At 44.0% G+C, this 61,735-nt stretch overlaps 7 protein-coding genes across 10 annotated transcripts in view; 2 read left to right on the top strand and 5 right to left on the bottom strand.

The window, feature by feature from the left end:
* Positions 1-6,615: 6,615 nt before the first annotated feature.
* stag2b (STAG2 cohesin complex component b) lies at positions 6,616-25,570 on the bottom strand. Of its 2 annotated transcripts, none has more exons than XM_060063544.1 (34): positions 25,305-25,570; positions 23,225-23,352; positions 23,036-23,129; positions 22,316-22,459; positions 22,110-22,206; positions 21,785-21,861; positions 21,380-21,584; positions 21,078-21,229; positions 20,113-20,186; positions 19,881-20,004; positions 19,673-19,771; positions 19,460-19,539; positions 19,038-19,145; positions 18,394-18,505; positions 18,165-18,282; positions 17,475-17,578; positions 17,209-17,301; positions 17,020-17,109; positions 16,590-16,793; positions 16,405-16,475; positions 15,825-15,912; positions 15,645-15,725; positions 15,432-15,524; positions 14,192-14,366; positions 13,597-13,736; positions 13,375-13,476; positions 13,106-13,254; positions 12,533-12,661; positions 11,935-12,194; positions 10,475-10,703; positions 9,797-9,904; positions 9,575-9,701; positions 9,212-9,289; positions 6,616-8,355 (listed from the first exon to the last, which is right to left on the bottom strand). In XM_060063544.1, exons 2-34 carry the CDS (start codon positions 23,266-23,268, stop codon positions 8,332-8,334), a joined length of 3,873 nt encoding a protein of 1,290 aa, XP_059919527.1. In that variant the 5' UTR covers positions 23,269-23,352; positions 25,305-25,570; the 3' UTR covers positions 6,616-8,331. The 2 variants fall into 2 exon arrangements, with proteins under 2 accessions (XP_059919527.1, XP_059919528.1); XM_060063545.1 differs by lacking the exon at positions 25,305-25,570 and adding an exon at positions 24,960-25,212.
* Positions 25,571-26,067: 497 nt separating this feature from the next.
* Positions 26,068-32,815, bottom strand: xiap (X-linked inhibitor of apoptosis). The gene is made up of 8 exons (XM_060063588.1): positions 32,661-32,815; positions 29,024-29,300; positions 28,144-28,738; positions 27,869-27,968; positions 27,635-27,713; positions 27,324-27,360; positions 26,987-27,157; positions 26,068-26,739 (listed from the first exon to the last, which is right to left on the bottom strand). The coding sequence occupies exons 2-8, from the start codon at positions 29,261-29,263 to the stop codon at positions 26,546-26,548; spliced, it is 1,416 nt and encodes a 471-aa protein (XP_059919571.1). The 5' UTR covers positions 29,264-29,300; positions 32,661-32,815; the 3' UTR covers positions 26,068-26,545.
* Positions 32,816-32,896: 81 nt separating this feature from the next.
* Positions 32,897-38,235, bottom strand: psmd10 (proteasome 26S subunit, non-ATPase 10). Its single transcript, XM_060063657.1, has 5 exons — positions 38,005-38,235; positions 37,802-37,900; positions 36,939-37,085; positions 33,859-34,025; positions 32,897-33,612 (listed from the first exon to the last, which is right to left on the bottom strand). Exons 1-5 carry the CDS (start codon positions 38,116-38,118, stop codon positions 33,459-33,461), a joined length of 681 nt encoding a protein of 226 aa, XP_059919640.1. The 5' UTR covers positions 38,119-38,235; the 3' UTR covers positions 32,897-33,458.
* Positions 38,236-38,301: 66 nt separating this feature from the next.
* nxt2 (nuclear transport factor 2-like export factor 2) lies at positions 38,302-40,390 on the top strand. The gene is made up of 4 exons (XM_060063665.1): positions 38,302-38,460; positions 38,591-38,677; positions 38,810-38,954; positions 39,387-40,390. The coding sequence occupies exons 1-4, from the start codon at positions 38,446-38,448 to the stop codon at positions 39,569-39,571; spliced, it is 432 nt and encodes a 143-aa protein (XP_059919648.1). The 5' UTR covers positions 38,302-38,445; the 3' UTR covers positions 39,572-40,390.
* acsl4a (acyl-CoA synthetase long chain family member 4a) lies at positions 39,694-49,211 on the bottom strand. 2 transcript variants are annotated; one of them, XR_009527849.1, is made up of 16 exons: positions 49,063-49,211; positions 47,411-48,023; positions 47,112-47,289; positions 46,692-46,801; positions 45,579-45,717; positions 44,865-45,015; positions 44,450-44,573; positions 44,184-44,255; positions 43,887-44,026; positions 43,412-43,584; positions 42,736-42,810; positions 42,384-42,572; positions 42,063-42,177; positions 41,397-41,554; positions 40,465-41,115; positions 39,694-40,367 (listed from the first exon to the last, which is right to left on the bottom strand). XR_009527849.1 is itself a non-coding variant. In XM_060063566.1 (15 exons), exons 2-15 carry the CDS (start codon positions 47,765-47,767, stop codon positions 40,958-40,960), a joined length of 2,139 nt encoding a protein of 712 aa, XP_059919549.1. In that variant the 5' UTR covers positions 47,768-48,023; positions 49,063-49,211; the 3' UTR covers positions 39,694-40,957. The 2 variants fall into 2 exon arrangements, 1 of the variants encoding a protein (XP_059919549.1); XM_060063566.1 differs by having other exon boundaries at positions 39,694-41,115.
* A 4,910-nt stretch (positions 49,212-54,121) lies between these two features.
* Positions 54,122-58,779, bottom strand: eif4ebp3l (eukaryotic translation initiation factor 4E binding protein 3, like). 2 transcript variants are annotated; one of them, XM_060063674.1, is made up of 4 exons: positions 58,655-58,779; positions 58,402-58,530; positions 56,506-56,682; positions 54,122-54,851 (listed from the first exon to the last, which is right to left on the bottom strand). In XM_060063674.1, exons 2-4 carry the CDS (start codon positions 58,526-58,528, stop codon positions 54,823-54,825), a joined length of 333 nt encoding a protein of 110 aa, XP_059919657.1. In that variant the 5' UTR covers positions 58,529-58,530; positions 58,655-58,779; the 3' UTR covers positions 54,122-54,822. The 2 variants fall into 2 exon arrangements, with proteins under 2 accessions (XP_059919657.1, XP_059919656.1); XM_060063673.1 differs by having other exon boundaries at positions 58,402-58,751.
* Positions 58,780-61,408: 2,629 nt separating this feature from the next.
* LOC132466417 (cysteine-rich and transmembrane domain-containing protein 1-like) overlaps positions 61,409-61,735 on the top strand; it is a 7,342-nt gene continuing 7,015 nt past the window's right edge. The window contains exon 1 of the mRNA XM_060063663.1: positions 61,409-61,581. The gene's annotated coding sequence lies outside the window, so the exon portion shown is untranslated. The remainder of the gene's footprint in view (positions 61,582-61,735) is intronic.

Genomic DNA, 61,735 nt, shown 5'->3' with positions numbered 1-61,735 from the left:
CATACATCAAGTTAAAAGAGGTCTGGGGGAGGGAAGGTGGGAGGGGGAGGGAGGCATGGAGAGAGAGGGAAGGGGGAGGGAGGGAGAGAGAGAGAGAGAGAGAGAGAGAGAGAGAGAGAGAGAGAGAGAGAGAGAGAGAGAGAGAGAGATTACGGGGGACCAATGGAGAGACAGACGTGCATACAAACAGACTGACGGTCACACATAGGGATAGACAGACGGACAGAAGGACAAATACACAGCAGACCAACACACATGTTAACAGTTTGACAGGCCAAACGACCAACAGACAGAAAGGCAAACCAACAGACAGGCAAACAGACATAGAGACCGACAGACGGACAGACAGAGGGGTCGGTTGGTTCCTGCTCTTCCTGTCTCGTTGGTTTTCAGCTTCAGGGCTATTTTCTTTCTAATACGCACACACACACACACACACACACACACACACACACACACACACACACACACACACACACACACACACACACACACACACACACACACACACACACACACACACAAACACACACCTGTCAATCTGTCCGTCAGAAGCTCAATGGACTCAAATAGACACCTTTCAGCACTCCACTGAACGCGAGGGCCCTGCTCAGGGGCTGACAGCAGCCGGGCAGGCAGAGCGGAGACCTAACCCTTCAGGAACTGCTTCCACATATGGCCAGGCAGGTAGAGTCAACAAACCCCGGTGGTTGGACCAGTGGGGTTTAGGATTTAGGATTAAGATAGGTTAGCACAGGTTAGGATTTAAAGGTCAGCGGTATAGGTACGAGCACAAACATCTCCATATCAGTGGTGGTTGGTGAATGGAGTTCGTCGGGGAACACTCGGCCCCACAAACCCTGGAGCTGAAGTTTATAGGGGAGGCGTGGTGGACCACTGGCCCCCGGTCTTACGCTGCTGAAACACTTCAGCCGGCCAGCGGGCAGAAGACGACTCCTCCAGGTCACGGGGATCTTGGATCCAGAGCAGGGTGGATCACACCTGGTCCGAGGCTGACGTCGGGCAGTGGGGGGGGGGGAGGGGATGACAGATGATGGCGGCAGCAAACTATTCCTGGGGAGGATGTTTCGTTTCTTCACGGTCAGAATGAACCAACATCTCTCAAAGTGACCTCCTTATCACAGCTGTGACCTCCCTATACTCCTGTAAAAAAAAAACTGCAGCCCCCCCCCCCCCCACACACACCCTCCCCCTCTACAGACCCCCCCCCACACACACACACACACACACTCCCTGCCTCACCCCCCTTATCATCGCTGTTCTCCTCCTCCACCTTTGCAGCCTCTACCCACATCCTTCCTGCCCCCCCTTCCCGTCTGAATTCGTCCACTCCCACCCATCGGCCAAAGTCAGCCCCATCCGCCCCCTCCAGATTCACCAAACATACTGCATGTTTACCTCTTGAGTGTGTGTGCGTGCGTGTGTTCTGTGTGCGTGTGCGTGTGTGTGTGTGTGTGTGTGTGTGTGTGCGCGCGCGCATGCGCGCGCGTGCGTGTGTGCGTGTGTGTGTGTGTGATGTTTGAGTTTATGTGGGAGAGTGAAAGAGAAAGAAAAGGGAGATAAAGAGGGAGCGGTGACACACTCAAGGATAGGGCATGTGATCCAGGTTGTGATATGGGTTTGTTTATTGCCATCAGGCGCTATTTACTGGAGTGTGGTGTAATTTATGGCGTGACCTTATCCCAAGCCGCTCAGCTTGCTGGTGATGAATTAACCATGGAGATGAAATGTAACACACGATCATCACCTCAGCTCCAGGTGCCGTTGGTGGGTGGGTGGGGTGGGGTGGGGGGGGGGGGTTCAGGGGTGAAGGGTGAGGGGTCGCGCGGCAAGCCCTTCAGGCCCCTCGAACCCTGACCCTGACGGGGCTGATGAATAGTGTGCTAACAAGGACCAGCGCTCACAGGCTGCGTCTGTATTCTCTCTCACTTTCTTCTTTGACGAGTACAAATCGTGCCTCCTCTCTCTTTCTCTCTCTGGCGCTGCTTTGCCCCATACCTCTCTCTGTTTCTTCTCCCCCCCCCCCCCCCCCGCCCCCGCCCCCGCCCTCTCCATCTCTGTCGCTTTTGGAGGACAACAGGCTCAGGGCAAACTAGTTCCCCCGCTATCCTTCTGAACCCTAAAAATACCTTGGCCTCCCTCTGGGTTTATAATCATCACCATATTACATTGTAACGAGGCGCTGTCACAGCCTTACATAATCTAGCTCATGCTTAGCAACGCGGATACCACTTAAGAATAGATTGAATAAATTATTATTGGGTGAGCTTTAAAAATGTTGGCACACCGACGGAGGTGATTGTGTGTTCCCTTAGTCCCTTGGGTGCGGACGGGATGTTTAAAAAATAAAAATAAAGTTAACAACCCACACCCACTGATAAGGAGTATTAAAGAACATGCACGCGGACACACAATGAACACCCACACACATGTGCGCGCGCACACACAGTCACACACTCAGGGCTAACCGCACACGCCCACTTATAAGAAAGAAAAAGAAAATGCCCTCTCACACACACACACACACACACATATATATATATATATGAACACCCAGATACATGCGCGCGCACACACCCACTTATTGCTAGTGAGTAAAAGCTCATATAAAAACCCACATACATGCACACTCACATGAACACACACCTACTGACGCATCCTGACACACTAAACGAACAAACACACACACCCAGGGCCACTGATACACATGCTAAGACACACACACACACACACAAAGGAGCACGGATACACGTGACGTGCGGAGACACACAAACACACACACACACACACACACACACACACACACACACACAGGAGCACTGATACACATGCTGAGACACACACACAGACACACACTCATGAAAACACATACTAATGCTGACACAGAGACACATAAGAACACACAGACACATGAAATCCACACACACAGAGGGGCATTTGCGCACTCGGATTGTGGAGCCAATTAAAGAGATGAGTCTTATTAGCGGAGGTGGCCTGGCCCCCCGTTAATCTCCCGGGCTTCCTGGCACGGACGGGTGACACCAGCAACTTTCCCTCATCTTAATGGCCCCTGTCTCATCATCCCCTTATGAGACGCTCATCCAAACTCCAGCCAGACTCCCATGATTTAGCCGTAGCACCCGGCCCCCCAAATCCATCAGAGCATCCATGGGGCTGGGCCCGGGAGGAGTCACCTCTGAACGAGCCTAGGAGAATTGAAGGAGAGGAGGGGAGACCGGGTGCATTACGTGGTACGTGCATTACCTCACTGACTCCCCTTTTCTCTCCCCCCCCCCCCCCCCACTCTCTCTCTCTCTCTGTCTGTCTCTCTCCCTTTCCCTCTCTCTCTCCGGCCCCTCTCCCCTTATTGGATACCATAATAATTCTTCAGATTCCTGCTGACAAAACCATTACTGTGTTTCCCGGGCCACCCGGGAGGGCTCAGGGCCTGATCCCGTCCCAGGGCCGCCGTGCAAGGCAAGGACGAGACGGGAAGGAGAGAAGAGAAGGCGTGGAGACCCTGATTGCCAATCCCATGGGTAGGAGTTATGCTGAAAAGCTTGTCTTGTCTTCTCCCTCACCCCCAGACCTCCCCCCCCCCCCCCCCGCCCGCCCCCCCATCAAGGTCAACTGCCCTCACTCGACCCCCCTCCCCCCCCCCCCCCCCCCCCCACACACACACTCCCTCCCTCCCTCCCTCCCCCCTGGACCACCTGCAGTTCAGCCGACGACAGATTCCCTCTTCACCCCAAACCTCCCCCCCCCCCCCAACAACCTCCCCCCCCCTCCCCACCGAGGTGGAGATGACAGCCTAATCCTCCTGTTCCTCCTCTCCGCCAGCGGCTGCGACAACAGGCCCCCGTCACTCGCTCTCTTGTTCCGCACACCTTTCAGTTTTTCTTCTCTCTCTCTCTCTCTCTCGCGCGCGCGCTCTCTCTCTACCTCACCTCCGTCGGTACAGCGTGAAAACAACAGTAGCCCAGACATGGTGGGTTCCCACGGCGACCTATTCGTGGTTACCATGCAGGAATCTCTGACCTGTTCTGGCCTGTTCCGAGTCCCACTCATAAAGCACCCCTCTGTGTAACGCGAAGGCATGCTGTGTTATTTAAGCTTGATTTGAATAAGGCCAGATACAGAAACATAGACCAGGGTGAGACCGTCATCTGATGATTGCGTCATAGTTATTCTAGCCAAAGATAATTTACGACACTTGTCCAGAGTATTTGTTTTTTGAGCATTCCGGATTCAGCTCCACCGTATCTGGCATCACAAGGCCTCATCCAGGAAGAGATCCCTTCCTCTTTTTGTTTGGACCGCTGATGTTTTATTTGGACGAAGCACAATTTCGAGGAGGGTTATAAATGCTGAATGTCAAGTATCTTTTGTGTACTTTATTGAAGGGGTGTGCGCAGTCCGGAAAGAGGTTGTGGTTTCTGCATTCAAATGTAGGCTTAGAGTCCACAGAGCAATATGGCTTGTTTGCTTGTTCATCTTTGTGCGCATGTGTGTTTGCCTGTGTGTGTTTAATCTGAGGAAGAGAAGCTTGGTAAATGATTTTCAAGGGTCAGCTGCTTTTCCTTGCCCTATGAGATTACAGCTGATGTGTTCATCAATGATTCAACCGAAGCGCTTCATCCCACAGACTGACGTCTATTGGGAAAACCAAACATGAAGTGCAGGGGATGGGCCAGTCCAGTGGCTGTGTGTCTACAACAACAGTCCTCATTGATTCCCAGAAATTATTTATATGAAGAAGCGACTGATTTAATTGCAACCCCCAAAACAAATCGATCATTTTCAATGTCTTCAGAAATTGTTCTGCAAACAAACCGAAAGCCTGAGTTTGGATTTGGCCTACGTTGCACTATCCCTTTCTTTTGAATAAATCTGTGTTCCTGTGACCCTCTCTTTGGATCCCAGGGGACTTGACGGGGCCCCTATAGGTTATCAGGAGGAGATATGAACCTAGTCGTGTGTTCACATCAAAAGCCAAGATGCGGTGCAAATGAATACAAAGTCAATGCAAAAATTGGGAATAGACGCACATGTTCCAACGCACGGGTGGCCACTTACGACCTGGTTCGTGCGGATTTTGTGTGAAAATGGTCGCCCCAAGGACGAAATTTGTGTGTTTGCTCAAGTTAAAATATTTGAATTTCGCTTAATGATGAAACGCTTGCGTCAAGGTCATTCGCCTCTATTCACGTTTTTGCATTGACTTTGTATGCATACAGAGTCAATGCAAAGACTCGAATAGAGGCGAATGATCTTTGCAATGCTTTGCTTTTGATGTGAATGCACAGTAAGAGCCTGGAACCAAGGCTGTATGTTCTGAATGAGCAGCCCCTGACCCGACTTTAGCTCAACTTAACCTGCTCTGGACTGCTGCAATGGCGTTAGAGAAAAAAAAAAAACTCTAAATAAGAAATGCCTTGCCGTAGAGGCCCTAAGTCCTTGACGGCAGTTATAAAACGTGGCAGGATAATTGTGAAAGTGGAGCCTCATAAATTGTTTACGCTTTACTTCGATTAACACCACTGGGGTTCTGTGACTCCTACTTTCTAAGCAGTGCTGTTGAATGCAGAGAAGAAATCAGATAAGGAGCCACAGTATTTTTCTTCAAGCTACTCAGACCCAGCAGCCAGGTAGAAGGAATCACTACTCCGAGAGAAGAAATCTAATTAGAGCAATGCCGCGACAGAGGAGCCTCTCCGTGTATCGCTGAGCTCCTCCAAGTCCCGTTTAATAAGCCCGCGTTGATCTCACCACCTTCTTATTATTCTTGCACTTAACGCTAGTCGGGTTGAGCTTTGAGTCGTTCGTCACGTGTGCGATGCCATTTCCATTTGCGTTTCCATGACCCGGTTTCTCTCGACAACGCACAATGGGCCCTTTTGATCGCCAACACAAATGGGTGTCAAATAGAGCAGGGTATGAGCAATTAAGTTGACGATTACGAAGTTGCAGGCTTATTTTTTCTCTGTGGAATACAGAAAATATCACGTAGGTACCCTTTAATAAACGTTATAAAAGGAATGCATACACGACGCCAGTTTAAAATGAATGGCTTTGTTTGCCAGTCCTTTCCTAGACTCGAAATCATAAGGGTAATGCGCAGTTATGTATCTATTCCTGGATTGTACCGCCCTCTAGTGCCAATTCCTTGCACTGACGATTTCTAATGAGCCCTGAAACGTGTGGGAAAAGACCAGATCCTTCTCCTTATATTTTTCCAGTGAAAGCTCCATGAACTTCTTGCCCGGATATTGGGAAACCTGACCCAAGAGCTCCACCAGTGCTGGCCAGCAGCAACTTGATGAGGTCACACCATGAGCCGTCTCAAGTGGAATGCTAAGTAGTGAGGGTCAGGAAGCAGTGGAAACACAGATGAAATGTGTAGATTTTTATTCAAAAGTCTCCAGACAAGTACAAATCAGAAACAGAGTGAGTGAAAGAGAATGGGATATAGACAACCGAGCATGAAACTAAAAGAGTGCAGAGGAAACAAAACAAAATGTAAAACACAAGAAATGGTTTGAGAGGTAAAAGAAAAATAAAGCTTGAAATTTTGTATATATGTACACGTGATCCAATAAGAATTTATACCATTTTAGTGGTAGGTAAAGTAACAAACAATAAACAGTACTTTTCTTCCTTAAAAGATTTTTTTTTTTTTTTACTTACATAAAATAATTAGGCAAAACACACACGCACGCACGCACACACACACACACCATACACACGCACACACACTGGCTGTTCATCTACTTTATCACAATACGCCCAGCCCCATCACGTTTCATGTTATAAGAAGCCAATTATCCCCCTTAAACATGAACATGATCCTCTGACATGGAATATTACGGTGAGAGAAGGTGATCTCCACTAGCATGTTTAAGGCTTAGGCATGGAATGACTACAAAGTAAAATATCTCAGTAGACAAAACATCGCAATAAAACTTGTGTGTACGACAAGTAGTTGTCAAAATCTAAGCTTTGTCTAGCTGCCAGAGCACTGCTGAATAAACGTTCACCTTCAGGAGGGTCCGATTGACTAGCTTCGGTTTTAACATTTGAAATTAGAAGTATTTTGTGACAGGACTTTTTTTTTTTTTTTTTTTATCTTCCCCACGTTGAGAAAAACCTTAAAGCTGAATTTCACAAATCATCCCCATTAGTTTTATCCAAACTATTTTACATGTAGGAAAAAAGGTAGAAACCCAAAGACATTATCAAGACAAACCATAAAAATACAAATTTAAAAATCTTTCTCGGTGCATGGACTCACATGCTCTTGATTTTTTATTTTTTCTTACACATTTCTCAAACTTTGTGACCGTCGGTTGAAAATTTGAAAATAAGAAAAAAATAATAGCACATTTATAAAATCAGCACCAATTCATATATAACTTTATTTAAAATGTAGATACCCATTTCAACATTATTATGCTGGATTTCAAAGAGAAAAAAAAAAAAAAGAGGATATTTTCTTCAAATGCACTGTTTTTTCATACTCCACACAGTGGCACTACCAGGAAAGAAATCAGCTCACTTTGTGATGACGGGGGGATGCATTTCAGTGGGACGTAGGTGTAGGGAGTGATCCGAATCTTTGGGTGAGCGTTAAACGCTTACTGTTTAAACTGTAAAGTAGCGTTTAGCCGAGTCTCAGGGACATTCACAGCACTAAAGGGGTCCTGACTGATTCTACAGTTGCAACTCACCATGGGAACCACCAGAGGTGACTGGGACCACACATCAGGTCCAACCATTAAGGGTGGGGGTTAGAAACTTATAAACCAGAGGGGGTCAAAATAAATGAAAAATATAAAATAAAGACCTCCGTCCTTTTGGCTAACACATTACAAGCAAGCTACTACAGTCCGTTTATAAATTACTACTTCACACCTGGTTACTTACTACTAATATAAAAAGGGTTAGACATAAAAAAGTTTTTCTTAAGTTAACACACCAATCCATCCCCATTTGAGAAAAAAAAAAAAGCCAAAAAAAAAGGAAAAGGACTAGTATGGATTTTTATTTAGACATGTCTGAGCTCTAATAGGTTTGGTAGTGGCCTGTCACTATGGATTCCGAGCAGGAAGAGCTTACCCAAGGTTATAAAAAGTAAATATTTTGAAACAAAGTCCTCTCTGAGCAAGCAACACTGAGCGTGGGGGTCCTTGGTCCACGTGGAGCACAAGCCAGAAATGTTCTCTCTACAGGATACACACTTCAGCTTTCGCATCTAAAACTCTTTAAATACAAAGGCGCCTCCACTCTTCTCCCAGCTTCTTTAATATCTGTTTAAAACATCGACACTCCAAGGACCTGGGGACCGTGTGAGAGAAGACTTCAATTAATCATCAGACGAGAGCAAATAGAGGCACTTGAGAGCAATCAATAGCCCATAACAGTCTTTTAAATGGTGAGAAAGCACCTCTTAATGGCTAATCTGCCAGCTCAATGTCGCGGCTGCCGTTGAATACACATTTCTATTTACGGTCAGACTGCAGGTTTTCCATCAACTCGCTTTAAATGTCAATAACTCATCCAAGAGAGGCTGTTGTTTAGCGGTCGGCGTGTCTATGTGAATGAATATAGTGAAATACACGTAATGAATCGGGATGGTTGATCGATTGGCCGGTTGATTACAGTTAAGTTGCTTCCGGGCTGTCACTCGGGGCCATTACTGTCACAGTAATGGCTGCTAAGATTAAAACAGTGAAGGCCTACTAAAAAAGAAAGTGGAACACAAGAGCTTCTTCTGCAGCATCAGAATAAAACTGGAAAGACACAAGACTGAGGCTGCTCTTGGCGACCGCCTCACTCAGAAATTTGGAAAAACCAGCCATGCGTACAAGCAGAAGCTATTTGATTCGGGTTTTGGTGGATTGCCTGTCTAATTTGTATCAAATGGGCAGCGAGAAATGCAGAGAATATTATTATTTTACCAAACCAACCCGTAGAGCTGAATGCATTAATAGTAATTGGCCGTGAGTGAAGGCAGTCAATCATAAGGCCTTAGACGTGAGAAACAATCGATTCACCCTTTATGGATTTTATGGTGACAGAAGTATTTGAATTTGAACACTGCTCAAAAATAAGCATTCGGTATTGAACGCTAGTTTACCACTTGGTTGTTTGTGCTTGGGGTTGCTGGTGCTCGAAAGAAGCGAGTGCTTACCGATTCATCCATGATAGAAGCCGGGTCGAAGTAGTCTGGCTTCAGCTCCGAGCGCTCGCGGCGGTTCTTAGACGGAGGCTACAGGAGAACATGCGGTTAGCACGAGGCTGATCCAATAGTACAAGTCACTGTTGACACACATCCAACACTTAATGGGGCCTTCCACACACTACCAAACCAGACACTCAACCATTCAAATGGCTAGGAAGCTGCACACTATGGTTCGTCTCGGTTGTGAAATGCTTTTAAATTTCACAAAAGGGGTTATGAAAATGAAAGAGAAACACTAAATGAAATGAAAACCGGCACCTCATTCCGGAAGCAATTGCACACGACAATTGAAGAGCAGGCCAACCATCTCACCAGATCTATGTCCATAGTATCAAAGTCCATGCCCTCGTTGAGGTCGTCCAGCCGGCCTTCAGAAGACATCATCACGTCCTCCACGATGGGCTCCTCGTCCTCCTCCATGAGCCCGGTACCACGGCGACTGTGGAACACAAACAAAGAAACGGCTGTAGCCCCTGATGCCAGCGCAGCGGGCCGGCCCCCCGGCGGTGCGGTGCGAGCAGCGAGGACTCTTACATAGCGTGCTGCAGGTTGGTCCTGAGCTTGGCGTAATTCATGGCTCTCTCCTGCTGCTGCCGTGCCTCCTCCTGCTGCCTCTGGGCCAGCATCCACGTCACCTGAGAACTGAACACACACACACACACACACACACACACACACACACAGTTAGTAGTGCCCTGACTGCAGTCAGCACCGAGTCCAGCATTAAGGATGGCCTGCTGGCCCGTTGCCAGGGAGAGAAGATGAGGTCCTGTGAGGCCGGAAGTAGCTTCGTCTTCGTCTCTATGGGCCCCGGAGTTGGCACGGAGCTCGCAGTGTAATCATTTTTTTTTTTTTCTTTTTAATTCGGCCGCTAAAACGAATACTAAACAAATAGGACATTACGCATGACCATGGACCGATGCCTTTTGGCAGCGGTACAGGATCTCTGACCCCACGTACCGATCCGAAAGAAAAACATTATCATTAAAAACGGACCCGTATGCTCGGAGACTGCAGGACCGTTTAATATCACCATAGTAACCTGCGTTTGACAAAGGACTCAAAAGCATTCCGACAAACTGCCTGGCAGGTACGGAATGGCATTCAGTCATGGATACACTCTGACCAAGCACAGGGTCAAGGGGAGGAATGTCCTTTATTTAAATCGGGTCATGAGGCAGGCGGATGGCTGGGGGGGGGGGGTCTACTCACTTGTAGTCCATGGGGGTTTGAATGTGCTGCGGCGTCTGCTGTGGATGGTGCTGCGGCGTGTGCGGGTGGGGGGTCTGCTGGTCGTGGGGCAGGGGGTACACGCCCATGTAGCTGTCGTCACGGCCCCTCTTGGGCTCGCGCATGGCGGTGGAGGTGAGGTGGGGCGAGGGCATCATCACCGGCGTCTGCAGGCTCTGCTGCCACACCTCGCTGCTGCTGCTGCTCTCCTCTGGAGGGGTGGAGGGGTGGGGAGAGAGAGAAACACGGCCAAGGGTTGAGTCTATGGCCACCGGGGAACGAGCTGGCCCCCGTGAAAATCAAATGAGACTGGCCGTCTCGAAGCACCTCAATTCATTTCATATGGCATGGCGCTGCACAGATTGGGCATCAAGTTTAGGGTTGGGATGAGACTGGGATGAGAAACACAGCTGCAATGGTTTTGTGGCTACGACATGACACAGAAGTCGTTAATTTAATTACGAAATCCCGTTATCTCAACCGTCGACTAAGTGAATCCCAAAAAGATTGTTGGCAGAGAGCTGTGAGCTTGAGGGCCGATGTGTTCAACATTGGGCGCTTTTCACTTGATGTGGATTTCGGTAGAAAAGCAATGGACCAATTTTTTATTCCATGAAGTGGTTTCTTGATTACTGAACCATGTATTTCTTTGATCGTTAAACTATAACTGCTCTCATGAGGGGCAAAATGCCCCAGAAAATATAATCCCGGGGAGAACTTGGCCTCAAGCAAGACCGCACACACAGACACAAACACACACACACCTACGCTTTCATGCCAAAGCAACGGCTCCATTAACATTTGGAATTTGAGTTGCACAAAACAAGCATGGCATGTTTCCATTTGTTAAAAAAAAAAAAACACCCATTTTACCGAGTCGAATGCACGCACATGTTGACCCGGATGGTAATCTAAACGACCCCGCTCTAAGCGGTAAGACGCAGCTCCATCTTGTGACCCTCCCACCATCTGCTCCGTAATCCCTTCCCCCAGCACAGGGGCTGGCAGAGCCAAACTGGGAGGCGGGGGTGGGGGGGGGGGGGCTCATCTGGGTTAATCCAGGTCTCAGCGCTGCCTTCATAACAGAGTGCTGGGGCAACATTATAGCTCTGTAAACGGGGCTTTTTCCTTTGAGCCGAGCTACTGATGAGGCTGATGGGCGAGATAACGGGACGCGTTGGGCCCCAACCGATAACGGCCGGACCTCACAGCGATAAAGAAGTAAAGAAGCAAAAAAGACAAAACAAAGAACAGATAAAGCCTGAAACTGCCTTAAAACCGAAGCCCACCCCAGAGACAATATGTAGTTCAACTACGATAAACTTAGAAGTCTAAAAATACAGATATATCTTTCTCTTCATGTGGCCTCGGGGGTCCGCCATAGCCTGGAAAAACAAAAAACGTCTGGAGTGTGATTAATGTCCCCGTTCCATATAGGATACCTTCTGGAAGCTTCCGCTTGGCTGCGGTGGCGGCGGCGGCGGCGGCGGCGGCTGCGGCGGCCGCCACACTGGTGGCGGCGGTGGGCTTGGCCTTCTTGGAGCGCACAGAGGAGCCGCGGCTCGAGTAGCCGCTCATCACCGACATGGTGTCGTCGTCGCCTCCCGCCTGCAGGGAGTTGCGGTAGGAGATGAGGGGGAGCCAGCAGTCCTCGCGCTGCAGGGCCATCTGGAACGTCATGAAGCGCTCCAGGTACATGTGGCTGTGGGGGGGGGGGGACAGGAACCATCAGTCAGGCGGACAGGGGCCGCTCGTTTTAGCGCCAATCGTGCACGCGCACACAGGAAAGCACACACCGCGGATAACAAATCAAACGGCCCACGCACTCAAAGCCAGGTGCACATTTCAATAGAAGAGGAAGAATCAGGACGAGAGAGAGAGAGAGAGAGCACTTGAGAGAGAGAGAGAGACACACAGCCTTGAACAGAGCACTCGTGCAACACAAAACAGCCGTTGCGGCATTTGTCACGGACACCTGTTGCGCTGAGGAACGAGAGGGAGACACTTCCCCTGGCAAGCATCTCAGGCACGCAGACTTACACAGTCCTCTTGTCCTGTCTCATCAGCTTGGAGGAGAACTCGCTGAGGATGTCCAAGAAAGCCAGGTGAAGGGGAGGGTTGCCTTCTCCCTGGGGGCTCGGCTCCTTGAACGCAAACTCTATCCCGTCTCTGAAAAGAAGCACACACACACACGCAGGCCAAACCATAAATCCCAGCGCGCCGTCATAATTTACTTTCCGCCCCCCCCCCCCCCCCCCCGTTTGATGTCTGATTTCCGTGCGAAACCAATTTTGACTTCTCATAATACACACATCTCAGGGATATAAACAGAGGAGACTTCCGATGCCGGCAAACACCCAACAATTCCATGCTTACAAATGGAAGTGCCAGATTCACAGGGGGCAACCGCCCAGCAGGGCTCCCCGGGCTAAGCCTCTGGAAAGGGCAGGAAATAACCCGGCTCATATACACCGTGGAAAAATAGCAACCGAGGGGTCATTTGTCTGCTGTTTTTGACGGCGCCCCGCGGCCAGGACGGTAATTCTAGATATGCGCAGTGCAACAAGAGACGGTTGGGGGGGGGGGGGGGGGGGTGAGGAGGTGAGGTCTTACTTGTGCAGCATGGCAATGGCATCCCTGGTCTTGACCTGGTCCAGGCCAAAGGTGAGCGAGAAGCGGCGGGCCAGCTCTTTGATGCCGCAAAACGACGAGGAGGAGCGGTCGAAGCCGTGACCCAGCTCCGACAGCATCTCGTTGAAGAGCTGGACGAATGAGGTGCGGGAGATTTAAAATGGAGTCAAGCGTTCACACCGGTCCGTCACATTGTCTCGTTTGTTTCTCTGAACTGGCGTCCAAAAGGTGCGCCGTCGCGGCGTACTGACCTGCTGCAGACTGAGGATGAGCGTCTTGGCGCACTGGATCTTGTCGATCTGCCGAGTTTTACTCATCGTCTCCTTGATGATGTCGCCGTAGTCGTTATAATACTGGAGACGAACGGGACGGTCAATGGAGCAATCACTCAACCGCCGATTCCGCCCCCCCCCCTAAATTGTAACAGTGGTAAATCGTGAGAGCATCTCTGAAGCAAGCCGCCGACGCCTTACCCTCATGTACTGCTTGAAGATGTCCGCGCCCGTCTTCATCTCCACCACGCAGTAGATGATGAGCTTGCAGTACGCGGCCAGCAGGTTCCTTCTCTTGTGCAGCGCTTCTATCTTTCCTGCCTCGTCGTCCTGCTGCCCATCTATCGGTGTGACCGGAGCACAAACATCAGCCCAACACATGGTCTCCATTACACACATTAAGCTGCTGCGGCCGGGCGGTCTCGTTGAGTAAACGGGCACTCGCTGATTTACAAAGTTGCTGCGGTGACCTCTGCCGCCCCAGGTTAACCAAGGGTTTAGAAAGTGGTATCGGTCAAGGGAAAGTGTAAGTCAAGTGTCCTGACAGTTACTCATCTGTTAAAGACATACAAATACAAATAACAATGTGCGGATGTTCAATCTATCGACCATTAAAATATTCATGAACTGCGACTCGTTGATTCTTAACATCCATAAAGAAATGTATGTGAACATTGACACACACAATCTACCAGATACGACAATTTGGGGATTACATTAGACTGAATTAATTAATAGCATTGCCACAGTGATATTACATAGCCAGCGGCTAGGAGGTCACAGTGCGAGCCACTACCTGTGCTGTTGGTCTCCTCGTCCTGGTCGATGAAGACGTGGTTGAGGATGAAGGAGAGCAGCTCCACCTGCAGCGAGTCTTCGGGAGAATAGACGAGTGGCTCTAGGTGCTCCCGGCCACCTGACACCATCTGGTGGCTGAAGATGAGCAGCACATCACACAGGATGGTGAAGGCCTGCAGATGGAAAGGATGGGAGAGAAAAAAGGGAGATGCTTGGCGCCTTGTCGGGGAGAAAACAGCATTGGACATCAGAACACCTGGGAATCGGGCTAAATAAAGAGAGATCCCCTTTGCTCCAACTTTGAGGAAACAAGAGGAGCGAGGGCAAAAAAGGAAAAGGGAGGATTGCTCGGAGGCACGGATGAAACACTTAAACAGAGAGGGCTTGTTAATCTCATTGGGACCAGATTACAGCCCGGGGTTTGGTGGTTCTCAACGAAAAGAAGGTGGAATCAACATCAGCCTCAGGGCCTCTATTAATTGACAAGGAAGTTAGGCTAACGAAATCAACTCAGTATCATAACGGAGGCTCTCTTACTAGGTCATTTTGCTGTGATCTTGAACCATTTATACATTTTGTTGCAATGTTTTACAGATTATTCCTTCGGTTCCTTCTAATCAAATAAAACTAAATTACATATGGCATTTTTCATTGAAAAAGAACCATAGTTAGGGGCATACCGCCGCTGTTATTTAACGCCTGTATTGTGGTATGTTCCACTGCCAGGCCTCTGTGGCACATAACGCCTAGTCCCTTGCTTTGCAAACCTCAGAGGGTTCAATACGTTTTGGTTGTTGTCGAGCCAACGACAGAGTGGGAGTCAGTACTTTCACTTTAAATAAAACAGAAGGAGATGAGGTAGAGAGCTCCATTGGCAACAACAGGGGAGAAATAAAAAGGTTTAGTAAGCCAACCATAAAAAACAAACGCATGAAAAGAAAAAAAAGGCCGGGGAAAAATAATATTGCATTTGTTGGAAATGTATCTGGACGATCATTTTTTTCTGGTAAGAACTCAAAAAAACAAATAAAATGTTGCAGAGATTCTCTTGGGGTGTAATAATAAGTGGTGGGATGGAGCTACATTCACGCACCAGACCACATGGTGTTAACTCAACCGTGCGATTAAAAGCTTCTTTGAGGTTTTTTCTCAAACTGCATATTTGTATTAAACAACTTTAAGAGCAACAACTTGTACAACAGCATGAACCATAGAGCCCAGTTTAAATGCGGCATTACCTGCTCTTTGACCGCCGTGTTGACGTTCGTGAGATAGCGCTGGCACATCATGCAGAACGCTCTCATCTGCTTCCTAAGGGTGACCATATCCTCCTGAAATCACCAAATACAATACACGTTTATTAAGATTACACCTCCACACTGATTATTCAGCGTTGAAGACGCTGCGAGCCAACCGACCCGATCAGCTAGCCATAGCAGGGCAGATTGTACCTTTCTGGAGCTGCCTTCGGAGAGCTTGGCCAGGTTCCACAGGATCACATAGTGAGTGCACTGCAGTGACTGGATCACGATCTGCTCACACAACAAACAAGGTGGTGGTCAGATGAAGCGCTAAAGAACACGTATACATCCTGTGATGACTCGGCGTGCCGGCAGGGGCATAGTGCTCACCTGCTCTGGCATGTCCCCGTTCTCGATGCCAGTGTTGAGCAGCTTGAAGTTGCTGGTGAAGAGGTCCCACTGGGAAAGGTCATGCGCACTGAGAGAGCAGAAGAAAAGTAACAGTAAGTGCCGGCTCATTTAAACCACAGGCACGGTGGTGATTCATGGATCTCAGTACAGATGAGAATGAATGGAGGTGGGTTTGAAGAGGTAGGAGGAGGTGTCAGGACCCCAGACTGCCCCCAATTTGGAGAACTCACTACCGTAAATCTGTCCACTGCAACTTAAAAAATTATTCGTGGCACTTCTGCCGCTTGACTTTCATCTGTTTTTTGATTAATATCGCTCTATGTTAATAAAAGTGCTTATAAAATACCTCCAAAAGAATTGACGATGCATCACTCAGTTTTTTTGCGACCAAACGAAGTGCTACTGCTACTAACTGTAAAACGTAGTGCCTCCATTGTTAAAAAGTTAGCCTGGAGCCCTTGATGCAATTAATGAATCTCAGGCGGGATGTTCGAGTGGGAGTAGAGGGAATTGAGCTCGAGTGTGGTGTATACATAAAAGGGGCAGACGGGTCACATACTTGTGGAAAGCGGTGATCCTCTTCAGAGTGGAGAGAATCTGGTAGGTGTCGTCCTCATCCACCTCCTCACCCTGGGGAAGAGACACTTGAAAGTTAACAACATGGTCGCAGCAGTGCCACGCAAACCTCCAACACCATCAAAAACGGCCCTCTCTGCGGGGGGGGACACCCAGCGTCCTGCTCACCTCTTGCAGGAAGTCCTCCAGGAGCCGGTTGAACTTGTCCACCTGTTCGTCTAGGAGCTGGGAGCGCGCGATGTCTACCCGGTTGAAGATGGTGAACTCCTCGTTGCAGAGGGCGTGGTAGGTCTTGGAGCAGACCTCCAGGACATCCGTGTCGGTGTGCTTCTCCACGATCTCCCTGACCTGACGCAGCAGAGACTCCAGGTGCTGTAGGGGGGGAGGGGGGGCAGACCGGAGAGAGCGTAAAGTAAAAAATGAGAGGCGGAGGGAGGGAGGGAGCGAGAGCAAGACACGTGAGAGAACTTTTAAATGAGCCCGGCAGGTTTGAGCTGCTGGTGTAATGACCTTAAATGACTTTGGTTGAAGAAGAAAAAAAATAAAAACACCACAGCAAGTTTGACGTTTTTTTTTTCCCTGATGGGTTTGTTTGTACCTTCTCGAGACGTCCTGTGGTGTAAATCTCAAGGTCGAAGAACTGAGGGAGCTGTAACAGGTTAGTCACCTTCTCCGAATCCATTGCGTACTGCCAAACACAAGCAAACACACATGCATATTAAGTACACCTCTTTAAACAAAACAAAAAAAAACAACCTTGTTGAGTCAGTGCCGAACTGTAACTCACCTTGGCCAGTAGAGGGGGCAACGACACTGCAAAAAGCTCTGTTATTCTGGTTCTATCATCCAGCTGCGTTTTCTTCTCCTTAGCCGTCATGACCTGAGAACAGACGGCTTGTGTGTTCAGCTTGCAGGCTCTTGCCATATGGTGGATAAGTGACTCACCCGATAACAGAGTCAATTACTGTTCAATTAGGGCAATTCAACACTGTACAGTAGTGGCTCAGCATCGGTTAGGGTCGTGTTTGTTATTGGATAGTGTTGTGGCCGTACCCTCTTCCCGGTGCCTCTGCCAACAGGGGGGTGGCACTCGGCCGCCTGACGAACCGTGCACAGCATGATCTCAATCAGAGCCGTCTCCTGTCTGTCTGTCAGAGCTGCAGGAAAGACGGGAGTAAAGAGAGTTGTACACCTTTTAACAAGATAATGTCAAATACTTTGTTATTGCGCTCATTGTAATATGCATATTCATATTTGGAATACAGCTTTCTAATGAAGCACGAGTCATTTTCCTTAGCTTAGCTTGTCAGATGCATAACCATAATATTTTTTTTTTTCTGAAAATGAACTGTGCAACATAATGGCACTTAACATTGAATTGCATGTCCATTAGCTTTACAGTAGCAGGCAGGGTCAGAGGTTAAGGTTTTGTTTACATTAGCATGCTAGTGTTAGGATGGCAGCTTGGCTGTGATTGGAAAAGGGCTTAATGCGGGCTATGCTGTACAGGATTTGCGTCGGTGACGGCGTGCAAACTACTGAACCGTGCGGCCAAAAATGGTCCCCAAACAGACAGCGGTTTTCATTCAAGTGTGACATTAAATAACCTCCACACTTATTTATGTCTCCATCAATATGTTATGGCTGCATGCCCTTTCGTAGTGCCATCATCACTACAAACTCGTGGGGGCCATCCTGATTCGTACACCAGTTTGGCGGCCAATCAGAGTGCGCAGGTCGTACCTTCTTCTCCCGGCAGAGGGTCGTCTAGCAGTAGGCTGGTCATACACTCCCAGTCCTTGAGAAGCTCTGCGCCACACTCCCACAGGGAATCCACCAGGTAGGCCGCGTGCTCGTGGAGCTGAAGAGAGACGAGAGAGTCCGTGTTAGGCAGGGACGTTTAGGGGCTCTGCATCATGGTTAACAGGCTGAACCACCGGGGAGGCGTGGTGACACGTGGATGTCGCCGTACCTCGCTCTCGAGGAAGAAGAAGACAGTGGTCTTGATGAGGTTTGCGTTGGGGCTTTGTCTTCCTCTCCTCTTGGGGGCGCCCTCCTCCTCTGGCTCCCGTTGGCTGAAGAGTCTGAAGGAGAGGCAAACACCAAGTCAGTGGGGCCAATCTTGTCTAATAAATACACCCATGTCTTTCTGAATGGGTCCAAAAGGAGCAAACGCCAGATTAATAGCCACGGCGAATATGATTACAGAGTAGTGGCGGCAGCCAGGTCCTTATTCCAGCAGAGACAATTATTAGACGAGCACAATCTCGCCCCGGCATCAGATTTCTCAGGACCGAATTGTAAGGGTTGACAAAAGTGTGGTTTTATAGTGCAACTAAAACATCCAATTCAAAAGCGTGGTTTTATAGTGCAACTAAAACATCCAATTCAAAAGCGTGGTTTTATAGTGCAACTAAAACATCCAATTCGATCTTCCTACCCTAACCTGCTTCTCCCCCTTTCCTGACCTCTGCCTCACTCGGTTCAACAAGTGTTGCATTAACAGTCCTCACAAGCTGTGCGAGTCGTGTTTGGGTGCTGGGTCGATAACCTGGACGGGGCTTCATGATGTTGACCCTCCTACAATACAGAAGAGACGGGGTTCGTCACACATACTTTTTGAAGAGGAACTCCCCGGCTGCTATGGCGACCGGTCTGTGAGCCGAGTAGACCAAGTGATAGACGCTCTCGCAGTCCTCCGGGCTCAGCACCTCATCTGTGCTACTGTGGACACAAACAGAACACACATGGGGGATCAGACAAACCGTGCTTACATTGACACAGAACACACGAGCAGGGTCAGCCACACTTGGATTGCAGATATGCTCATTTTTTGTTTGAAGTATTAATATGTCTTTACATTGTATACGCCATATTTCCCCCCCCCGTTACCATATACATATTTCAAGAGAAAGAAACATGTGTAAAATGCTATGTTTTGGCCAACCAGGTTACTGACGGTCGAATCGGAAGACACGTACTTGCTTGTCGTCGCATGCATACATTTTGGAAGACAATCATGAGTGGCTGCTACTTACTGCAAGACAAGGGTGAGAAGTTTAATAGCTTGTACTGCGACGTCGTACTCCTTGTCGAGGGTCATCGAGACAATGCGGTCCTGTGCGTGTCATAGAAAAAAATAATCATCCATTTAGCTTGTGCGTCATTGGTTGGTCACCGACTACACGTTTGACTGGGGTGGTATTAAAAGCATTGTGTGAATCAAGTTATAGCCAGCAGGTGGCGCTGACCTTAAAGCGACTGGTGAACAGCTCCAGTCTCGTGTTGAGCTCTCTGTTGTAGTACAGGCCTTGCAGTGCGGTCAGGCACTTCAAACGCACCTCTCCTTGCTGAAAAGACAGGTGCAGGGCGGTTAGGGTCGACCACCTCCGAGTTCATACCAGGAAGTGTTAAAAAGTGAATCTTTTCAAATGTAATTTATACGTAATCCTAACCAACCTTGTCGTGCATGGTCCATCCCACATACTTCAGATAGCTGTCGTTGAGGAAGGCGTCGCTGTATAGTTTCATCCATACCCCGATCTCTTCTATACAGATGGCTCGGATTTCTGCTATAGAATCGCTGTCGACATAAGGCACACACAATGTAATTAGCACAGCGCAATGAAGCGTCAAATTCGATACCGAGAGGTAAGCATGCGTTACAGCGATGACATATGTAAACTCGTACCGATATCGATGAACAAACACTCCTTTGAAGATGGCATTCATCATGTTTTCGATCTCGTCCTGATTTTCCTGGAGCTGGAAAATGAACAACAAAGCACTCGATTGAACACAATAGCAGCCAGCTTTTGTTCAGTCAAATGGTACCAACTGATTGGTGAGAGAGAGAGAGAGAGAGAGAGAGGGCGAAAGAGAGAGAGTGGGGGAAAGAGAGCGAGAGTGAAGCTGAAAGGCATAGTTAGCATAACGAGGCAGCGTGTGACGGCCAACTATGCCACCCTGCCGTTGTGTGGCAGCAGAGTGTGTGCTAGCAGATGGATGCCCAGTGGGACCTGCTGTTGCATAACTGAATAAACTGCCAAAGCTTGGGGTATTACAGCCGGCACCAGCACCACTGTGACACTACAGTACCTACAGTACCGTTAAACTGAGAGGCGGGCGAGCGCAGTCCACATCCATGCTGGACCCGATCTCACAACCCAATAAAAAGCCATTTGGTCTTGAGATGTGTTGATGCACTAGGGGGTCTGTATATATTTCATTGCATTACTTTACACTTTAACACAATGACCTGCCCAAGGGTGTAGCCTTAGTAATGTGTCTTGAAGAATTGGACCCATTGCACTAAAATGCAATAGGTCGGTAAAGATGAGTTTTATAAAACTAGACTATGGTTTTCCTAGACATCGATGTGTCACCGTTTAACTGCATGAGAAAAGATAAATCAAGACAATTCTTTCCCTGACATGGACACAACATATTGTATATGGGACAAATAAGTGCCATTCAACTAATTTCCATATATTTTTTGATACATGACAAGTATAGTAATTGCTAGATGTAATGAACCAAAAGGAGGTAAAAGTCAGTCGGACCCTTCCAATTAGTTGCATAGTTCTTCCACCATCCGGTTAAGTGTTTACAAAGCAGCACCATTTGAAGACAAACGTCAAATCTTTCTTTGGTTACCTCCTTGCGTTTCTGTAGGAGCAGCTCCAGGCGATCGTTGGCCCTCTTGGCCACGATCTTGTTCCTCTCGGACTCGTACTGGCGCTGGGTGTTGTCCATGTTGATGCTTAGGTTCAGCGCTACATTCACCAGAGCCGTCATCAGCTTCATGGCTAGACAGAAGACACGACCGCGGTACAGTTAGAGCCAATGGTGAAACATCGCTAATTTATCTCGTTCGGTTTAGTGGTGCAGCATGTTTACAATCGGTCAGGAGGTTACTACACCATCCACATAAACAGCAGATGGTGGCTCTTCATTACCTGCCAGTGTGGAGGTGTGTCTGAACGCGCGGACTTGGGAGTCAGACAGTCCGGTGAGGAGGGAGATGACAGTGTCCATCATGTACTCATCGTAGATGATGCTGTATTGACACTGGCGCACCAACACAGCAATGAACTCGCAGAAGCTGGTTTTGAACCTTTTCCACTGTGGCCCTGCTATAGTCAGAGGGTAATCCCCACTGTCCTATAAAACACACACAACAGGATGTTTATACAAGGACATTTTAACTAATTTGCTATACACATGTATCTATTTAATCAGACAGTTAAATGTCTCAAAAATATCATTGACTTGTTCCTGCAACGATGTCAACAAATCATTTCTTTGTTGCACTTCATAAATTCACAACTTCAAAGGGAGTTAAACATCCCACGGATAGATACCTCGTCAAATTCCTCCGTCATTCGTCTGATGATTTCAGAGTTCTGCATGTTCCTGAACATCTCCCCACTGACCACACCTGAAAAGAGGGAGAAACAACGTTGGACAGGGTCACTCCTCCATGTGGTCACAGACACTTCACACCTGTTGAACGACTTTTTCTTTGCGTTATCTCTCTCACACACACACACACACACACACACACACACACACACACACACACACACACACACACACACACACACACACACACACACACACACACACACACACACACACACACACACACACACACACACACACACACACACACACACACACACACACCTTTACATCCCGAGCACTGTATGAAGAAATTGATGAGGTCCAGGAGGGCAACGTCCCGGTCTGTTTTATACGACTCGATCCAGTCATCAACAACCGACTGTAGGAAAATAACATTAAACATGTTGTTGAAACACCAATAGCCTCTCTTAAAAAAGGGAACCAGGATTCTTACTGGTAGAAGAGATTCAAAGAACAACAGATCGTACCTGCATCGCACTCCTGCCCAGTTTGACCACCTCGAACAGCATCATGTTCTCCATGCCGTTCTCCTGATGGTGGCCATTGAGCCTCCCCGTTCCCTTGGCTCCTTTCCCCTTCTCCCCTGCTGGCTTCTTCCCCTTCTTCCCTCCCTGGGAGGGACAGGAGAAACATTAGACGGTTCATTAGGATAGGCCTTTAGTGAGGTTTGAACTCCTGTTGATTCTGGAGAAAAGGGTACCCGATGACGAAGAATTATTTTACAAGGGTTTTATAAAATAATGTTCTCAGTGATTTTTTAATCCATGACACTGTGTTTTGTCGTAAGAATATCCTCTCAAGCTCGGTTATTTTCACATGCTATGACCACGTCAACACGTGTTAGGGACTAGTTCAACACAAAATTAGAGCAAGTTAAAGTGACGTGTCCTGCTGTTTTAGAAAACTATTCACGGAAATTAAAAAAAACCTACATTATAAAATCATCATTAGTACAAAATTTAAGTTGGACTTCACACACAAACTTGTGTGCCAGGTGAAATTTTAATAATACATTATTGGAAAGTTATGCCGCCTCGTTAGACACCTTATTTGTAGGGTGGAAATGGGTTAAGCTTACTGGCTGCTGTTCATATCAACCTCCTCACACATTTTAAGGAAACACTGTGGAAGCTAAGTCTTTCACGTGAAGCCCAGGGGCAGAGTGAGAGTCAGGTCGTAGTACATACCTTTCCTTTGGCTGCAAGTGAGACTGTGACTGCAGTTCTTCCATCTGGCTCCTCTGAGAAGTCTGTGTCTGAGGAGAAACGGGTGTCTGTGTCCCTATTGACAGGGAGCAAGATCAAAAGACGTGTTTAGGTCAACCAAGACTTCATTGTTAACGAAATGCGCGTAGGGTCAAAAGGTTGCCCACTTACTGAGGGAAGGGGAAGTCTGACGGTAATTCTGGTGCCGCTATCATTTCTGTAACATCTTCTGGACAACTGCAACTTATGACTGGCAGGAGACCCTCATAAAATTAAGGCCAGAAGTGGTTGCATGTGACCTGAAACAGAAAAGCAATCCATTTAGAAAAATTGACGTTCACATGGTAGTTTTGAATAGATTGAAAATAAATAAAAAGAGGAACACATGATATGTTACAAATGTTTATCTGGATGTAAAGACAAATGTGATACATGATAATATGGCCATGATCCACTAGGAGAAAAAAACGTTCACATGGTAACAGGGGGCGGGCACGAATGGGCCTGTCAAGTAAGGCTTCACTCCTATTGGTTCCCTCTCATTCTGATCCCCCCCTAGTTTACGACAAGCATAGCAGCCAGTGCAAAGGTTCTTCCTCATGGCCAAATATGGCAATGGCCTATCCGCCCTACACAAATCTGAACCAATCAAAGCAAGGCATCAACATCAACAAGAAACAGTTGGATTTAGACGACTGAATGCACTGCTCTATATGCGATTCATAGATATTTAGGTCAATCAAGATACAAAGCTAAACTATGTCATTGCTCATATCCACATATTATACAAAATACAAATGATCGACACATTGTTAATGATCTAATCGCCAACATTTATATATATATTAAATAAAAGCACTCGACGGATAACAGATTAGCAGAAAACAAACTCCTCCCATTTGAGAAATTGTTCTGTTCTGGGTGTGCCTTTCTGTAGTGTTCTAATGACATGGAAAGTAAGTCATTCAAAATTAACCGATACACGCGGTGTACTTTAGATAAGGTCTAGGCATGTCCTCACCGTTTACTACTTCTAAATATATATCGCACAGCTTTCCCATGTTCTGCGACGCCACCATATTAACCGACCCAGATAGAAAATGTGTCCCCATGCAATACGACACATGTAAAGAACAGTAGCATGCTTAAATCTACACTTTAAATCCAACGTTTCTTTGAGAATCGGTCGCCCTTCTACCGATTAGGTAGGCTTGTTGACTGTCAAGTTTGGGCAAATCGAAGGGTGGCGAGTAAAAAAAAAAAAAGTGGCGCCAAATCACAGAGCTATAAACTTCCCACCCGATATGAGCAACTAGATCCCTCGGGAAAACCCTCACATGGTCACTAGAGCCGCGATTTGGCGTGGAGAGCAGATGCCACAACTTCCCGGTCTGTTCCATCCAACAACACCGATAAGGCGAGCCTTTTCCACGGCGCCTGTCAAAATTGACACCGGTGCATCGGTAGTGCTACCGCTAAGTGGCTAGTAGGTAACCAGGCGACTGGTCCTGTTTGCCTCTTAGCCTCGCTCAAAATACAACACAAGTGTCTACTTACCAAAGCGCACATATCCACTACGTTATATCCATCTCATATAGTTCATTTTCAAACCACCACATACGTGTCGATACGACCGAGCTACCGCGTATGGGGTCGGCGTTCGCCCACTATAATAACAAAACAACGCATTATGTGCTGCACTAACGGAAGCTAACGAGCTAGCCGCGGAATATTCTTATATTGTCCCCGGGAACCACATTGGGTGTCCACTCTTTGGCTTTTCCGACCACGGGGATTATATGAAATACTACAAATAGCCGTTACGTATCAGCAGGACGTCGTTTTTTTATGTTAAAACAACTCACACTAGCCTACTACCATGTCCACCAGCTAGCATTAGCGTTACCTAAAAAAACATCCCGTCCTTGCGTCCTCCATCTTGCCTCGGGAGTTCAGTCATGGATTGCATAAGCAACAAACACTTTGTTTACATGTATATATCGAAAGTGCAGCCGAGTCGGTTGAATTCACCATACTTGTATTTTTTTGTAGCAGATAACTAATTAAACACACATACGCGAAATATAGTTTGTGAGCCCAGGAAGCCGAGCGTTAGCTTGTGTGTGCGTCGCTGGCTAGCATCAAGCGGCTCGGCTGGCTAATCTGATGCTAGCCATGCTAGCGAGCTAACTAGCGATATACCATTCAACTAACTTCCAGATTGCGCTCCGCCATTTTACAGCTAACTTACCTTGTTGTGAATCTTTATTCCCCAAGAATATAAACTTTATATATTCTCAAAAAGGACCCCTTCGCAATTCCGAATTGCAAATCAGGAAAAGAGTTTGAAAGTCGCGGTCAGAGGCGGTTTCGGACGTTCTCTCGCCAGCTTGCTCCGTAGTTCGGTTTGTTGTTTCGACGACCCGGGGGTAAGAATCCTGGTGCAGAGCTACCACCTAGCGGCCACAACAAGTAAGGCCTGGAAACGCGAGGGAAGAAGGCTACAGATCACCCGACATCTAGTGGACTACAGTGAATTGCAACAAAGACATCTCAAAACCATGCACACTATCCAAACAAATCAAATGACGCTTTTGTATCCCAATGTTTAACAAAATAAACCAAAAATATAGCTTAAGAATAAATTAATAAAGCAAAGAAATTATAGCGTAACACATTGTGAACTGTCTGAGTGAACCAAATTCCTAATTTGAGAGAATCCACATATTAATTGATAATAGGGCTATATTTGGCCGAGGTATAGTATATGGTTGGCCCCTCTACAGTAAATCAGCACATTTAGAGTAACGGTTAAATCCCTACCTTACAATCAAAGAAATTCTAATTGGTTAAGATTGTTAACAATTCATTATTAAAGTTGAAAACATATTAAAGTACATTTAAATGAAGGTAGGTATGTAGGCAAGGGTGTACATTCAAAATGTGAAATTGTGGTTCATAAAACTTTCCAATTCCAATTGATTCCAAGAATGTACACGGTTTAGACCAGATGATTCATTGAATTGTTTAATTTGAAATCCACAGTTGCATGATGGGACTTACCTGATTACATATACAAAACAAAGCCTTTATTAATTTATTACAAACCAAATTATCTTTGCTTTAACATGTTTAAATCTACCAATATGGACAGATTAAAATAAATAAACCCAGCGGAAGGCACATCAGGCAAAAACATAAGGATAGTGTCTTAATCTGAATTATTGTCCTCTCACCTATACGTTGCAGAACAAATCAAAGTTTACCAATCTGCTAGTCTGTACATTATATAAAATAGAACAGAAGATTTTCATTATGAAAATATACTCAGCTAAGAAGCACAGAACCCCTTACACACGCACACACATAAAATATTATTATATCTTTATATACACACAATTTTCAAGAATATATGTCAGAAAATATAACGTTAAGGAGCAGCATAAACATGGAGAGAGTCGGAGAGAAAGAGAAAACTGTTGCCAGGACTGGTTAGGCGATGTAGGTCTTGACCTTCTGAGTGATGGAGGCACAGCAGATTGGACACTTGCCGAGTGACTGGGAGCACTCACTGCAGGACACCAGATGACCACAAGGGATGAAAACCATGCAGATGTCTCGGTCCATACAAATCTTACACTGCTTCTCCCTCTGAAGCCGATGGAGTATGTCACTGGGGTCCTCTTCTGTTAAAAATAAATTAATAAAATCAACAAAATCCTTATTCAATCACTTTCAATCTGCTTTCATTCTCTTGGGATAAATCGGATACATATTTGTGAAATCAAACCAGAGCATAGATGCTATATTATAGTCACACATTATTGGTCTTCTTCGTGAGAACAAAGAAGGTAATTTGCCAGTTCATTTTGAATGCTTCTTTGTTTACACATTGGACCTTGGACCGCTGGTCACACCCTTGAAAACACACACCTTCGGACGTGGAACGAGTCGCGGGGTTGTTGAGACAATCTTGGATAAGTGCTTCCACGCTGGGGTAATCCGATCCCGTCCTGCAGAGTTGATCACGAATCGTCCTCTCCACGGTTACAGGATCCAAACCTATGGCCAAAGCTGCTGCGGCCATCTCCGATTTGAGAACATCTGGGGGGGGGGGGGGGGGGGGGGGTTGATGATGAGTAAAGGGATGCTCTTCACTTCAACCCCACTTACAAATGCACCCGAGTGCCAAAGCCAACCCCAAAAGCTTTCATGGCAAAGATAACATTGTAAATGTACAAATAACATCTCAGTGAATCAGACGCGTTACCATTCTGTTGTCTTGAAAAGCCATTCTGCGATGAAGCCTGGAAATTGAATGCAAACAAATAGGATGTTGCCACATCATTTTAAAGATCAAATAGTATTGTTGAACAGATGCCATGCCAGATGATGATGTACAGAGAACCTGATAAATCAATCTAGAGGACTGCAATTAATAGGTTACAAAAACGAGAAACCGGATTAAAAAGCTCTAGGTGTCCGGCCCACACACACGAAACAGATCCCCTATAGTTTTGACTTAAGGCTGGCTGTTCTTTGAATGCATGAGTGTTTTAAGCTCAAGAGCCAACTACTTACAGCTCCATTCCGTCGCGGCTCCTGTAGCTGCACTTGATTGACAAAATCCTGTCCCTTTTCTGACAGCAAGAAAAGGCATCTGTTGGAATTTAAAAAATAAGCTATTAAAGATTTAAGAATATGACAAAAGGATCTACGGCTTAGTGGAAAGTGGACATTGATGTTGATGTGTGTGTATTATATCTCTATATATATATATATATACATAAATATATGTAATTATTTATTTATTACCCAGGGTAGTGTTTTGCGTGTTCCATCCAGGGTTCTTCATCAGGTAGCCAGTTTTTGACCCCTCCCCCACATTGGAAACAGACAACCCGGTCTCCACCTCCTAAAACAATGCACATTAATTACTTCTAACTTTGTCCTATGTTTCAGCCGCATTCAAATACATGTTAACACAGACAAACACTTAATTAATCGATCAGCAGTTTATGTGTGTTATTGCAGTACCATTGAAAATATTGCGCTAGTTACTATTTGGAATGCCCCTTCAGAATATGTACCTGTGCTGTAGAAGCCAGCTCTGGCTAGCATCCTAGAGTCGATCGGATGCTGGATCCCTGCATAGCTCTCCAGTCTCTCCTCAAAGCTTCCCATTGGCTTACTGGGGCTAAGCAGTGGTATAACACCACTCCCCCTTAGCGCCACCCTTTCCTCCTCCTCCCCCTCCTCTTCCTCGGCGGCGGCTCCTCCCTGGGACGGCACGTTGCCCACATCGTGACCGAGGATAAAGAAACAGTTGGCAAAGTGTTTGGAGTGCTCCCCCCAGGCGGTGTCCCCGGCCTCCCAGCCCCCCATCATGCCCGCGCAGCAGAAGCACTGCACCCGGTCTCTCTCCCCCAGGTAGAAGAGGCCTGCCTGGGCAAGCGCCCTGGGCCTCACGGGGGCGCTGGAGGGCCACGGTTGGAACGTCTGCAGGCGAGCGTCCTCGCTGCACATGTGGGGGACCATGGGATACGTGGTCTCGTCGACCACCTCTCCCGTCCTCAGGCGGTACTGCAGGTCTTCCTCCTCCTCGCTGTAGGGGATGCCGTTGTTGGGCAGGCCGTTTGCAACAGCTCGGTGGGCGCATCTGAGGAACTGGCACGAGGGAGAAACCTTAAGGAAAAGAACAGAAACATGAGAGGGCTATTCAGTAAGAAAGAACATGAGATGGCTCTTTATCATATTAAACAACCTGACATGATGACCCCATTTATTTTGTCATTGAAACATCAAAATAAAATAAACTCAGATATCAACTATCATTTCTGGCCGATACTGAAGTATTTTTCGCCATCTTCCAATTTATTAAGTTCATAAAGATGAATACGTTTTTCGTTCGATTACAATTATTATTGCTCCTAACCTTTGAGTCAGCCAACCCCATACCCTGTGCATTACCTCTTTGTGTCTTTCTACCGGCTGGTCCCCTGTGCACCAGTTCTCAACCGTCTTCCTACAGCTGAAGCATTGGACACGGTCGGCAGAGCCTGTGTAGTAGAACCCGGCCCGGGCCAGCTTGAGCGCAGACACCTGCTTGGCCCACTCTGAGGCCAGAAACGAGTCTTCGCGTTTCTTGATGTGGGACCAGTCCATGTAGCCGTCCGTCTCCAGGTCTCTGTTTTGTGCAAGCTGGGCCATTTCTGGCTACTGAGATGATGACTGAGACAGTAGGTATCTGAATAGAGAATTGAGAAAAGTCAAGGTACTTTTGATTATCAGGACTAGAAAGTACCGTCTGCATTGGTTTGTTTATTAGATGTGTTTAGGGTTAACCCCAACCCTAACCACATCCAGCAACGGCGTCCTCTCGATTGTGACAGTCATTATGTCTTTTTTTTTCTAATTTTCTGAATTAAAGTTGCAATACGTAACAGTTTAAAGCTACCTAGACATATCTTTGGTCAACGCTGATTGACAGTGATTACAATAATGTTATCACGAATCCAATCTCATAACTGCAATTAAATAATGCTGACCAGCCCACCTTTCTTTCTTTAGAAGAAAGGAACTATCACCACTCCAAAATCCCTAACACTCAGCTGAGATTGCGTCATGCCGTGGCACAGACAGGACAGTGGACACAACAAAGAGTTCCTTTAAATGTTTGGGTCTCCCGGCTACAAAGTGGGAGGGGCTCAATCATGCACCGCATCTCTTTCGCAAGAACATTATCACAAAATTCAGTAATTGTTTTTCTGAATAAATTTGATTATTTCTCATATCTGTTTAAGACATTGGGTGACACTTGTGTGTTTAAGTCATATAGATGGTTTAGTTATAAATATTTACAATTTGCACAGGCAGTTCAGGACTCTGAGGTTGTTCGAATGGAAAGTCCATTCGGACATAAAACAAAACAATTTAAATCACAAAACCGAATGGGCCTCGTACATTAAATAATATAACACTGCTCGAGGGTCAGTTTGATGAGCAGCAGCAACGTGCTCCATGAGAGCCTGTCTTTTGTCTATTTTATGTATAACATCATGTGTGCAAATGGAATGTACTGATAATTGTACCAGGGGTGCAAATAACATCACCCTTCTTTTTTTACAATGAAAACTTCTTTCTGAATTCTTAAACAATATTTTTGTTGATTCCGAAAACCAGTGGCTTAGGAGGACTATATATTTTAGTAGCCTGGACTGAAGACCACCCTGATCACGCAGGCTACATTTTGTTTCGCACGCATCATGCTGGACCTCCGGCCGCCGACATCGATTTCCAAAAAGGACAATGTAATCGTTGGAGATAACGCGTTGTTGTTGATGACGTGTCGGACGAATCAGGGTCTACGTCCAAGTTGTTGTTGTATAATACAGGCCTCCGCTCGGCAAACACTTATGGCGTCTCCCGAAGCAACAAAGCGGTAACGTTAACATAAGTCGAGTAAACTCAGCCATAAATACGACGCTGAAGTTGGCATCCGATTCGCAGCATCCGATTCGGCAGCTGGTCCACTTTAAATCGGTCCTGATTGAAAACCACTACACCTAGACTCTTCAAATCTGGACTAAATTTTCACAGTGAGGCTATACATTATATAAAACATAGTTACAGATTTGTGAAACCTTTTTTCTATTTGTGAAAATGCAATAAAGGCTTGTTTTAATGCTTTTTAGGGGTCCAGACTGCATTAGAACGGGTCCTGATTGAAAACCACTACACCTAGACTCTTCAAATCTGGACTAAATGATCACAGTGAGGCTATACATTATGTAAAACATAGTTTCAGATTTGTGAAACATTTACCCTATTTGTGAAAATGCAATAAAGGCACATTTTAATGCTTTTTAGGGGTCCAGACCGCATTAGAACTGATCCTGATTAAAAACCACTACACCTAGACTCTTCAAATCTGGACTAAATTGTCACAGTGAGGCTATACATTATGTAAAACATATTTTCAGATTTGTGAAACCTTTACCCTATTTGTGAAAATGCAATACAGGCTCATTTAGGGGTCCAGACCGCATTGCATTTTCACAAATAGGGTAAAGGTTTCAAAAATCTGAAAGTATGTTTTACATAATGTATAGCCTCACTGTGATAATGTAGTCCAGATTTGAAGAGTATAGGTGTAGTGGTTTTCAATCAGGACCGATTTGAAGATTCTAAGTGGTTTTCAAGCCGAATCGGATGCTGCGAATCGGATGCCAACTTCAGCGTCGTGCCATAAATAAAGTTATTAAAGAAATAAGCTAAACATCAACTATACAAGAACAACATAACTATGCACTAGCAGAGTTTCGGACATTCTTTCGATGGGAATGTTAGGCTGAATCAATGGCTGAAGGAGTTTGACCTCCCACCGATTTAAATCGAAGTGGGAGGCTAGAGGTCGAGCGACCCTGCGGAGTGGCGAAACCGATTGGGAGGTCACGTGATCAGGATAGTCTCCCAGGCTTCATATGAGGAGGACTGTCTAACCACAGGCTGGTCGCGGTGGCTTTAAGAGGAACCGAGTCACATGTATGGACCGTCGAATCCATGTGCAGGGCGGGTTCGCGCTTGATTAGAGGAGGGTTGGTATGATTGGGCACGCAAAAACATGGCACGCAAAACTGATGAATCATAATCGTAAAGATATCCAAGATTTAAGGAGCTCTCTATACCACCTGCGCGCCAGCATCAATAACTTCAGCACTTCATAAGATTAGAAAATTACATGTTGACGAGACACCTCCCAACTATTGCTGTCGGACGTATTTGCACAATTAGTCAGTCTCAAGTACACGGGGCGGGCCGTACTCACGTTACATTCTTTTATAGGGAGTAACTTGACTCATTTAACGTTATGATGCCGGATACGCAAGGTGGGGACCTTGAATTGTACTTATTAATCTGTGGACTATGAACATGCACTCTGCCCAACCGTTTCAAAGTAAAACTCAAGATACATTGAGATCTAGTATGCAGTAAACAATGCAAAACAATTATTTTCTTTTAGAATTTATTTTCTAGTTATTCATGGTAACGTTTTTACCGTGATGTAGATTAAGAAGATGTTCAATTGAGATTTAGGGATCTTGATCATTGTCTACATTTTTACTAACGATAGTTGATCCAGTTTTTCTTTATCCACCTAAAGCGATCTAGTTCTGCTCAGATCGGAAGATGTTTCATAATACATCACTGGACAGTGTGAGAGTATGACCGTTTAACACCGGCCACCCTATTCTAGAAAAGCTCACCGTTGAGCTAAACAATGGTACAATAGCAAACCGCAATGTGCTACTTAAGGCCATCAAACCGTATCCATGAAAACGGATGTTTGGACGGGAGGACATTTCAATGACTCATTACTACTAAAAAAAACTAGCACAGTATTTAAATGTTACAAGAAATGCTTCTTGCTACTCATAATCTCGTACAGTCAAAGCGAAACCATAGCGCAGCTATGGCGGAAATGCCCTACTACTGCCATACTACGCTGCTGATAAGCAGAGCTAGTGAGCTAGCCCCCACTAGCTCCCTTACAGCTTGTGTCTAAGTGACACAACGCTTCTTCTTTTTTTTTAAGTCGCGGACCTACCTTCAAATTTCCAGGAAGCCAGCTGCGGACCCTATGTTCAACCAAATGTTTGAAAAGAGACTACATGAAGAGCCCGGTCCAACTATGTAGGTTACGCAACGCACGCCCCAGCTGACCGCAACGTCACGTTGGACGACATTCAACAGCCGTGGGAGGGATATCTGCCGGTTTAGCTATGAAAATTCCAAAATGTGGAATTGGTGTATCATGATAAAAATGACGCTAGACTCAAAGGAAAAAAAGAGTATTCTGCTTTATTAATCACAGACGGGGAAATATGATTTGTATCGCCAGCATCGTAAGTATATCTAGCCAATGCTCAATGACTAGAACAGTTATTTGAAACATTATCCAGTGAAAGCCAGGGGGAAAGCAATTTTATTGACAGGAAAATGTTCAAAGCAGGTTAATCAGTAGAAAAATAGAAGTCATGTAGCAAACATTGCACTATGGTATTCGAGATGCACAACTGAATCGAATAGGTATGCATTAAATGTAATGGCTATTTGAATAGTGATATCCCAAAGCAATTTGTATGTCTTTGACTTAATAAAAAATAAAATAAATATTTACAAATGTTTTTAAACAAATCAGTTGCTTGTGGATTGACTGCTGTAGTAGGCTGTTCATAAATTGTCATCTTAATTGTTAATGGTTCGTTCAAGGGAAGGCTGGCGAGAGTGAACATTGGCCTAAAGTTCCATTAAGCCTCTCTCATCCTTCACCTGTTATTACAACGCTGCGATGGAAGTGAAATCCTGACTGTATAATAGGATGAGTATGGCTGCGGGGGAGGCCTCATCCTTCAACCAGGCGCTGGAGCGTGGCGCCCACGCCGCCCCTGGCCATCTGGACGGGGGTCTTCTCCTCCTTGTTCTCAATGTAAATACTGGCGCCGTGCCCCACCAGTAGCTTAGCGGCTTCAACACGCTCCTCGTCACACGCCAAGTGGCTAGGAAATAAAAAAGCTAATTATTATTATGATCAAATGAACAAAGAAGTTTTAGAATAACAAATGCGAAACACAGCTGTAAGTCTTCTAAAAAGGTAGGGCACATTGAGGAAGCATAGCTTAAAAACGAGTTTAATTGCCATTAATGATGGCCGCTTATGTTCAATTAATGTGCATACGATAAAACGTAAGGCATATTTCATGTTCTACAGCCACAGAATATCAACCAAGCTCAGGTTCCCTTACAGCGGTGTGTTTCCCTCAATGTCCTGGATGTTTGTGGAGGCGCTGTGCTCTAGGAGCAGTGTGATGAGCCGGCAGTTGCCCTTAGAAGAAGCTCTGTGGAGGGGAGTGGAGTGCAGCTTGTCTGTGGCGTTGGGATCTGCTCCGTTCTCAAGCAGCGCCAGGGCTATCTGTAAGGAATAGTATGATATACATCTATTGATAGACTTAAGACATATCGTCCGCCATGGAACCTGGGGTCTTTGGGTGTTTTGGGCCTTCTCAAGCAGCACCGGGGCCATCGGTAAGGAATGAGTGTCACTGAAAATACCTACCTAAGTTCCCTTTACAATACAATTAAATGAATTATTTAGGTGATAGGGTGACTTGAATATATTGTAGTCTAAAAATATTTTACGACCAGGTGACATGGAGATGGCTGGTAAATTACAAGCCATTTCTTTATCACACCTGGTAGGTAAAATATGCCATAAAAATGAAGGGTCGATCAAACTGCTTGTTGCATGAACATTATCGGCCAGACCTAGTTCCAAATTTCTAAGAAACATGTCCCCTCAGTTTCGGTTGAGATTTCCTGACAACACCCCCGTGTGTGGGCCACTGGCCATGACCATCCCCCTCCTGTGACGTAGCCCAGCTCTTGGAAGCCCCTTCTGGTTATCTAAATCACACTCTATTCTTTATGAAACCATTTTAATCATTTCTGCTTTTTGAGTCACGGGGAAATCCCACTGTAAGAAATGATACTATGGCTACTGTTGTACTGTTTAACTTGAGCTTTCAGCTTGCAGTAAATTCCAATTCCAAAAAAATGTTTAAAAACAATCCATCATGAAATATCCCCTTTTACCTTCCACCCCACACAAAATGATGGGTCATCACTTCAGAAGAACATACCATTCAGGGGTGTGGCTTCCTTAGCTGACCAAATTTGAGGCATTAACACATGGAATGATACAACTGTGTATTTCCTACAGTCAAGTCAGGTGCGTGAAATGCATCAATTCCTAAATAGTTCATACGTCATTGGATTTTTTGTTGGTGATACTCAACCACAATGGGAGGAAAAAAAGAGTTGTAATCGAGATAAATATATCGTAACCTTGCCTATAAAAACGTAGTTTGGCCAAGTCTTGCATGAAAAATGCTTGGTAGTCTACAACCCAACTATAATGATGTCATTACGGGGAGACAATTAATTACACAGCAATTACCAAAGAAACATTACTGCCAACGTAATAGCTAATTAATAGCCAATGGTCCGAAAAGGGCAGGGTACATTACGATGTGATGTCACGATGAACAAGCCCTATGGTACGCCCATAGGGAGGGTGGAGCAGTGAGGGATATGCTCCGCATGAAGAAAGTTCAATGTATTTAATCTGCATGATCATGTAGACCTGCATCATTACCTTTTTAATTTTAGATGATTAATAAATGATTTAGTTTTTTTTTTGTTTTTTTTTACATAGAGTGTAGTGTTGCACGGTATACCAATACTAGAAAGGTATCATGATACCCTCACGCAAAAAAATGATACGATTCCCCCATTTTTTAGTATCGATACTTTTATTAAAAAAATTCTCTGTCTGTGCAGCGAGCGTGTGAGAGTGTGACGCAACGAGATGGGGACAGGTTCGGAAGCGCTTGCCGTCCTTCCTCGGCTTGTGGACAAGAAATATGAAACGAATGTGGTGTAGCTTATTAGCCAACCTTTTTTCGAGTCATAGCGACAGTAGCCGCGTTTACATGGACACTTCTGATACGATTCGATTTCTGATCGGAATAGATCTATTCCTATCATGCAAACCGAATGTACTGCATCTACATTTACAAAAGTAAGCGTACATCCGTATGTATCACGCTCACAACCGTTATATTGGTCTGGACTTATATGATATGTAAGGGATGGTGTTGTACAAAACGCCGGTCTTTAATCTGGAAAATAAGCCCTGACAGGGCGAACCGGACCACGACGCGAAGCCCTGAAGGGTATTATTTTCGCTAATGACCGGCGACGTTCTGTACACTATCCCGCTTATTACACGGCTCCTTGCCAAAACGAAACAATATCTTCACAGTGTCTTTTTACAATTACCGTTCATAGTGTTTTTAGCAGAGAAATAGTCTGCCAAAGACGTTGACGTTGCTTAGCAACCGGACATGCTGGGGTTGATAAGTTACCGGATAACTTGCGGGATGATAAGAAAGACTTGAAGTCAGGCAAAAACTCCACTTTCCTTGACAGAGGTCTAGTTCGGTGTGCATAAAAGTACCGACGGAAAATCATTTTATTTGAGCTCAGCTCAGCAGGTGGAAAGCAATAATTTTATTTATTCTGAGTGTTAAAGTTTAAATACTTCACTGCAATTGTCGGACTGACGTTTGTCCACCATAGTGTAATGGAATGTACCATGTAGTGGCATGTTTTGTTTTGTTTTGTTTTTAATAAAGTGGAGAAAATAGTATTTTAATTGTATGCGTAAGTCAGTCATTAATGTGTTCACTGTTCAAAAGTTTATATTGTACAGAAAAGTGGCTTGTTAAGCAAAAGCAATTATGTTAACAAACAGAAGTGATTATGCCCATACTTGCTCTGTAGAATTAATTTATTAAGGTAATTGGCCGCCAAAGCAGGAAAGGTCCAAGATGCTGAAAGTTAAACCATAGTGAGACTGAGCTGGACCATTATTCATATCTTTTCCAGATACTTTCAATTTTCACCATGGTATTGGTTCAGTATCGAAGATCGAGGTATTTTCGGGCAGGTATCGTATCGAAGTCATAATTTTGGTATCGTGCAACACTAATAGAGTGTATTTACTAGATGGAAAGTGTTGCATATATCACATTATAATATATTACAGTCAAAGTTAATAGGTTGACATGAAGTTCTCATGTGAAGGAATAAAGCAATAAATATAAAACACTTACAATTTACACTTATAAATTCACCACATGGTTAGTAGAGAAGCAACTCAGAAAAGCAGAGGCTTAATTTTGTGGTGTCTCAATAGGACTGGAGAATATTTTAAAATGGTGTCATTTCCTAGAAGAGAGATATGAATGAGATTTGATCTTACCTCATATCTGTCTTTAGACGATGCGTAGTGCAAAGGGGTGCAGCCATTCTGATTGACAGGGTTCAGCTGAGCACCTTTGGATATCAGGGCCTTCACAATGTCCTCTCTGCCTGCTGAGGCTGCTATGTGGAGAGGCGTCCAAGAAGCCTAGGAATGACCATAAACTTCAACAACACCACACTGGTCTTACACTGCTGCACTTGACTTGTGTTTTTTATTAAGTTGTTTAGACAAGTGACAAATCCTTAATTCAAAAGTAAGCGTGTTCTTAGACGGTATTCAATCCTATCAGGGTATAATAAAACTCATTGCCGTTTACAATGTGTTTATTTTGATAGGGTTATGATAGGACAGGTTGGACCTTCCAAGAACAGCTCTAATCTACGGCTCAACACTGCCACCATTGGTCGAATAAAAGACACGCATGCAATTTATTTTCTGGAGGAAAAAAAGGTGCTTGTTTGTTTAAGTGCGTGTCTAAAATTCGGACACTTTATTGGAAGCCAAAGGTAAACCCGAGCTCTTAAATTATTCTGTCGGCGACATTTTGAAACGGCAAATACATTGTATTATACCATTGTAGGACAGAAGGCCGTCTAAGGACAACATTCAAGCTTTGGAATTGACTGAGAATTGTGTTCTTGAACTAACGGTTTGCAAAATACTGTCAGTTCTCAATAGAGCTATGTCTCACCTAGTGATAGCGATTATTAGAAGCAGGTTAGCTACTTACAAAGAAGATAAATACATTAACCAGTAATAATATTGCAAATCAGTCAACAAAAACGTATTCGTTTAAGTAATATACAATTATTCGCTCAAGAATACACATGTTGCAGATTGAGAAATATCTGGAACATTACATCATCTGGTAGATTCACTTCAACTCCCAGATCAAGAAGATACTGCACAATATCGTTGTGGCCCGCAGAACAAGCCCAGTGAAGGGCGGTTCTCTGGCCCTGAAAAGCACAACAATATTTTTTTACATTCATTTCGATATATCAAAGAAAAAAATAGCAAACCATATTATGGATGGGAGTCGAACGATGACTTGTACAATTACCTGGTCCGTTTTGCAGGCGAGTGTTTTATCTGTTATAATGCATTGCCTTAGTTTGTCCATGTGTCCTTCGTAGGCATGATTACAAATGTCCACATTTGATACTGAACCAGCCATCGCAAAGTATGTGTATGCGTTAAATCAAACTAAGCAGATACTATAACATAACGTGAACTACGTGAAGCATAAAATATGAGCGATGACCTCGGAAGTGAAAAAATCTGTTTCCGTTCAAGTACACAACTTTTCTCTGCCTTCAAAGTAAAATACCCTCCCTGCTTCGCCACCGGCCGAGAAACAATTCGATGCGTCTAAGACTTTTAATTTGAAAACAAGATTGTGGTGCTCTGGATGTAGTATGCTTTGCAGATTGTGGTTGTTGTTTCTCAATTGTAAGAAAGAAACAACCCGTCTCTTGAAGAATAACATTGAAAGTCTGAACTCATGGCGTCTACACTGGTAACGTTAAATGAATTTTCTCGCAGTCGGAGTGTCTGTTTGGTTCAACATACAGAAGTCAAGCTAGCTAAAACAAAAAAGGCTAATACACATGCATTAATAAAACACATTTTACCAATCCTCATGGCAGGATTTCAAAACACATGCTGACCAGTCATGCAGGTATGCGGAGGAATTCGTCAACATTTATTATGACTGCATGGATAAAAAAAGGAGGGTGAGTTGTGGGCTTTTTCTTATCTACGACCAGTTGCTAAAACATCCTTGAGCCGACTCGCCTTGGTGGTCGGAAGTTCGGAACATGTGCATAATATATTAACTTTTTGGATTTGTTTTTGGTTCAATACAGAATCTAACCCGCCTTTACCTGGACAAATCCACCCTGGTGTGGAATGGGAACACAGTTTCGGGCCAGGATGCATTAAACGAGTTTTATGAGACCCTTCCATCAAGCGAGTTCCAGGTTTACACACTGGACTGTCAGCCCGTCCATGGTGAGATTATTATAAAAATGTTGCTGAAATCATTTGAACTTAGTTTTAAGGAATATTCAACACATGTTGAATATTGTATAAAGGCGTATATACGTTCGGTGTATGAACCGCAATCACTCGCATCACAAAGACAGAGTGATCACATCGATTATTTACCCTACTTCACTACAATTAGTTAATTACACATTACCTAATTAGGTAATTGTACATTACCTAAATGTGAGTTATTCATTTTGGTTAAACTTGCTGTAGCTACATTACCATAACCATGGCTTTACAGTAATTGACGGACCAGGTATTTTTAATGGTCCCATCAATTGACACTATAGTTGTCCATTTCATAATGGTAACATTCACTTTGGCACTCATTCTGAGTGTATACAGTGTCAACAGCCTACAGATGTTTTTTAGTTAACTTTTTTCTATTTACAGAACAAGCTACCCAGGGCCAGACAACGATATTGGTGGTGAGCTGTGGAGTTGTTAAATTCGAGGGGAACAAACAACGTTTTTTCAACCAGAACTTTCTGCTAACAGCGCAGGCTACACCGAACAGTGAGCAGCCTGTCTGGAAGATTGCCAGTGACTGTTTCCGTTTCCAAGACTGGCAAAGCTAAACTTTTCCTGGAACATTTTTATTTTCTCCCTTCTCTTGGATACCCCCAACCCCCACCGTAGGGCTCAACATACCAACATTTATTATGCCTTTTTATTTTAAATAAAATAAGCCACAAAACCGTTTACAAAATGACATTTATTTAACACGTTCTGAACAAAGCATGGGCTCCTAATGACGGCATACATTTAACAGCACAGCACAACCCATTTGAAAATGACTATGATTTAATGTACCAATTCGGTAGACATTAAATGTCTTTATTGAATCGTTTACCATAATGGCAGCATTTCTGAGACCGAAATAGTCTTCTAATTGAGGTATAATATGCATAAAGCTGTAACGTTATACCAGTTACCACTGTAGCTTATGCCAAAAACAAGAATCACATGCGAATGGTTAACCTCGGAGTGCTTATACTTAAATAAATAATTTTAAGAGAAGCTTGGTAAAACAGTTAAACGGATGTACTTTATTCATAAATAGCCCACTATTGGCCAAGTTCATATATTAAAACATTAATCTTCCTGAGTCCTGTTGAATCCTATACATTTGGTTGGACATTTCCAATGCATTAGGACAAAAACAATGCTTAAAGCAACTTCATGTTTGGCAAGGGAAACACAACTGGAAAGCATGGAGAGGAGACATGAGCCTACCTGACCAATGCTGAATTTACAAGTACTGACAGTAAGACGGTATTTTCCTTAATCCCTTGTTAACATGACATGTCTTTTGAGCCCGTCTTGTAGCATGGGTACGATTGCAACATTACATTTTTGGTAACTTAGTGCAACCTACTTCTTCATGACTATTCATGAAGACATGTCTTTTGAGCCCGTCTTGTAGCATGGGTACGATTGCAACATTACATTTTTGGTAACTTAGTGCAACCTACTTCTTCATGACTAAACATGGGCACTACTGCTGACAAAAAAGGCACAGTAACGTCAACAATCCACCACAGCAAGAGCAATGGACACCTTGAATTTAAATGTAGGGATGGCGTGAATATCTAAATGGAATAAGTTAGAACGGTTAAGCAAAAAGCTACACACAAATTTAAATAACTTGACATTAGTTGAAAAGAGTTTCTTCAAAGGATGGCAGTTCAGTGCTGTCATCTGATATCCTTCGATATGAACAACTGGTTCTGTTGGGATCTAGTTTACCGGGAAACCTCTCGAAACTAGTTTACCTCAAATCACAACATCGAAGAGCATCACTGCTTATCGAGCGACCACTTCTACCTACAGAGTGAGCTTTTTACGTTTTTCTGTTCCACACTGAAGACCTGAAAGGCTCTTTTGAAATATTATGTACATGAAATTAGTGGCATTATGGCATCAGAGTTGCTCTGCTGGAGATGAGAGGGAGAGTGGCACACCTATTTACCCCCATACATTCTCTCTATCTGGTGGAGATAGTGGTTCTTCAGCTCTTTTCTCTTCAGCTTGAAGGCGTCTGTGACCAGACCCGTTTCTGGGGTCCATGGCTCAGGACTCAGGTGGACCTTCATGGGGGTCTCGAATCTTTGCATTTTAACTAGATGGAGGAGAAGAGGATATATAGAGTGAGGGTTGGGTTCAGTGATGTTCATCTACACCTGTCATACATGGCTTTGACTTGCATATTGTTTCCAAAGCACTTTTGTTTCCCTTTATCAAAAGGCACGGGCAAAGCTGTGTAGCTTAAACCACACTCTTGGAAAAGGTACAACCGAGGAAATGGCGTCTGATAGAAGCGCAAAACCTCTGCAGCTAGGCAAGCATTATGGATCATTGGTCAATCTGCAACATTTAAGAAAATGACAAATTATCTCTTACTGGAAGCGGCAACCTTCTTGATCTCATTCAAAACATGTCTCTCCATGTCTGGATGGGTGCAGATCTCCTCCCAGTTTCCTACGATGCCTCTTTGCATGGCGAGTGCAGTCAGCTGCTTCTGGTTGGGCACCACAAAGCTGATGACGTAGTTCTGGTCACTGAAAATAAACAGATCATTCATTTTTACATCTAATGCATAGGGATGCCCCCGGCTGGTAGACTGATCTATCCAGCATACAACTAGTAATGTCACTAAGTTCCAGTGCATAACGGCTTTTAATACGGCTAATCAAACTAACAGCTGGTGGTAAAATAGGGGCCCTTTAATAGTGGTATGCGGGATACCGGGTACCTTCGTGGGCATGTATAACATTAACCCCTGGTGTATGTCTGGTGCGGGCAGATGTGTTTTTTTACTTTTTGTGTGACAAAAAAATAATATAAAATCAGTATACAGTATATATTCCATTGTATATTGTTCGAAATAAATAATCGTATCATGTGAGACACACCAATATTAGGTGTTCAAAAGGGTATCGAGTTTGACCTCTTTGCCGAACCAAGTACATAGTCGTATGAGGTAGAGGTGGATTCATTTGGCAAAACATCATGGATGCAGGCTGTTATGGCACGGCAGTTCCTTGGACGATCAAGAAGTTAACTGACCTGTTTGCGTAAGCACAGATGTTGTCTATGAGGGAACAGTTCTTCAACACCGACTCCACTTTGCCCAGAGATACGTACTCCCCTGCTTGCAGCTTGACCAAGTCCTTTTTACGGTCTATATGGAACAACACAATTGCATTCATCGCACGTTACCACTTGTGGTGGAGATGAGAGCCGCATGAACGTCATAAGTGAGTACTTAAAACTGAATGGCTGTTGAAAACAAAGCATCAATGGCTCTTTTAAGTACCCCGTCATCTGAAAGGGCACACGGGGAGCCGTAGAGAGCCAGGGGCACGGAAAAACCCAATTCACACATACCCACTATCTGGAGGCAGCCGTCAGGGTGAATTTCCCCCACATCCCCCGTGCAGAACCACCGTTGGCCACTCTCGTCAACGAAGAAGTCCTGATCGCCGTTCTCGTGCCTGTAGTAACCCATGGTTACGTTGGGCCCACCGATCAACACCTCCCCTCTGGGGTGTGGCATGTCCTTTTTGGTGTAGCCACCTGTTAAAAAAACAATTAATAAAGTAACTGGTATGTGGGCCTGGAATTCTATGCATGTAAGTAATGTAATTTGTGTAATGTACTACTTGAGTCGTTAAAGGCATGCAGTGTGTACGGTAATCATGTGAACCCTCATGTGACCCTTTGTGTATCTTCTCAATACCTTCTGCCCAGTCTCGGAGTCGGACCTCACAGCATATGAGAGGAGAGCCCACTCGACCGGTGCTGATGTCTGCAACTATACAATAAAGAAAAACACAACATCTTGGGTTTTAGAAACATTACCACCCCACTCATAATCTTCTGCTTGATTTCCAACCCAACAGGTTCTTGGTTCGAACCCCCATGTTCACAGTCTACCCGTTTGCATCTTTGAGCAAGGTGCCTAACCCCTACCTGCTGCTTAATTACAGCAGCAATTTGGTTGAAAGCATATTCAAATGACCAAACATTTTAATAGTGTGTGGAGTGTGTGTGCAGTGGAGTTTTTTGATAAATGGCTTAGGCAGCCTCACTTGGCCCAAGTCAGGTTGATTGGATTCTAGGGTTGGGTGAGGCTGCATGCCTGTGGTGCATTCAGTAATAAAGACAAGCAGGTTAAACAGCCGCCATCACACATGCATGAAACACTCTAACCCTCAAATTAAAGGCTTTTATTGGCACGATGCTAAGGTGTTATTAAATGCACCACAGGTATGCAGCCAAACTAAGCCCCGGATTCCAATCAGGCTGACTCAGGCCAGGTATGGCTTCTTAAACCATCCCACACAGTCAACATGGAGGGGAATGCGATATATTCCTGAACGACATCATTTCACCAAGATCTAAAAGAGGCTCACCCTCTGTGATAGTTCCTGCTCCACAGGTCTCGGTGAGGCCGTAGCCTTGTCCCACGGGACAGCAGAAACACACGTTCATGAAGCGCTGGGTGACTGTGGACAGGGGGGCCCCGCCCGACAGCATCATCCGCACGCGCCCCCCGAGCAGTCCGCGCACTTTCTGGAACAGCAGCCTGTGGAGACGTACGAGAGGCTGAGTGGCCGAGTGGCTCGGGAGAACATGCTTCAACAGCAATCTTTGTTTATACAGGGCACTACGTGTTTGTGTATAGGTGCATTCGTTTATGCATGGCTCTGGCATTTGTTTATATGTATGCACACAAGTCATTGGTAGGCCCACAGGCTGGACTTAATTGCCGGGTCAACAGTATAATTAGAGTCAAACAAAGATGTAGGTGTGTGTGTGTGTACAGTAGAAACGGTGGAAATACCATCTACTGAATGTTAATTGGAATAATAATGGTTGGGTGCTTACGCATTGCAGAGGGGTGCATCATAGCCCCTCCTGATCTGCTCCAGTTTGTAGTTGTATCCCAGCGTGAACAATGTGCGCTGAATGAAGCTCATCTCCTGCACTTTACTCATGACGTTCTTATTGATGCGATCCATGATCTCCTGGTGAGGAGCAAAGATAAACAGGGATTAGAGATGGTCTTTACCCCGGGTGAGCAGGACGAGAGGAGAACAGCTCAGGAGGAGAAGGTAAGAGGAGCACTGACGGAGGGAGGACGTGGATAACACAGATGGTGGTCAATACGTAAGGGCTTCTTACTGGTACTGCAGCCATCAGGGTCGGCTTGAGGACGGATGAGTCTCCCTTGCTTCCCTTCTTTATCTTGGTGGACTAGATATGAAGAACGAAAACGAAAATGTAAATGATAGTATGTAATTGTCATTCAAAATATTCATCCTTGAACAACTCTTTTTTTTTTACAAGGGACAGGGTTCGAAAATGATCCTTGGCTAGAACCGTTTCACGCTTGTGATTATGATTAGTATAAAACATGCATCATTGGAGAAGTGGGACGGCGGGGTTACCTGATCCGATAGTGTCTGTGGGGAAGAGTAGCCGATTCTACACCCGTACGTCAGGCAGGAGATCTCCGCAGTCATTTCCAAAACGTGAGCCAGGGGCAGGTAAGCAATGTATGTATCCTTGGGCCTGGTAGGCAAAGAACATCCATTGTTTTCCCTTGTCAACAACATAATTTGTGTACCTAGTCAACTTTTACTTTTGAAATGCTAACTATATGCAACAGCATTGTTCAATATTTGTAACGGTCAAAAACACATGAGGCTTTCTGAAAAATGGTTGTGAAACATGTGATGCATGCTTTGTTTGCGTTTCCTGGGATGAAGCTGCGAGCATGAGTGAAAATGGTGAAGTTGCGAAAAACTTAAAATTTAATTAGACAGACGATTTGACATGATCGCAAAATCCCCCTATTCTCACCCGAGGCCAGGAATACGTTCGCACTGGCCGGTCATGCCGGCGATGATGTTACGGTGGATGATCATCACGCCCTTGGGCCTCCCGGTTGAGCCGCTGGTGTACATCACCATGGCCAGGTCAGACGGCTGAGGCTGCACCACCGGCATAATTACTGGAAGACAGTGTCATAAATATTGAGACTGTAATGGTGATTAAGGGCTATACAAATAGAATTAAATTGAAGACAGGGGGTAGGACAGTAGCCTATTAGGTGAGAGTGTCCAACTTCCCAACGGTTCTTTGAACCCCAATGTCTGCAGTCTACACAGGGAAGGCCTAATGCCAGATGCCCTAACTCCTACCTGGCAGGCATCTAAAATAATTCACACCGACTGCTTCATGTGATAATTAAATAGTAAGTAATCTTCAGAAGTACCCTTACAACTAAAATGAATGTCTAGTCTGCATCAGCTGAGGCTAGGAAGTATCACTTCTAGTATCACTGCACTGCTTGAATTGCTTCCCTTTTTACTAAATATAAATTGGCACTTTTGCAGAAAAATAAAATTTCAACTAATGATAATAACGATAAATTAAATGTTACAGAAGGCTGTCAACACATCTCTGTAATGAGGTACACTCATTTCCATACTGTTTGGGATTATCTGTGTCTCTAGATATATAAGAAAACATAAAAGCCACATAACAGGTAGAAACCTTTGGTCAAATACTCACGGTTTTCAGGCTTTGACCCCAGTTGGCGGACACTCTGCATGCTGTGCATGGTGAGCCCTGCTGGGTAACCTTCTGTGCCCACCATCTTTTGGTCCACGTAAATGATATGCTTCAGCTTTGGGATCTCTGATAGCACATTCTGGATGAAGAGAACAATGGCTTTCACAAATACATGCAAAAATGTGTTGTTCATCTTTCAGGTTTGAATGTAAATATCATCTGATCGAAGATAGTCACAATAAAGCACGCAATGCAAACTACACTGGCCTGTGGTCATAAAGAGGATCTAGTAAAAACTATTTGTGTCATGCTGGGATGCATCCATTTTCTGACCTTGGAAGTTACATGCATTTGCCTGGGCTAGAAAACACTAGTGAAAACGTATCAGTGGTACTTTCGTCCAAAAACCTACTACAATATTATGGAATTTTAACTCCTTGGCACAGGCAAATTCTAATTTTGTTTGCCCTCTAACCCGCTCAAGTTTTTTTGAAATTTAAAGTTAATCAAACTTGAAACATCATTCCTGTGCAGTCACTTCCATTGGTTTTACAAAAACCAAGTAACAAAACCAAGAGAATAGTTTAAGCTCTAGAGCATACAATTATTGCTTGTTACAGTTGACATTGTAATGGTTTTGGATTAGTTTGATTATTCTGTTGATTTAAATAATTTGGTGTTATCTCAGCATAAAAGTATATACCCAAGTTTATATGTCTTATCTATGTCTTTATCCATTTTAAAAGGTTTCAAAAGGAGCACTTTAAGTTAGCATTTACCTTAGAGTCTATTTTTGTTTGCATTCGTACTTTGCATCTTAATTGTAAAGTTTTTTTTATTTATCTTTTAATTTTGTATTTCATCCCGTGTTTTTCCACTGCTGCTTGGCTGTTGCATCAAACACGTTCTCCTACAGGGGATTCAAAAAGTTGCATCTAATCTAATATCATTGTCATTATATAATGATATCTAAAAATATATTTTTCGGTGCTTCCTTTCCACTGCCATGCTGGTATTTCCTAAATGTAATTATTTCTATATAAATATGATGATGTTCAGCTTTTCATGCCACGTTTAGCAATATCTCTTAACATTAACCGGTATAGGGCTCACCTTTAGTTTATTCTCCAGTAAGTCGGCGCTGGTCACCAGATGTGTGACACCGGTCTCGTTCAGGCCAAACGCCACCGCCTCCTCTCCCAGGGTGGCGTAGAACGTCACCACTGTAGCGTGAACAATCAGTAATCAGCTGCAAGGCCTCAATTATGGACGTGTACTGATCATACCATGACTCAAATACGTTTCTGTAAAGGCCTTCCTCATAATTAAGCTGTTAAAACCCATTATTGTGGGTCATCAATGTCACAATGAGCACACTTTACGCCCATAGCCAATGTGGTAATTTCAATGGATCACTTATGAACTAACCCGTGCATGTGCCCCATACAAGACTTGTATTAAAAAACACTGATGCAGAGCAGTGTGACTTGGGGGGGTGGGGGGGGGTTCAGCGTTGGTTTCAGCGCTACTTACAGGGGAAGTTATATCTGAAGCATGCCTGCGCCGTGATCATCCACTCGGCTCTGGTCTCACAGAAAATAGCCACCGTGCTTTTGGGCTCCTGGCCCAGAGCAGCAAGCCCGCTTCCCAAATGACAGACCATGGTGTCCACTTCCTGGTACGAAAGCCAGCGATACTCACCCAAGATAAGCTGAAAGGAGAAATAAGAATCATCATATTTTAATCTCCAACCCTTTACGATGGGTCAACACTCGGTAAATTGGGGTAAAAAAAGGGTTAGGAAAAAAAAAAAAAACAACACAGAGGCCTACCTTTTTAAACACCTTTCCACTGGGTTGGACCTCATTCTCTTTACTCAAAACATCCCTGGTGCCGAGGCAGTCGGCCTGCCCGAAGCACTGCACGGCGTGCTCAAACAGCTTGGCCAAAGTGTCCTTGCCGGGCAAGTCTTCTCTAGCCAGAGAGTCGAAGTGATCCACGGAGCGGTATGGCCCCTCTCTGTTCCCTGAGGTAGTTCGGGCCTTGATCCGCACGGACCGGGCCTTCTTGGTCCCAGCGTTTGTCATATAGTACCATGGCAGGAAGGAGATGAGGGAATACAGCCACACCAGTAGATGAACGGGGAACAGCAGGACGAAGTGCAGAGCAGAGCCCACGGACAGACCCATAGCGTTGCCTCTGATGGTCTGGCTTGGGGGGGGGGGGGGGGGAGGAGGGGGGGGGGGGGAGGCGTGAGGTTGGAGGAAAGGGGAAGAAAAGGCAGCTGGCCGACTAGTTTAAGAGGAACTAGTCTAGTTTAGGGGGGATCAAGGGGAAATTAACCCTGAGGGAGAAACATGAATAACGTTTGTCCTTGATGTTAAGTCATGTTAAGATCATCAGCTGGGAGGAGAAGATACGATGACCATGGAATCCCATTCACACCTAAAGAAGCAAATACACAAACATGTTAAGACAACAAGCAATAGTAGTACAGTTCAAGAAGGTGATCGGATGAAACTGCAGTCTCTACTCGTCTCCTTTCCAACATTAAAGGTGATAAATGTCAGTTCCCCACCTTCCTTTACATACATGTACTGGTCAGAGCTTTGGCCTGCCTATCTCAGGCAAAATTGACTTGAGCTGCTATTCTTTAGTTCTCTATTAAAACGAATGGTTCACTAAATGACAGAGGGATATCATTAAACTAGTCAGCCCAACTGACTTTCAAGAAGATACCCTTGATTATCAGTAAATGATCGTACCATTGCCCCCCCCCCCAATGTCCAAAGCTCATCAAGTCAGACTAATAACAGGGCTGCTAACAAGATATCACTTTAGGAGTCACCCCACTTGATGGCCGGAGAAAGTACACTCAAATCTTAAAGCACAGGGTGACCTCAAAAGTCAAAATGGATCTTCAAATAAGTCCTCTGATAGCAAGCAATAAGCAATAAAAATACCGGCCGAGACACATGTCAAAAAAGTGATACCAAAATATATGAAGATACATTTTAAACAAATTTTCCGTTCAATAACGACCTGTTAAAATTGATACTTTGTCCTTTGGTGTTGATCTTTGTGTACGCAAATAACCGTTTGAATGGAAACGCTTGTTTAATGAAACCAATGAGTCATTTCCATTCAGCCTTTCTTGTTAAAGTTTTCCAGGATATTGAGTCAGAAAATCAATCCCGGAACTCATTCAGTTTTGATTTAACAGCGTGATAGACGATATATGTAACGTAAAAGCACCAACCCCTCATCCTGATGCCAGGTGGATAATAAAGCAGGCACACGTTGCTCTCGGAACATAGGTCCGCTAGCAGTGTAACGTTAACAATTACTACACCATGTACCATGTTACTATTGCTCTTAAAGACATACCCTGATGCGAATTTCCAAATGGATCACCATAGTAATACAATTACAATATGCAACTAAATGATAGCCTGCTTGAGTCGCTGGCTTGTCACATCCTTACCTTAGGTAGCCTCAATCCCCGTTTGACAACGTCTCCGCGAGTAGGGAAGAATGACCGAGAGTTACCTCTCCAGCGCCACTGGCAACACGGAACTACTACGTCATCTGATTCCATATTTCTAGACCAATGAGAAAGCGGAGCAGAGCCATCTTCGCGGGGCTGACGACACCGCATACAGTTTCCCCCCTCCCTTTTTTACGCTGCTTTACTATTTGAAGCGATTCTTGCTTTGTACACACTGTGGAACTTATTGAAAAAGAAGCCAGAAGTTTATGCTTAATATTTGTCAAGTCACAAGCAGATACTACTGTGTGTTCACCCTCACTCATTAATTCGTTTTATGTAAATATTGATTGTATATTTTTATTGATTTTTATACAAGAAATTACATCAGAACAGGACAACAAAGATAGCCTCCAAATGTATCCGTTTGCAGCTTTAAATTAAGGAAAATGTAGAATCATACATGTCCCTTTGGTTGATAAACTCGGAAAAATAAATCCTACATAAGCTATCGAATATATTCTAAACATGCACATCTATTCAAATATTCGTGAGATTAAATGGGTCAGCATCTTCTTCTTTGTCCAGGGTTCCTCCAAATGCATACATTTGAGCATTGACACTGAATTCATTTAGAAATACAAGGGGGGTTAATTAGCTAATGAAGTTTTCAAGATATGATCAGAAAAAAATATACTTTACATGTAGGCTAAACTTTAAATTAAAACACAATGAATAGGTAGCATAGCAAACAAGACCTTAAGTTCCTTGATCTAAACATTATAAACTATGAGCAATCTGCATAGCCTACAAACCTTTGTAAAAAAGACTATATACATTTAAATTGTCTTATAAATAATTTGCCAATGGTTGTTATTACTCGATTTCACCTGCAGATGCAGACGTTATCATCATGGAAAATAAATTCGTTTTACACGTTATCAATCTCTGAACGCTGGTTCATTGCCATGTCACATTCTGTCACATTCAGTTTCAGCGGTGTAGTCTTTTCTAAAGACGTATCATGGCTCGGATGGCATGTTAATGGTTGGTTTGAACACTGATTCAAAGCAACCATTATTGACACTTTAGGCTAGCCAAGATGAATAGCTATTACTTAGAATAACGTTTAATGTATTTCAGGATAAACAATGGTTATAACATTAAAGATGACCATGATTAATGTATTATTTCAAGCAAATAGGCGTATCTTTGTATTGCTTAATGCCAATAAAGGTGTAATTTTGCTCATCTTAAATTTATTTAAGAAAAAATTATTATGATGATGATCATAATTGTGGTGCGGTTCCCCCTCCTGCTCACCAGTTGTCCGGATATAGTTTAGGATCCGAATACAAAATTGTCTCTCAAGGAATCTTTTATGGACGTGTAGGGCGCGCTCTGGTGGTTGTTGGGGTTCCTTCTCTTGGTGAAGACCGACATGCAGTAGGCCTATCACAGTGTTTCAAAAATATATACATTTTTTTCCTTCCATCATCAATTATTTTTAAACAGCATTTTATTAACACACATTAATAAGTTAACACATTAACTTATCCATTCAATTTGTAGCAGGCCTATCTATATGTTCAAGTACACATGAGCAGACCACTAACAATGTTTGAAAACATGTTTGCATAAATTCAGCAGAACGTACAAGTTTGTCAAGAAGGTTGAGTCAAAATTATATTCACATATTGTGGCCTGGAAGCGTCGTTAGGAGGCTGTATTGTCAAACTGTGATCCTCTGTGTAACTTTCTGTCAATGGTTGACTTGTTAAACTCATATTTGGCTTAACGTTCATTGTTAGGATCTGACACTAAATAAATATGATCTATCATTTATGGAAATCGATGTCTGGTCCTTGTTCTTAAACATGTCATAATGTGAAATATAATATGAGATTAGAAAAAGTGTGTGTGTGGGTGTGGGTGGGGGGGGGGGGCGCACGTCCCCCCCCTGTGTGTGGCTATACTACGCGCTTGAATAATCATTGCTGAAACCTGCATTTCTTCCATACATTATTATAAATCTCAAGGGTGAAAAAAAAAAATATATATATATATTAGATTTTAGTATGGCTATGGTGAACATCACTTGCCTCCCCCATAGTACAGTACTAGGTTGACACTGCAGAGCATTTCGGGAAACCCCATCCCGGTTCTTACATTCTGTCAAGAGGCACGTGATGTTACATGAAGACACAGTGGCATGGACGCTTCCATACCAGTTGCAACGACCAGCAGCTGTCATGGAAACCACTCCCTCTTTTTTGGCAAGGAGATCGGGATATACTAACGCCATATCCTCGAACAACATGAGACTATCAAACGCATACACATTTTTTCAAATTGAAATTCCCGCTGCTCAGACCAGCAAACACAGGCTTGGAGCTCAAAACGTTGTGTGTTAAAACATGATGTGAAACGGAAAGTATCAGACTGGAACTGCCTTAATGGACTGTTACTGTTGATATGTGTCCATGTGTACAGGTATAACATAACATGTATGTCTGAGAACACACACACACACACACACACACACACACACACACACACACACACACACACACACACACACACACACACACACACACACACACACACACACACACACACACACACACACACACACACACTCTATTTATACAGTTGCCCCGGTAATTAAGTCCAGTCTGTGAGTCAGTCAGACCTCCGAGAGGTCGGGGGGGGGGGGGGGGAGATCAGAAATAGAAGCTCTTTCTATTGCTGCAGCCGATGGTGGGGGGCACACAGAGCCAGGTTTGGGGGAGGATTTGATGCTTACGCAATTAAGACCTGTTTACAGAGGCCAGTCTGGGAGCAACATTTTCCATAACAGAGGAGGGAGCTTTCTGATGGCCGAATAAATCACAGCAAAACAAGGGAAAGGGTGTCCATGAGCACGTGGTGCACACATTAGGCTTACAATCAATAGCACCTAGTGTCTTACAGTGCATGGGCTTCACGCTTGCATAAAACATTAAATGGAGGATGCAAAGTTTACGGAAGACATTATGTGCCTATATAAGATATATAAAATATAAGCATGACATTTCAACTTATAGTCCCAATGTATGCTCAACATGCAACAAGTTTAAGTATGTCAGCTTTATCAATGATGTTGTGGTTGTTGAGGGAAAGATGGAAAGAATCAACCAGTGCATCACACAGAAAAATAAAAAGTTAGGTCGCTGCCCTTTTGATGAGGGGTTTAGGTGGCCTATGTATTTTAATACCTGCGTATATGCTTATAGGAAAAATAACAGGTGCACTTCAAGGTGTATTGTGTATACACAATAAATCATATCATTTGGCTGACACCTTTGTTGTTAGTTCTAAAATCACTTAATACAATCAATTAGAATTGTGCATTTGTTGCAATTAAACAGAGCAATTGTGTTGCACATGTTCCTGGGAAATTGGCATTAGACAACTAGACATGATTTAAAATTGAGCACAAACTTGCAAAACAATGAAGTGGAACACAAATTCCATACATGTTCCTTGAAATTGGACCAATTCCCATGATTCATTGCACATTGGCTGTCCATACCATCATCGGTGGGACAAGGGGCTGGAACCACTGAGCACTCTGACCCTCATCCCCCATTGTATCTACAGAGAACTGTTTATCAGTTCACAGACAGACAGAGGCTTTCACAGAATGAACGTTGAAACGATCCCAACAATCAAGTTTTTCAACTCACAAATCACGGGCTCAATTTGCTTATAGCACATGCAGCAATGCATAAAAAATACAGAACAAAGGTTAATGACATCTTTGTTGCCTAGCCAGTTGCCAAAAGGCCACATGTATTTAATCAGTTTGGAACTACCATAGAAAATAAGTATTTATTATTTCCTGGATTTTGTAAATATTTTTTGGGTGTGGAAATTCCTGAACTCATTCTCTAGAAATAACATGACAAAGAAACCAGGTTTGAAAGTTATAGAAGCTAAGTAAATATTGCATAAACTAAAAGTGGTCACTTGTCAATAGAGCTATACAGACATGAGACTGAGTACTCTAAATGTAAAGGACTCTGAATGGCATCCATGAGGCCCTTACACAACCCCTCAGTTCACCGTTAGCTAAACAGCAGCCATTCAGTCACATGACTTGAAATTTCGATTTTAAAACCCTGTAAATCGAATTCAAGATCCTTATCAGAAATATGACATGAACAGTTTGGCAAAACTGGTGGAAAGTGTTAGAGTACTTTACATGCGTTAAATCCATTTGTCTGGGATTAATAAAGTACCATAAAGGTAAGTATCTTATAAATTGCCATTTATGTTGATCATAGTTGTATTCAACTAGGGAGTTTAACCAAGTTCTAGACATGCACACCTGCTATTGGTGAAATGTGTTACCCACACTATTAATAAACACACACCGTATGTAAGAATATACCTGAAAGATTTAGGGCTGGTAATGAAAGGTTACTCATTGTCATGTTTGCATGCAAGGGTTGACTAGGGAAGGACATGTGTATCTCAAAGTTAAGGCAACAATTCAATGTCATCACTTCAACCAAAAGCATTTGATAAAAGCTGATATTGACTTCCTGCCAAGATAGCTTTATTTCATTCACAGCCAATCCAAACCCTTGTTTTGGACACACAGCTGAGCCCAGACCTAAATTATTTATGCTGATGTAGAAATTCCTGTTGGGTTTCTTACCATGGGTGAGGTTTTGCAGACATAGAATGCATTGATACAACCTTGTAATGGTATGCACCACACAATGCAAGGGAAGACACCCCTTACGCATAAAGGAAAAAAATCTAAGTGGCACTTACTTTTTCCCATGCAGCCACCATTTTGTTTACAATAATTTGAAAGAGCAATGTCTGGAGAGCTCAAATAGATCCACCCATGGCCCCATCAACCAAGGGATCTTTTCACTACTCAACTGAATTGGCTCTATGGATAAAACGATGGAAGAAAATCAGGTGGAACGGGCACCGCACAAAAAGGACACGGTACAGGTGCATCCAAAACAAAAGAAGAACGAATGACTTAACAGCACAATTGAAGATGTTTTTATTTTTTATTTTGAAATTAATTACAGCAGTTATCCCCCCAACTTCAGCTAATCCTCCCGAATGGCGGACTACGTGGACAGTGGGGGGGGACGGGGGGACGTTGAGGCCGTCACCGCAGCCTTTGACGCCGTGTGATCTACTGTGTGTTCTGCTGGGAGGCCCCCCCCCGCCCCCCCCCACCCGACGACCCCTCTTAGGAAGAAGGGTGGGGAATAGCTGCTGTGGGAATGAGCCACATGCATTGTGATCGATCTAACGTAAATGCTTCTACGAGTGGCGTACCCTCGCATAAAAAAAAAAAAACGTAGAACCGTGTTCTTATTTACAAAAAACGTTAAAAAATACCATCTGAAAAGAAGGAGAAAAAGAAATAAAGAACCGACTCCCTGGTACAACTTCCTGCTGCCGCTCGGAGGAGTTATCAACCAATCCTTTCATTTCAACAGGAATCATGCGATTGGTTGTTTTATTTTTTTTCTGGGGGTTAGTAGCACCCTAAGTTTATTCTTTTTCCATTATTTTAGTTTCCTTAAATCAGGAGATTTATGTAAAAAAAAAAACAAGTTGAAAAAAAGTTTACATATATATTTAAAAAAATATATATGTATATATTTAACGCATGAGAGTCACTGGAGACCACAGAGGCGCTGGAACAAAAGCACTCTCTCCATGGGAGGTAGAATCGACTCAGATGTCCATCTCGAACTGGTTGTCATCTATGATAGAAAATGACAAAAGGGGGGGGAAATAAAAAATTATCATTAGCCATCTAGTTTGGACGAGTATCCACTCCCAGGCAAATAACAATGGATTACATTCATCCAGTAGCATTCAGACTCAGGATATTCGGGAATCAAAGTGTCTTTTGCTCCTCATCACTTTTGAGTTACATTACCTTTTGTGTTTCGAGACTACTGTCTGCCCAAACTAACAACACCAACATTAATCCATGGCATTGTAATATAAGCGCTGGATGTTCAACACTGCCCATGGAAATCGGCATTGATCATAATCAAACAGTGCAGTACAAATTTAATCAAATTACTTAAATTGGCATACGAGATGCAAAATGTATCATTGATTGTACAACTGGTCATGACTTGTAATCTTTAGATGTATATTTATAGTAATACGCGTTTATTATTAGTTAAAGAAAATGCTAAATGTTTCAGATGCCTCATGTTTTGATTAATGAACGTTTGGGTGGAATGTGTACTGCAATTTGCTACTACTATATAACTTTTTTTGATTTTCAGGGGAACCAATTATCTTTCCCATTAGGGAACCATTAGCACTAAATCTGTGGTACATTGTTGTTACAAATGGTCTTGGAAGATATTTCCAGACAAATGATTCCAAGATTACCATGCTCGACTTAGTTTTCTTTTTAGGGTTTTTGAAAATCGAAAATGGACTTCAATTATACAGTACTTTTCACACCTGTGACCACTCAAAGTGCTTCACAATAATTGCCTCACCTTCAACCCTTCATGCACATTGGTGCCAACCATGCACAGCATCAGCGACCCCTTCAAGGCAGTTGGGTTTGCCGTCTTTCTCAGGGAACGCACAGACACCAAGCTAGGAGGAGACTGGGATCTAACCAACAACTCTCTGGTTGTCAGACAACCTGCTCAACCTCCTGAGCCACTGCCAAAAAAGGCCCCAGCAAGTATGAGGTCAACAAATAGGCTCAGGGAGGTATAGTTGAGCGAGACGAGATGCATGGTAGGACAAAATCTAAATATTATTACTCGGCTTCGGTTTTAGATCTGTCAAGTTACTTTAAATGCCAACATTACGATAGAAGGTAATTATTTAGCCAACAGACTCTACAGAGACCGCTCTGGCCTACTTTTTAAATTGTTGACAGCAACGTTAATCTCATGAGGGTGACAACCAGTGACATTTGCCCCCAAACTCAACCATATACACTGAAGAACGTTAGCCTGACACAACACAAGCCGAAACGTATACGTCTTGGCAGGTGTGCTGTCCACATACATATAGACCAAAACATTTAGCAACTACTATGAAGCCTTTACCTCTTGTTCAGGACAGTGGCAGTGGTATATGTCTATGTACATGAAGGTAATTCACTACTTACATATCCCTCCCCTGACCAACAGGAAAAACTCAATTGCAGGGTTTGAAATTGACCCAGACTTGACCCAGAACAAGGACCTCGTTCCTCAATCTGGTATTCCCGATTCTACCTCTCCCCTGGATATAGACGAGCATGTGTTTTTGCACAATTGAACACGATGCTGAGCACTATGCTGATCTTGGTCATTTTGCACCCCATATCCATGTGGGGTTCCCTTTAGACCACTGAATACGAGTGCACGTGCGTGTGCTGCACTTATGTACCTGCGATGTCCTTCTCCTCCTCCTCCATCTCCTCTTTGAGGTCTTGCAGTTTTCCAATTGGGTGTGTAGCCGGGACGGTCACTCCTGGGATCTGGGGCAGGCAGCAAGGGGGGGTCTTGGCGATGGGGGAATTTCGGCACTCAAGCAAAAACTTCCTGTCATAGATGATGCGGGTTCCTGTTTTCAAGAGAGTGGAAGGAAGTCTTTTTTTATGCAAAAAATATAAAAAAGACCCCATAGCATTGACATAAGAGGTAATGAAATGGAGCAACATAGTTAGTGAGACCTTTCATATTTTGGTTGACTTGGCTTTGATTTGTTTTGACTCAACGTCGACTAAAAAGGGAAAGTCAAGAGTGCCCAGTGTCATGCAGGCCACGGCCAGACTGGACCCATACCAAACACACCCCGTGTGTTTGGTAGGACGAGGGGGGGAAGCAGTACAGTGCTGGAAGGAGGGGAGGAGGCAAACCGCCACCCTGAGTTCTAGGAAATCTGGGAACATGTTCCTTCTTTGCATCAGACAGAAACGAGATTCGCCCCACACGTGGCAGCTCGAGCGTGCAGCGAGCGACCCTGCAGCAGTAATAACACTGAGCCCAGAACTTTTTTTTTACTCAAGTTCGCGTTTGTTGTTTTTCCTTTTATAAAAGTCGAACACAGAAGCAGACCGAGTTATCTGGGGCAATGCAGGAAGCCAACATTTCAGCTGCCAACAGAAGCAAACTATCCCACTGAAAACACCACACTGCTTGGCTCAATGTGTTGTCTTACAAGTACAACACATTGAGCCGTTTGTGTTGACCATGGGTGTGGTATATGCATATTGGAGTTTGAGCTACTCAATGTACTGTATCAGTTCTCTATGCTGTAGGAAAAACATGTTATGCAATGGTGGCTTGTGAGCTGCCTGCCCGGGACAAAGGGGGGGCACAGAGGGGTGGGGGACAGATGGAATGTAAACTAGCATCAGAAAGCTAGCGGGTAGTAGCAGGCCTTTAAAATGTGAAGTGACACAATACAGACAGACCCTTATGGTAACTCCCTTATAGGGAGGGTATGATGAAACCTCTTTTCAGTAACTTACATTGATTAGAAAACATAATAACGATACGATAGCTCTGCTTTATCAACACAAGCTTATCTCGCTTGAACATATGGATATATAGCATGATTTGGTTTAGCGTGTAATACCATATCTGCTTTTCCTTGTCATTGTGTACTGCTTGGTACATAGTGTTCTTTCTCGTAACTATAACCACGAGTTTTACAGACTGCCGTCAAGGCCAATCACTCCCCTCCTCTTGACAGCTGAGGTAATATGCCCACTCCCAAGTGGAGGTCACAGGGTAGCAGCCAGCTCGTGATCCATGGTGTGTTGTTTACATTACAGTGTATTATCTGAATAAATAGGCGCTGGGATCACATTTTCGCCCCTTTGCATGCTAAAAGTGATTCATATTTAGTTAAGCTGACCACTGTTTTTTAAGGCATGCCATACGTTTTGGCACGTAAGGTAAGCACGAGTAAGAAACTTGAAGCCTATACGTGACAACTTGCAAGACGGCCGTTAATCAATCACCATAATTTGTGCATGAGAATTGTTGCCTTTTTCGGATTGGTACAATTGTTTCTTTATCCATAACAGAACGTCATAGCCATAAGAAACATTTGACACAACAGTAACGTTAGAATATATCACGTTGAATATGTGCTGATTGATTTTGTTTTCAAACTATGCCAACTGTGTGTTTGAACAAGCGTGATGGTGAAGTTGTGCAGCACAGCGAGTTCAGCTGTTTGCACGCATGCAAGCGGGCACATCCTCCCCGAACCACGTACCCACTTGATCATGACGAGTAATTAATATGCCAGAATTGCGGTTTAAATGCTTACCTCCAGGCGTAGTAGAGAAAAGGGTCCCGCCGGGTGTCTGGCTGTAGCGGTCGGGCAGTTGAGACCAGTCGTTAAGGGTGAGGATCTTAGTGGGAATGGGGCAGCTTTTATTTGTGTTGGTCGACATGACTATCAGCAGTTGATGGTGGAACCAAAAGTTTTTGAGAGAAAAAAAAAGAAACTGGTTTTATTAACCAGTGTGAAATAGCGCTTGCTAATTGAATTACACACAAACTGCGCCAGACAAAAACACCTTCAAATGCCGTCCAAAAATCGTTTGAGAACTGTAGCACAGCCCTTGACCAACTAGCGAGCTAACATGACCATGTGCGTTGAAAAGAAACAGACATATTACACAGAGGGCAGGGAGGAATCTTTAGGCTCCGCCCATTCTCCCCTTGTTTAGATTGGGATAAAATGGCCGCGGATCGGTTCAATGTATCAAACCATACGTTATACAAGAGCTATTTAGAGAGGAATGGCTCTGGTATAAACTACACGAGGCTCTGGGACGTTATTACATCCATCATTATTTCCACGAGTGGAAGCTGTAATTATGAGCCCACAGCGAATTTGAACATTGCACTCGACTCGGTCCATTCAATGTCAACAATAAATATTATGATGACGAATATTATTGTTTTATTTTTGTATTCATACATGTTTTTCTAAATGTAACATAAAAGCCAAACCTGTAGAGAAGATGAAATACAACAAAGATAAGTAACGTATTCACCAAATTGGCCAGTTTGTTTTATATATAAATGGGATAAATGGTTTGTAGGTAATGAGGGGTAATGGATTGCAAGCACGATTACAAGTTATAAAAAAATACTTGAAATAATTGTGTAATATGCTGTTATTTATGAACTCTCTCTTTATGGTTGGACCTATTCTCTCCAAAGCTCGTGATGTTTTCGAATACACGGGCTGGGCGGTGGCAGTCGTTAGATGCGAATTATCACGTGGTCCGTTGGGGTGGGGCTACAGTTCACATCAACAAGTGACAACAAAGAAATAGAACCAATTCTACACTTGGATACTCATGCAATATCAGTAACCTATATGACTTAGCCAATAGACCCCTTGTGCAGTTCATCCCTTGGTAATTGCACGACTCCACATTTCATGAGGGTCCTCCTGATGAACAAATATCAAATTGGCCTATGCTATATATAAATATTTACCAAAATATAGCCTATTATGTTTATTGATTTTTTTTTAAAATAATATTAAAAAGGAAATAATATATGTATATATAGCCTATGCACATCTAAAGTAAAAAAAAAATATATATATACAAACATATTATTTTTCTTTATTTTTTTCATATAGACCATGATAGGTGCATGATTGTGCCCTCTTGTGGTGTATTTTATTAGTGTTCATTTTATGTATATTATTTATACATGGCTTCATTGACCCCAAACGTTCGCGCTGTAGCGTGGACGTCCAAACTCCAAAAAATCTGCAGGAATAAATGACTCCTCCTGGTAAAGCTTTCTGTAGGCCTATGTTATAAAGGTGTACCTACTGTAAATATAGTATGGATTGTTTTTTACGTAGCCAATCTGTATGTAAATGATTGGATGTGTTACTAGTTTCAATTTAATTTTTTGTTAACCCTTTACTTTTGAAAAACAGATGAAAAACAATGTCAAGAAATCCTTGTCAAGTTGACGCCGAAAGTAGAATCAACTTCTGAAAACGTACAGCATTATCATAAGGCGGTGTTCAAAATGTAATTAAACTTGAACAATATCTAACACTAAATCATTACAATTAAACATTCAGGTCTAGTTTGAGTTCATAATTGTATTGCTTTATCAAAAGGAGTATCTTTCCAGCAGAGAGGCCCATGGTGCATAATACATGTACAGATCAAAGACTAGGCCTATATGACGAAAAAGTATTTATTATAGGACACTTCTTGACGGCACTTTGATTTAAAGGAGCATGAACATGGTGAGGCACAATGGGAGCATTCACCAAGCATCTCTATGAGGCAATGAGTGTATATGATTCTTAGGGGAAAGCCTTATAAATAAACTGGTGTAATGTATATTGTGTATATAATTGATACAATTATCAGGATTACTTCTTCCACGACACTATAACATATAGGTAAGTAAATATAGGTAGGCTAGATATATCATAACAGCGAAGACCAGTGAAGTTTCTTTTGGAAAAGTAAATCAACAAAGAAAGATAAAAAAAATACTTGGATTGAAAGCAATCTGCTGAGAGGCTTGTATATCTGCAACGCTGTCCTTTTAAACCTGTAAGGGAACAAGATACAGAGATGCGTTACGGTCAAAAGCGTAAATGTATCGTCCTTTTGTATTTGTATAGTGTGTAGCTTAATATAAGCCCACGTAGTCATTTTGATTGCACAAAGATATTGGCAGATATAATGGTCCTCATAATGCATTGGGGTCTCTCGTACAAAGTTAATCAACTGTACGAGAGACCCCAATGCATTATATGAGGACCGTTATATCTGCTAATTAGATTTAATATATCAAATCAGATCAAAGGGCAATAGGCCCACTCCAAATAACTCTTTGACATTGGATTGGATTCCTATTGATTCAGGGAAGCCAATCAAATTGTATTCGATAGCAGCATGTCTCTGTTCCCAGGCGTTGAACATCTGACGACTGGACCCCTGGAATGGGATGCGACAAATAAGCGTTATTATGCGAGGGCGGGACATACAGCTTCACGGGTTTAGCGACGAGCGAGCGGGAGGGACTTCAGATAGTGGGATATTCGTTACATGTTTAGAAAACAACAACACGTATCCTCCTGGTCGTTGTTGCTGTGGTTGTTACTTTTTTCATGCTCGAGTATTAATCTCGCTCCCAGATCCCAACCGTTAACGGGTGTACACAGCTCGAGGAAGTATGAGACCGGAACTATAATTCGTTCCGGTAGTAGATAACGCTACAATTCATGTTCCTCTCCCAACCATTTGCACCTCCCCCTAGCCATAAAAACTCGCCGTTGCTGCGCTCCCATTCAAATGACGTCACGTACCACATTACTGATACGTACTGGTTTTTGGAGACGGCAGGGTCGCTAAATGCAGTAAAACAGAAGTAAACGCCACCGACACACAGAAAGATTGCAACAAAGGATCATTCGGTTGATACGAGATCACTACATTTCTCCATTAAGGTAAGTGCCTTCATTGTTCCCTGTTTTTTTTAGTCCGTATTTGTGATGAACTTCGGGGCAAGGGAAATTGCAACTCGATCGCTAGTGGGCTGTGGCCTGCAGGTGCGACTGGAAATCAGTTAGAATGGCAGAATATTATGTTGGGTTAATGAAC

This window comes from Gadus macrocephalus, chromosome 10 (assembly GCF_031168955.1).
Source record: "Gadus macrocephalus chromosome 10, ASM3116895v1".
In the NCBI taxonomy this organism is placed as follows: Eukaryota; Metazoa; Chordata; class Actinopteri; order Gadiformes; family Gadidae; genus Gadus; species Gadus macrocephalus.
The sequence above is the reverse complement of the archived record's forward strand: the minus strand, read 5'-3'. Positions and strand labels throughout refer to the sequence as shown.

What these genes read in the sequence shown, in the direction of transcription:
- stag2b (XM_060063544.1), bottom strand. Translation starts at nt 23,268, where the DNA reads ATGATAGCGGCACCAGAATTACCGTCAGACTTCCCCTTCCCTCA. An exon ending in TGGGCAGGAGTGCGATGCAG is followed by an intron (nt 22,207 to 22,315) that starts GTACGATCTGTT and finishes ATTTTCCTACAG; the next exon opens with TCGGTTGTTGATGACTGGAT. An exon ending in ACAGTGCTCGGGATGTAAAG is followed by an intron (nt 21,862 to 22,109) that starts GTGTGTGTGTGT and finishes CCCTCTTTTCAG; the next exon opens with GTGTGGTCAGTGGGGAGATG.
- xiap (XM_060063588.1), bottom strand. Translation starts at nt 29,263, where the DNA reads ATGGCCCAGCTTGCACAAAACAGAGACCTGGAGACGGACGGCTACATG. An exon ending in CGGTAGAAAGACACAAAGAG is followed by an intron (nt 28,739 to 29,023) that starts GTAATGCACAGG and finishes CTTTTCCTTAAG; the next exon opens with GTTTCTCCCTCGTGCCAGTT. An exon ending in AGCCGCGACGGAATGGAGCT is followed by an intron (nt 27,361 to 27,634) that starts GTAAGTAGTTGG and finishes TTCAATTTCCAG; the next exon opens with GCTTCATCGCAGAATGGCTT.
- psmd10 (XM_060063657.1), bottom strand. Translation starts at nt 38,118, where the DNA reads ATGGCTGGTTCAGTATCAAATGTGGACATTTGTAATCATGCCTACGAA. An exon ending in AAGTGAATCTACCAGATGAT is followed by an intron (nt 37,086 to 37,801) that starts GTAATGTTCCAG and finishes GGTCATTCCTAG; the next exon opens with GCTTCTTGGACGCCTCTCCA. An exon ending in ATTGAGGGAAACACACCGCT is followed by an intron (nt 33,613 to 33,858) that starts GTAAGGGAACCT and finishes TTTATTTCCTAG; the next exon opens with CCACTTGGCGTGTGACGAGG.
- nxt2 (XM_060063665.1), top strand. An exon ending in GCATGGATAAAAAAAGGAGG is followed by an intron (nt 38,678 to 38,809) that starts GTGAGTTGTGGG and finishes GGTTCAATACAG; the next exon opens with AATCTAACCCGCCTTTACCT. An exon ending in GGACTGTCAGCCCGTCCATG is followed by an intron (nt 38,955 to 39,386) that starts GTGAGATTATTA and finishes TTCTATTTACAG; the next exon opens with AACAAGCTACCCAGGGCCAG.
- acsl4a (XM_060063566.1), bottom strand. Translation starts at nt 47,767, where the DNA reads ATGGGTCTGTCCGTGGGCTCTGCTCTGCACTTCGTCCTGCTGTTCCCC. An exon ending in GAACGTATTCCTGGCCTCGG is followed by an intron (nt 44,574 to 44,864) that starts GTGAGAATAGGG and finishes TTTGCCTACCAG; the next exon opens with GCCCAAGGATACATACATTG. An exon ending in CACAGACACTATCGGATCAG is followed by an intron (nt 44,256 to 44,449) that starts GTAACCCCGCCG and finishes CTTCATATCTAG; the next exon opens with TCCACCAAGATAAAGAAGGG.
- eif4ebp3l (XM_060063674.1), bottom strand. Translation starts at nt 58,528, where the DNA reads ATGTCGACCAACACAAATAAAAGCTGCCCCATTCCCACTAAGATCCTC. An exon ending in TTTCTCTACTACGCCTGGAG is followed by an intron (nt 56,683 to 58,401) that starts GTAAGCATTTAA and finishes TCTTGAAAACAG; the next exon opens with GAACCCGCATCATCTATGAC. An exon ending in GGAGGAGAAGGACATCGCAG is followed by an intron (nt 54,852 to 56,505) that starts GTACATAAGTGC and finishes TTTCTATCATAG; the next exon opens with ATGACAACCAGTTCGAGATG.